Below are 59540 nucleotides of genomic sequence, written 5' to 3' on the forward strand. Positions count from 1 at the left end.
GAGGGAGGGAGGGAGGGAGAGAGAGAGAGAGAGAGAGAGAGAGAGAGAGAGAGAGAGAATCTCAAGCAGGCTCCATGCTCAGGGCAGAGCCAAATGTGGGGCACGATCCCACGACTCTGAGCTCATGACCTGGGCTGAAATCAACAGTCAGATGCCTAAGTGACTGGGTCACCCAGGTGCCCCGAAATTTACTGTTTACAGAGAATGTTAGGACACTCCTGAAAAGATTCTTAAACCTGTCTGTAATGACAACTAATGATATTTTACATCAAATAAAAAGCTTACTCAAATTTATTGCCTTTTATCTCCATTCACACAGCCTGATTAACTCTCACTTTTTACCACTGCATTTAACATGGTATTTTCTCCTCCTGAGTTTATCCCAATCACTTTCCATTTAACATTTGTAAAGCCCAGCTCTGAGGCTATCACTCCTGTCTCAGGAAATGCCAATAGCTGCCATGCCCACAGACTAAAATCCAGTTTTACTCTCAATTGAAGACTTCTACAACGTGGCCCAAAGTACCTTTGCAATCCTAGCTCCTGTGATTCATCTCGTATACTCAGGGGCAACTCAAATCCTAAATGGTACATGTACTCTGTCAACAGTTTGCTTTGTTTACTTTTTGTAAATTTGTTTACTTTTTCATAAATTATGAAAATAAAAATTGTTTCCTTTAGACAGTCTGGTAAATTCAAATAAACACTTTCTTCACTTCTTAGCATACATGTCCTGTGTTTGATGAGATTATGTTCTAGGTTTAATCATGTATCTTCCTACTTAGAAGTTATCATTCCTATATAACTTGTTTCCTAATCTTAAGAAAAAATGCCTTCACAATGAAGATCCAAAAAATAACTGTCCTATATGTGTTATTATTGTTTTTGTATCAAGAGATTATAGGTGTCCAAAACTTCTCTCTTTGAATATATATTTGTGTTTTCTTGTATATGCATAATATATATATGGAAGAATAAACAACTATTAATATCATCTATAGGGAAAATTTCACTGTATACCCTTTTACACGTTTTTTTTAAAAAACGTGAATGTTGGGGCGCCTAGGTGGCTCAGTTGGTTGAGCATCCGACTTCGGCTCAGGTCATGATCTCGCGGTCCGTGAGTTCGAGCCCCACGTCAGGCTCTGTGCTGACCGCTCAGAGCCTGGAGCCTGTTTCAGATTCTGTGTCTCCCTCTCTCTCTGACCCTCCCCCATTCATGCTCTGTCTCTCTCTGTCTCAAAAGTAAATAAACGTTTAAAAAAAATAAATAAATAAATAAATAAAAATAAAAAACGTGAATGTTATCATCTGCATAAAAAATTTAAAAATTATGAATAGTGTGAATTTAAAGGAAAACAACCTTTATACCAGACAGTTAGGGAGGATCCTGTGATTTAAGGGGTTCTCAAAAAGCCATCTTCCTCAAAAACGTTTTTCCCACTATCCACCATGACTTAAATCGTCTAGTTAAAACTTTAGCAAACAAATATTCTGAAGTATATTATGCCATTATCCATTATCAAATTATTGAGGATTACTTTATCACATTAGCATAATAAAGGAAAGTCACAAAGAGGCTGTGTATAGTCTCCCTAATTCCTGTTTCTTTTCCTTTTTCCCCTCAAGTAACTAAATTAAGTTTGTTTTACTCAAAGAACTTTTGTATTTGTACAAGAACTCATTTAGGAATTCTAAAAGTCCTACCCAAGCCAACTGGCACCATGGATTGCTGTGTGAATATTTTACTGTCTCTATAAACATCTGCCTTCCCATCCAGTCTTCTCTATCAATCCAATCTACTCAGCCTGAGAGGGCAGGGACAGGGAGATTCTTGTTCATCTGTGAATCCTCCCCAACGCTAAAAACATGGCCCTGCATTTCCAGAAAGCAATTTCCCAAGCTCTTAATGAGCTTACTGCAAGGTTCTGACCCTTCTCCAGGATGCTGGGGTTATAATTTTAAACCTAAATATGTGAGTAGGGGCACCTGGGTGGCTCAGTCCATTAAGCATCCGACTTCGGTTCAGGTCATGATCTCACAGTTTGTGAGTTTGAGCCTGGCCTCGGGCTCTGTGTTGACAGCTCAGAGCCTGGAACCTTTAGATTCTGTGTCTTCCTCGCTCTCTCTCTGCCCCTCTCCCCTCGTGCTTTTGTCTCTCTCTCTCTCTCTCTCTCAAAAATAACATGTAAAAAAATATTTTTAAGAAAAAAATTTAAAAAACAGTCAGTAGAATACTTAAATTTGCTATCGTCTCAAACAATAATCCATTTACACAGGCAAAACTGATCTATTGAGAGCCTACCACGTGCCTGGCACAGGCACTGAGCAGCTAGGCAAAAAGTGATCTAACAAGATCATAATAGCGGCTATTTAACAGGTACTCAGTAAATGCTTGTTAGATTTGATAAACCACTTGAACTTTTCTATCTGCCTGAACTTTGAAGTCTTTTATTAATGTTTTCTTCATATAGTAGTGGACTTTGGTTTCCCACATGCTATTAAGCATTTCACTTTTGTGGATATTCTCGTGTCGGCCTTCTGACCATCGTTAATTGCTTAGTTTTGAATTTATGGAACACAAATCAAGAAACATCCAACAAGTTACAGTGCAAAAGAGAAAATCCATACTATATGTGAATAATTGATGGGTAGAGAAGCTATTCTCTTATCTACCTATTGTCAAAACGTAAGAAATAATTTTCCTTTTTTCCATTATATGAAGATGCGCTTTGTATTGCTGGTCCAGTAATGAAACTAAGTTTTCTAAACTACTAACTGGCTTCTGCCATATTTCTCTTTCCGTTGCCTTGGTTAGATGAGGTGCTAAGGTCAAGTTAACTGTGACCAGTGAATTGGAGGCTCTTGGTCCAGGTAAGTTAACCGGGCTGGCACAAGACCAAACACAACCTTGGGCCGGGAACACCACGCTATGACAGCCTGCTCAACAAAGGTGGGCTAACAACTGTTAGTTACCCCCGGGCAGGCCAACCCCACAGCACCACAGCTCCAGTGTGCTTGCTGGCCTGCCACAAAGTCCACGTTTCTCTAAGTGGGGCCCAGAGAGCAACTGTCAAGACCTTCCTGACCTTACAGAAAAGCTTCCTCAGGACCTGAATACACCACTGGATATTATTTCTACCTGAGTTGAAAATTATTGTTACTACTTTAATCGGCAGTAATTCCCACCCAAATGAAACAAAAATTCTTGCACATAGCAGATGCCCAACAACTACTACTACTGGATTAACTGGAGGGGGAAAAGCATGAAGTAGTGAGAACAGACAATCTTATCATCATCTGCAAACACTCCCTGAGCCCCTGCTAGATACAGGTATAGCAAAAGGTGTCAATCAGGGGTCCTAATCACATGGAGTTTACAGCCAATAACTACACTGTGAGACACACAGAAGCATTTTAGACACTCCCTGACGCAAAAACCACTTTTCGCTTTCAGTGTGGCTTTTTTAGCTGCCTACTTTTAACGATGTATGCATTTTTTTTCCCTCTATAGGAGACCAAAAAGAAAATGAAGAAGAGGGAAGGAAGGACGGACAGCTAGAAGGACAGCATTTTAGAAGACTCTAAAATGTGTGAGAACAAATGACGATTCCTTCCTTCATGCTGAATCAAAATTTCTGTAGTAATGTACTCACTGTATCTTACAGAGGCACCATTTGGTTTACTACTCAACAGCCTCCCCCTCCACATATGTTAGATGACCTGTGTGGTCCAGCTGCTACCCCCACAGAACTGACAGATATTTTACACTACACCACGTGCTTATGCTTCCATTCATAAAGAACAGAGCATTAAAAAAAACAAAATAAAACTAAACACAAATTAGAAATACAGCACAACTAAAGGCTTGAGTAAATAGCACCAGTACTGTTAAAAAAATATAAAATTTTATGTGAAAAATCTGCATTTCAATTACAATACAGACTTGGAAAGTAAAGTTTCTAATGTACTTACTTTCTCGTTAAAGACTATTATAAGGATCCAAGTTCAAAAAAAATGACCAATGATCTACTTTCCATAAATTACATTTCACTTCTTCTAGTACCTGAAATCTTCAGGATTACATATGCTGCTTCATGTCCTGTCACCTTTAAAGTACTATTTTCTCTGGGCGCCTGGGTGGTTCAGTTAAGCGTCCAACTTCGGCTCAGGTCATGATCTCGAGGTTCACAAGTTCAAGCCTTGCGTTGAACTCTGTGCTGACAGCTCAGAGCCTGGAGCCTGCTTCAGAGTCTCCTCCTCGCTCCCCACCTGCACTCTACCTCTCTCAAAAATAAACATTAAAAAAATAACAAAATACTATTTTCTCTAATTCCTCTACTAAACCATCTTTCTGGATGCTAATCCAAGTTTTATCTACCCAGAAGTATAAGTGAGTGGGGAGGTTTGAGGAAATGTATTTTCCAGGAAATAGGATGGTAACTAACCCACAACATGCAGCTTCTAGGCCTTCAGAGGACTAGAATACTACAGGATTTTGACCCTGACCTCACCATCTAAACTTCCTGCTCCCACTTACTAGGCACTCTTAATCACTTAACTCTTATTTTTTGTTTCAAAAGCATTTATCACTAACAAAAAATATCTCCTTTGTTGTCTGATCTCCCATAAGGCTATAATCTCCAGAGAGTAGGGCTTTTGTGTGTCTCACTGATTCAACCCCAGCTTGCAGAATAATACTTGGCTCATATAAAACACTCAGTAGGGGAGCCTGGGTGGCTGGGTTGGTTGAGCTTCCAACTTCCGCTCAGGTCAGGACCTCAGGATCTGTGAGCTGGAGCCGGGCGTTGGGCTCACTGCTGTCTGCATACAGCCCGCTTCAAATCCTCTGTCCCCTTCTCTCTCTCTGCCCCTCCCATGCTCATGCTCTCTCAACCATAAATACAACATCAAAAAAAACCAAACTCGATAAACACATATGGAGTAAATTATTTCTTACAATACTCAAAAGAAATGGAACATCATTTACAAATCAATAAGCCAACTAGTAAAATCTTTGGATCCTTATTTTTGTCATTGTAGAAAAAAATCATGAGAAAAAACACACCTGCTTACCAACTCTTGCTAAATTAGATATGAAAAAAATGGATAGTTAAATGAAGGTTTTTAAAGGAAATAAACACTACTAATTTTTTTAGAATACCAGGGAAACAGAAGTTCCTATACCTTAATATACTGAATTCCTGATGGATTTACAGAGAGTGAGGATGCCTGACTTCCTTCCCTACAACCCTCCAGCCATTATCTCAGGGCTGCATTTCGAACCGACAGACTCAGGACAGGGTAATTTTGGCGAAGAGTGTGATGATTTTTACAAGAGTAAGTGGATCATATCATAAGCAAATACAAAACCCAGAGGATAATGATCCCTCTAACAAATATCCTTATGAACCACTGCCATTTCCCTTACCGGAATGTGCTTAGGCAACTTCAATTTCATGACAGTATCATTCAGTCCAGCAGCTAGTGCCACATTATGTTGTGTATTGATCTGTTGTGATTTCAAATCCATATTGTTTTGAATTGAGGTTGTTTTGATCTAGTTTGAGAAACCATGTCAAGATGATATCTGCAGAACTGTTGTGCTGAGTGCTTCTCCATATGAATATATGGATGAATAAGTATGATGTAATGGGCTTTAAATACCAGCAGTTTGTGTGGTCCTACCCAGAGTGTTCAGGCGGGGCAAGGCTACTCTTTGCCGATCTAAACAGCTCTCTGTAGATCTTAAGACACTTGCTCCTGTTGTGGTCAGGCAACTCCCGGTCAGCAGGGGTGTTAAACCATACAGCAGTCTTGAGAAGGGAAGGGACATCTGTTCCTGCCTTGGTGAGGGTATTTCTCACAGGCAGTGGTACAGGCTGTGTAACTGTCCCCAAAGTACTAACCTGCAGGGCAGCCAGCCCTGCCTACCAACACCAATGCCACTGTCACTAGCTACATGTCCCAGCAGCTAATACCCAACTTTTGGTTGAAAGGACTTACTCTACCAAGAACCAACTCCTAGAGAGGCACACCTCAAATAAATCTGGACTTTATTTCTCCACTGCCTGGAACAACAGTATAATTCACCTATCATGGGTCTGTGGGGTTTGTATTTCCTTACCGGATTATTGAGAGACACTACCCTGTAACTTAGGGCTTATGAAATAGAACTCATAATTATATTTCCGCAGAAGTTATAATTCCCATAGTAAACCCGTGTTAAATACATTATTAGCAGAAACAAATCTCAGGCTCGGCATAATGTGCCCCGAACAAAACAAGCTACAACAGAATCAAGTTTCATTATTTGATTTAAAGGGTTACGTATGAGAGAAAGCTGGGAGGCTGAGCAAGTAGCGGTCTGGCACTAAGGAAGAGAAGAGCTCATTTGAAACACTCTCATTTCCTAGATTTTCTAACCACCGCCCTGCTGTCCCACCCCTCCCTGGGATACCTTTGCTTTTGTTGCAGACTGAAGTGCTATCTGACATCCCCTTTCAAAATCACAGAAACTAGCTGGGGCTGCGTTCTCAACATGGTGGAAGACAGGATGCCGCGGTAAGAAGTGTCCACAGCCTCGGGTGAGAGGTCCCGGCAGGGCGAGCTAAGCCAGACGAGCCTGTCTGAGCAAGTTTCCGCACCGGTGAAAGGTCAGAAAGTTACCTCTCCCAGAAAACGGTTAGAAGCAGCAAACACCATGATCCGCACAGGGCGCAGCGCGTGCGTACAGGGGGGACTCCCCTCGCCAACTGCAGAGCGACATTCAAGATTTGGATTATTCAGCTAGCAAGGTTGTGCCTGAGGATGGTTGTGGAGCAACTACACTGCCTAACAACGTGCATCTCGGCGAGCATCCCGCAAGCTCGGAGGAGCCCGGAGCCCGCCCCCTCTCCCCCCACCCCCCACCGGCGCGGGCCGAGGGAACGCTCGCAGCTACCCGCCGGGCCGACCAACCCCAGCCGGGTCTCTCTCCGGGAGGCCAGGCAAGAGGGGACCGGCCACGCCGCCGCCACCCGGGGCTCCGAGAGCGGGCGGCGGGCACCGGAAGCGGGGAGGGCCCGGCCGAGGCCCCGAGCACGCGAGGCAGCGGGGAGACCAGTACTTACCCCCGGCCCGCGGCGGGCGGCCGCGGCCAGCCGTCTCCAGGTGGCGACGAAGTCGGGCGGCGGGGCTCGCCGGCTCCGGCAGACGAGGGAGAACAGGGTTCCCAAGAGGAAGGCGGCCGCGGCGCAGCCCAGGTACAGGCTGAGCCGGAGCAGGACGGTGCACGGCCCCGCGCCTCCGGCCGCCTGCCAGCAACCGGGCCCCAGGCAGGAGAGGCACACGGCGGCGAGTGCGGCCACCGCCACGGACACTCGCCAGCTCCAGCCGCCAGGGCTCCCCGGCGCCGCCGCGTCTTCCCGGGCGTCCGGCCGCCGCTCGCCCGGGGCGCCCGGGGCTGGGCGGCCAACGGTGGCCGCTGCCGGCACGAGGCTGAGGCCGGCGCCGCTGCTGTCGGTGGCATCGGGGTGCATGCTGCTTCCTGTACCGCTAAGGACAGGCACATCTCCTGCCCTGCTGTCCCCCGGCGCTGCCCCGGACGGTGGCCTCTGCGCGGCGCCCCCTCCCCTCGCCGCTCCCGCCGCCGCCGCCGCCGCCGCCGCCGCTCCGGAGGCACAGGCAGTCCGCGCTCATGCCCTCGCCGGCGGCCCACCGAGGGAACGGCTCCAACAGACGCCGCCGAGCTCCTCTCAGCGACCCCTCAGCGCCGCCACCCGGCTCCGGCCCCGCAGCCCGTCCGGCCGGGCGCGCCCAGGTAGCCGGACCGCGTTGTGACTTAAGCTGGCGAAGCCAGAGGCGGAGCGGGGGCGGGAGCGGCCCGGAGGTGCTCGTCAGGCGGGGGGCGGAGAGCGACCGCGGCCCGCTGAGTGACAGGTGGGAGGTGCCCGGCCTCGCCCGGCCCCCGCCGCCCACCCGCGGCGCGGGGGCGGGGTCCGAGCGCCACCGCCCCTCAGGGGAGGGGGCACGGCCAATCGCTGGGAAAACTGCTAGGTCCCCGCCCTCCTCCTCCCCTCCCCCCAGGGTACCGTCAGAGGATGGAAAATTTTGCCGCAGGTGTCAGAAGCGCTTGTAATTAATTCTCCGGCTCAGGTGATCCCTTAATCCTCGCTCTGGGCTCTTCACTGACAAGTAACCTCTTCGCCTGCTTAGGGCTCCCCAAATGTCTGCCTTATTTTCACCTGCTGTTTAGATTCGGGGGGCAAGCCATTTCTAAGCCTCACTTTTGACACAGGTTCCCTCAACGACCTTCCTTTCCCCACCCAGCCGCCTCAGGGAAGGGATCGACGAATGTGGAAGCGGAATGAAGCCTGCAGCTGCTAGTTATGGAAAGGCCCAGAGAAGTGGGCCTAGTGCCAGGGAGTGTACACAGCTGCCATAATCACTTTGGCTCCAAGTCCCTATATTTTTGTTACCAGAGATTCAGTACAAATGTTATTACCCACGCAAGTGAAAGCGGTCCAAATCGTTTTTAGAGAACGTATTTTCCTATTCTCCTATCATGGTCCCGTCGTTAATATACAGATAATGTTTACTGAAAAAAATGTTGGTAATGCTAGATAAATGCTAGTAAATTACTACTAGGACCAAGAAAGCAGCAGCTGTATCTTTAATAGTTAAAAAGAATTGGAAAGGAAACGAAGGAATTCTAAAGAGATTAATGATTTAAAAGGATGGGTGATAGGGCAAATCCGGAATAGAAGAAAGGGAAGGAGAGGTAAACAGACTGAGAGAGGCAGTGAGAAAGGACACGGGCAACAAAAGCAAAGTCTCAAAACTCTCTTCAAGTAGGAGTCCCGAAGAATGTCAACAGTTTAACAGCACTATTGTTTTCCAATAAAATGATTTATATCCTGCTTCCCAGGGAGCAAAGTTAAGAAAAATAAGCATAGTTAAGAAAAATAAGAAAAATAAGCATAGTTAAGAAAAATAAGCACCCAATGCCACTGGGTGGCTCAGTCGGTTAGGCATCCGACTTTGGCTCAGGTCATGATCTCACAGTTCATGAGATCGAGCCCCGCATCTGGCTCTGGGCTGACAGCTTAGAGCCTGGAGCTTGCTTCAAATTCTACGTCTCCCTCTCTCTCTGCTCCTCCCCAGCTCATGCTCTGTCTCTCTCCTTCAATAATAAATAGAAACATGAAAAAAAAATTCATAAAGAAAAATAAGCATTAAAATAATATTTTCAAATTCCTCTGACTATACTGTTTTTCAATAAGGAATCATCTGTCATTATTTCAACAAAGAAAAAAACATTCATATGAAGTAAGATATTTGGTGGATATTCTTTGTGTTTTTACTATTTTTTAATTTTCTTTTCTTGTAAGTATTGTTTTATGAAGAATAATTTACATACAATGAGCTGTGCAATTGATTTTTATATCTACCAATTTATTTGTTGTTTCAAGTTTTTATTTAAATTCCAGTTAGTTGTTTATTCTTTTAAAACAAAGTATTCCAAAGGTTATTATCAAGAAGACATACTGGAAATATGGTGTGTCGATCATCTATTGTCACATAACGAACTACCACCAAATAACCACTTTATTTGCTTATGATTTTGTGGGTCAGCAATTTGGGCTGGGGTCATTAGGCAATTCTGCTCTTGCCTCGGGTAACTAATGAAACTATGGTCTCCTGGTGCACAGGCTGGGCTATTTGGTCTATGGAGTCTGTTGAGATGGCTCGTCTCTGCTTCCTGTGTACTTATCCTCCAAAGGTCAGCTTGCCCTTCTTCACATGACAGTTTCAGGGATGCCCTGTGCAAATTCTTTTTAAGCTTTTGCTCGCATTACATTTGCTAATGTCCCATTGGCCAAAGCAAACATATGGCCCAACCAGTAATTAAACAGGGAGTGGTCTACACATGGACTTAAATATAGAGAGCTATAATTCGTTGGTTGTATTACTTTAACAACCTACCTCAGTTTGCTCGGCAGAATACACTAATCAGTTTCTCATGGATAATCTGGCTGCTCACCCAAATCAGTGGTATCCAATGACTTATCACTGCAAATATGTTAAAGTTCACATTTCTTTTCCCTGGAATTAATAGTTCTTCATAATCTAATTCCATTTATCTATAAGATAAAGAAAAGGACCTAAGTAAGGATAGGGACAAGGGAGACAGTATTTAATTATGTTTGCCAGTAAAGAGTTTGGCAATAGAGCTTTATCATTTACCTTTATTTTATTCTAATATTTTCAAGTTATGAAACATAAAGCAAAAAAAAAAAAAACAAAAAACTGCACTCGCTTAGTTTTTTTTTTTTTTAACGTTTATTTATTTTTCAGAGAGAAAGAGACAGAGTGCAACCAGGGGAGGGGCAGAGAGAGAGGGAGATGCAGAATCTGAAACAGGCTCCAGGTTCCGAGCTGTCAGCACAGAGGCCAACGCAGGGCTCCAACCTACGAACCGTGAGATCATGACCTGAGCCGAAGCTGGACACTTAACCAACTGAGCCACCCAGGTGCCCCGCACTCACTTAGATTTTAATAGCCAGTATTATTGGGCAGCACATTATAAAGAAAGAATGTAAATTGTGTTGACTTATTATCTAATTTCTCCAAAATGCATGTGGGCCAAAAATGCTTTTCGAACTCATCTATATGCTGTTTCATGAAGTATGAGCAGAGTAAAATATAAAATAGGCAGGGCACGATATTGATTAAATGTACTTGCATAAATTAGGAAAGAATTTTGAATATTTTCAGATTAACATTATGTATTTAATATTTAAAAAAAAATTGTTTACATTTATTTATTTTTGAGAGACAGAGAGAGACAGAGCACAAGCAGGGGAGGGGCAGAGAGAGAGGGAGACACAGAATCCAAAGCAGGATCCAGGCTCTGAGCTGTCAGCACAGAGCCCAACCCGGGGCTCAAGCCCACAAACTGTGAGATCACAACCTGAGCCGAAGTCGGATGCTTAGCTGACTGAGCCACCCAGGCGCCCCTATGTATTTAATATTTTATAAAGTTTGTATACCAAAAAGAAGCCAGTGTCTCTCATTTGTCATTTATTTGCTCTAAGAAAGAGAACATAATTATGGAAAATAAAAATTAGTATTAGAGGTTTTTTTAAGTGTTTATTTATTTTGAGAGAGAGAGAATGGGGGAGAGGCAGACAGAGGGGGAAAGAGAGAGAGAATCTGCACCGTCAGCACTGAGTCTGACATGGGGCTCAATCTCACCACCATGAGATTATGACCTGAGCTGAAATCAAGAGCCAGATGTTCAACCCACTGAGCCACTCAGGTGTCCCCAAAATTAGTATTAGAGTTTTAATGAGTCCTGAACAGGGGTTGCACATAGCAGGCCCCTAATAAATACTTTTGAATGAATAAATCTGATATTCTTCCATGATAATATATCTAGGATAATTGAGTAGACCAAAAAAAGTAATAAAATAATCTCATATTTTAATGGAAGCTTCAACTTTTGGAAATCCTTTTGAAACATATGTCCCCCACTATAACTCTGTAAAGGAGATATGGTAAGCATGATCCCATTTTCCAGAGGAAGAAACTGAGGCTCAGAGAAGTTAAATGAGCTGCTCAAAATCACAGCTAGTAGGTGGTGGACCTAAATTATAGGATTCTGCCCCATTATGCTATCTTTCAAATACAGTAGTTAAAAGTAATGTCAAAGGACAAAATTGCTTCTAAAGTATACAAATAATGTCCTTACCAAACCCATGCAATAAGAATACAAATAATGTCCTTACCAAACCAATGCAATAAGAATAGCACTCATCTGGCTTTTAAATAGACTGTAAATTTCTGTGAGGTAGTATGTGACTTCTATTCATTCTTTCATTCAGTCTAAAAATATTAGGAAGGTGCTTTGTTTAAAAACAGTATAGGGGCACCTGGGCAGCTCAGTTGGTTAGTCTGACCCTGGATTTTGGCTAAGGTCATGATCTCATGGTTCGTGGGTTCCAGCTCCACATTGGGCTCCGTGCCAACAACACCAAGCCTACTTGGGATTCTCTCTCCCTCTCTCTGCCCCTTCCCAGCTTAAGCTCATGCTCTCTCTCAAAATAAATAAATAAACTTAAAAAAATAAAAATAAATTTAAAAATATAAAATACAGTCTTTGTCCTTGAAGAGCTCACATTCTGATTGGTGTAGGGGGGAGGAAGCATTAAGCAATGTAACGTATATTACTAAGGTATTACAAAGTTCTATGATGGCAAGAAGAGAGCTACTAATCCTGCTTTGTGGGAGTTCAGGAAATTCATATGTGAACCTAAGTCATTTTGCTTCCTCAATTTCCTCTATTCCAGCATTTAAATGTGTTGAACTACCCCCTTTTAGATACTTAAAAAATATGAAACCTAACTACATTTAATTTCAATTTGGTTTATAAACTTCAACCCAGTAAAGATTTCATCCTTCAAAACTTAATTCATAAATTAAAAGTTTTCCATATGCTTATAAGTTTAGCATAGATGAAAAAACCACCAGCTATTATCCCAAGATCTTTTTTTTTTTTAACGTTTATTTATTTTTGAGACAGAGACAGAGCATGAACGGGGGAGGGTCAGAGAGAGAGGGAGACACAGAATCGGAAGCAGGCTCCAGGCTCTGAGCCATCAGCCCAGAGCCCGACTCGGGGCTCGAACTCACGGACCGTGAGATCGTGACCTGAGCCGAAGTCGGACGCTCAACCGACTGAGCCACCCAGGCGCCCCCCAAGATCTTTTAATAGCTCTCTACAGAAATAGTCAAGCCCATATTCTGCTTCAAGAGGTATACAATAAGTGAAAAAAAAGTTTTTTAAGGGGCCAAGGGATATTATTTACATATTTTCTGATGAAAGAGTTCAGATTCAATGAATTTGGGGAAGAGCTTTTTTACACCTCTGAGTTGATGACCCTCTGTGACCAGAAGTATGAAGAGGCACAGAGCAAAATCTCTGGCCTGAAGAAGTTTGTTTACAATCGACTTCATGCATTCGTTGATTCATTCATTCAGTACAGACTACTGAGGATGGGCTCTTTCCAGGAAAAGAAAACCAGGGAAAAGGCAAAAGTTTACAAATAGCCCAGAAAAAGAGCCGAAATTAAAGTTTAAGATATAAGATTTTTTTATTTTTCATAAGACATACACAAAATTTAATATTTTGACCATTTTTAAGTGTACAACTCAGTGGCATTAGGTACATTCACATTGTTGTACAACCATCACCGGCATCCATCCCCAGCCCCTGGTAATCTCTCTTCCTTTTTCTTTTTTTGAAGATTTTATTTTTAAGCAATCTCCACACCCATCACGGAACTCAAACCCACAACTTTGAGATCAAGTGTTGCACATGCCACTGACTGAGTCAGCCAGGTGCCCCAATTCTATTCTAATCTGTTACTGTGACTTGCCTATTTTAGGTACCTCATTCGTGTGAGTGGATTCATATATTTGTCCTTTTGTGTCTGGCTTATTTCACTTAACATAAATGTTTTCAAGATTCACCCATCATTATAGCACATATCATAACTTCATTCTTTTTTGTGGCTGAATAATATTCTTGTATGGATTTACAGCATTTAAAACAATTTTTTTAATGTTTGTTTTTGAGAGAGAGAGGGAGAGAGAGAGAGAGAGAGAGAGAGAGAGAGACAGAGCCTGAGCGGGGAGAGGGGCAGAGAGAGAGGGAGACACAGAATGCGAAGCGGGCTCCAGGCTCTGAGCTGTCAGCACAGAGCCCGAAGCGAGGTTTGAACTCACGACCTATGAGATCATGACCTGAGCCGAAGTCAGAGCCTTAATGGACTGAGCCACCTGAGGTTTGTTTATCTATCTTTGGTGGACATTTGGGTTGTTTGTCTTTTGGCTTTGGTGAATTATGCTGCTATGAACATGGGTATACAAACATCCATTTGAGACTCTGCTTTCAATTCTTTAGGGTACATTCCCAGAAGTGAAACTGCTGGCTCACATAGTACCTGTGTTCAGTTTACTGAGGAACTGCCATAGTTTTCCATAGCAGTTGTACCATTTCATATTCCCAGGAGCCAAACACAAGGGTTCTAATCTCTCCACACCTTTGCCCATCCTTGTTATTTCCTGTCTTACTTTTATAACAGCAATCCTAATATGTGTGAAGTGATATCTCATGATTTATTTGCATTTCCCTAATGATTAGTGATGTTGAGCATCTTTTCCTGTGCCCATTGGCCATTTGTATATATTCTTGGAAGAAATGTCTATTCAAACCCTTTGGATAGCAAACTTTGACCACAGAGTTAGACAGACAATCATCCCTGGCAAATGGTGCCAGCATAGTTTTACCAAGCAGAATTAAGTGAAATCCTGGCGGTTAGTCTACAAAAAAGAACAAAATGATTCTGTGTATTTGTTGGTAGTTACAACCGAAAAGTACAAAATGCATTGTGAAGAACAAAAACAGAGCCAATTCCTTAGTGATGCTCCCTAGGCTATGCATAACCCTTAGTTCCCAGCTTTCTTTGCACTTCCTTGTAAAAAAAAAAATACACCTCTCTCTGACCCTCCCCTGTTCACGCTCTGTCTCTCTCTGTCTCAAAAATAAAGTGTTAAAAAAATAAAAAAATAAAAAAAAATACATTATTAAATACCCATTGAATTAGGTTTTTAAGTGCTGCTATAATAAATTACTACACCCAGTGCTTTAAAACAACACAAATGTATTCTTTTTCTGTTCTGGAGGTCAGAAGTCTAAAATCAAGGTATTAACAGGGCTGCATTCCTTCTGGAGGCTTCAGGGGAGAATACCTTTTCTTCCCTTTATCAGCTTCCAGAGGTGCCTGCTTTCCTTGGCTCAAGGCCGCTTACATCACTCTGATCTCCTGCTGCTTTCTTTAATTAAAAACATTTTTTAAGTGATAGTTTAAAAAAATGTTTTTAATGTTTATTTTTTGAGAGAGAGAGAGAGAGAGAGATAGCGTGTGGGAGTGGGGGAGGGGCAGAAAGAGAGGGAGGCACATAATCTGAAGCAGGATCCAGGCTCTGGGCCATCAGCCCAGAGCCTGACACGGAGCTTGAACCCAAGAACCGTAAGATCATGACCTGAGCTGAAGTCGGATGCTTAACTAACTGAGCCACCCAGGATCCCCTAAATTGACAGTTTTACTGAGATAAAACTGACATATAACAGCATGTAAATTTAGGGTGACAACATGATATATATGTTATGAAATGAATACCATGGTAAGTCCAGTTAACAACAATCACTTCACAGTTTTTTTCTCTTGTGATAAGTTTTAAGATCTGCTGTCTTAACTTTCAAATATACAACACAGTATTGTTAACTATAGTCACAGTACTATACATTACAATCTTGCTTCTATGGCCACCCCTCCTATTAATGACTTGGAAACTTCTTGACTCTCATTTTTAAGAATCCATGATTACACTTGGAGCGCCTGGGTGGCTCAGTCGGTTAAGGGACCTACTCCAGCTCAGGTCATGATCTCACGGTCTGTGGGTTCGAGCCCCGCATCGGGCTCTGTGCTGACATCTCAGAACCTGGAGCCTGTTTCTGATTCTGTGTCTTCCTCTCTCTCTGCCCCTCCCCTGCTCAGGCTCTGTCTCTCTCTGTCTCTCAAAAATAATTAAGTGTAAAAAAAAAAAAACCCAAAAACAAAAAACATCTGATTACACTGAACCCTCCTAGATAATCGAAGTTAATTTTCCCATCTCAAGATCCTTAGTCACATAGCCCAAGTCCCTTTTCCCACCTTAAACAGCATATTCACAGGTTCTGGGGATTAGGAGGTGGACATATTTGGAGCACCATTATTCTACCACACCTAATACACAACTGTGAGTTCAAAATCGAAAAATTATGGCATTCAACATATTCCACATTTTTCTCTTAATTTAACTACCCACCTCATTTACCAATAGTCAGAAGACTTTATAATGTGTCACCAGCTCTTGAATCACACAACTAGTTCTTTGATCTGAACTTTACTGATCTAAATAATCGTAAAGCCACAGCCGCCCTCATTTTCACTACTGTTGTTTTGGGGAGGAGGTACAAGATCATTAAAGCCACTTTCCCAATTAAATTGGCCACCCTAACAACTAGGTCCACCCGCATTCCTGTTAACAGCGGGGTCAACAGCAGTTAGCACCTTGCCCGGTGCACCGGGCAACTAAGGGCCTAAAAGGTAAGCTTCTTCCCGTGTCCCTTCCCACCCGAGAGTCGCGGGCCCTGCCTCCCAGTCCCGGCCACCCACCGCACGGCGCGTCGAGCCTCTCTAGGCCGCCGGCGAACCCCCCCGCGCTCTATGACGCCCGCCGCGAGGAGCGGAGAGGAACCACCAGGAGCCGCGCCGCTCGCCGGGCCCCCGCCCAGTTCCCGCGTGGCTCGCAGCGCTCCCTCGGCGCCCTCCTTTCCCTTTCCGCTGTCTCCGCCTCCGGAAGCTCGAGCCTGGCTGCTGGGAGCCGCGAGCGGAGATTGCGTGCGCGCGCTAGCGTGTGCGCGCGAGCCTGCAACGCCTCGGGCGGCGCGCCAGGCGGCCGCAGCGGCCCCGACACCCAGGTAAGCGGCGCGCGAGCAACCCCTCCTGCCCCGCCGCCCCGCCGCCCCGCCCGCGACGCGCCCGCCACCCTTCCCCTCCGGGATCCGTTTCCCCTCTACCGAGCCCAGGCTGCGGCGAGCACTCAGAGTCGGTATGAGGAAGCCAGCGTGGGAAGTTAGGAAGGCCGGCCGGCCGGGACCCCCCCACCAGCCCTTGGCTCCGCCAGCCCTACGGCCCGGCCGGCCTCTCGGGTGGCGGGTGTAACCACAACAAAGACGTCCGAGCCTGCGGTCGGCGTGTCCGTGGGGCCGCTCGCAGCCCCAGCCGGCCCCTGGGAGCCGCCGGGCCTGCCCTCGGGACGCTTTCGCGGATGGAGTGGGGACCGGGGTCGGCCGGAGTTTAGAAGTGGTTGTAACCAGGAGCTGGGTTCAGGCCACCGCCGCCCACCTCCGCGGCCTTGACTCTGAACCCTGGCGCCTGAGGGGCTGTCAGTTTTCTGCTGCTGCCTGGGGCCGTGGGGGTGGGGGAAGGGGGTGGTCCGGAGGAGGTGGTAAACTGACCCTCTCGAGTTCTTGGAAAAGGGATGTTTATTTCGGGCCGAGATTTTCGTGTACCCCACGGGTTACCTTCTTTGGACCGTATTATATACATAATTATAGAAACAGTGTAATGTCACAGTAACAAAATGACAGTTTAAAAAATGCCAGATTATTTGTGTGTTTTTCTTTTTTTATTTTTATTTTTATTTTTATTTTTATTTTTATTTTTATTTTTATTTTTGAGACAGAGAGAGACAGAGCATGAACGGGGGAGGGGCAGAGAGAGAGGGAGACACAGAATCGGAAACAGGCTCCAGGCTCCGAGCCATCAGCCCAGAGCCTGACGCGGGGCTCGAACTCACGGACCGCGAGATCGTGACCTGGCTGAAGTCGGACGCTTAACCGACTGCGCCACCCAGGCGCCCCTTTGTGTGTTTTTCTGATGTATCTTGAGCGTTAGTATTTCTGGTTCTGTAAGAGCTAGACAAATGGTGAGTGTCCAAGGGACGCCCAGTCAGCTTTGACACATGCCGGTTTTCGTTGAGCCCCAGAAGAGTTATTAAGTGATCTGTCATTTAATTTTTACCCTTTCCCAGTATGTGGTGAAGAGAATCTTTACAGTGTCATTAAATGCATATTTTTATGTAAATGGAATCTCATTAACTTGGAAATAAATGTTATCAGAAGGATTACTTGGTGGATGGGATCACTGTATAGTTTTTCTCTAAATTACGTTTAAACCCCTGGAGTGTTTAAATCCTAACGATAACCTTGTCTGTTGGATGTTATGCCTGAAAAGTCTCCCAGGGTTTATGCGCCACCTCCCACGAACTGTGACCACTTAGGAAGTTGGGTCCTTACAACTGTTGAGGACGACATGAACCATGTAAATACAAATAAGGGGATAGTTAATTCTGGTGTGGGGGGTGCGGTGGGGATTGGTGGGGGACGATTGGGGGAAACTATCAAGGAAACTAGCTCAGGGAGAAGCATTGATTTTTCTGCTTACATAGCTAGCAAAGAGACTAGGGTTGGGTCTTCAGGCTCCTGACTCCAGACTCCCTCATCGGGTAAACATTCTTTGAATGTCTAATATTTGTCAGATCCCACTTTAGGCACTGGGGATATAAAGATGAGCAAGATGCCAGGAATTCCCAGTTTGGTAAGGAGATAAGGCGGGAAACTTAGCTATGAAAAATAGGGATTTCAAAGAAGTTCCTAATCATTTGGCTTACAGATTGATGTTGGGATTTAGACCTAGTTCATAAAATGTTAAAGTTGGGAAAATCCTATCTAATGCATGAATTCCTTTTGTAGCAGCCCAGCAAGTGGACATGTAGTTTTTACTCCAACATTGTCTAGTGACTTCTGGCTCATAATCTTAGAAAGTAGCCCATTCCATTTGAGCAGTTCTTATGTTAATTTCAGAACAGCTTCCTTATACATTATACATCTGTTGATGCAAGTTCTACCTCTGGAACTACCAATAACAGTTGTAAAATCTTTTTTCATATCACAGTTTTTTGAGTATCTGAATACCTGCTTTCTCTTAGCCATTTCTTTTACTAGCCTATGAATGCCTTGTTCTGTAAACCACTGATCATGACTTAAATTCTAGACTCTTCCCCGTAGCACCCAGAACTAAATGCTTCATTCAAGAAGTACTTTGACAAGCAGAATATAATTCAAGTTGTCTTAGACTGTATATGACTATCCCGATATGATTTAAGAGTATTTTGGTCTTTTGGTTCCTAAGTCATGCTTTTGCCGCTTGGTAACCTCCGCGTCTTTTTTCAAAGAACCTTCTTTTAAGCTGGGGTCCTCCGTGCACCTTCCCTCCTTACCTTCCCTCATTCTGTGCCTGTGCTATTAATTGTGTTATTATTTGGCTGTTTCAGAGTATTCCTCCCCATTGGGGTTTTTAGCTTATTAATATTCCTCTGCTTATTTGAGTATAGCATAATCAGTAAGACGGCTGACTGTCTGGCCAGGCTGCCTGGATCCAAATCCTGACTCTACTGCTTTCTGGCCACGTGGTCTTGAATATGTCAGTTAACCTGTCTGAGCTGCAGTTTCTTCATCTCGAACCTCAAAGTTGTTACCAGTATTAAATGGTTGATCAGTGAAAAAGTGCTTAGAAAGTGCTTAGTATATAACCTATATGAATGTTAGCTTCTTTTCCATTTATCCAGAACCTTCTGAATCTTTATTTTCAACCGTCCATCTCAGTTTTTTTTTTTAATTCACAAATTTGATAAAGCTTGACATCACAAGAAGCATACAGAAACAAACTAATAACTTGAAATTGGTCAGGCCGTTTAAATTTGCTAGGCCTTAGTTCTAGTGTAAGGGGGTACAGTCTTTTCCTTTCAGGACTGTTGGGGATCTCTGAGGATACAGGAAGGGTATTAGTTCTAACTTGCATTATTTTGCCATGTACCATCTTGAGGAACTTCACGTAGGTCTCACTCAAGGTTATCAGGAATCACAAGATTTAACTTGAAATGCCAAATACACAAAGAGGAGGCTTGCTGGAAACATTTCAAGTTTAGTGTCTTCCAGAATTGTCACTCTCCTTGCCAGAAATAACTTTGGAATTCACTACTGTATTTGGAAAGGGGGTTTGGTCACAAGCTCATGTTGGATTCTAAGGAGTCACAAGTTAATTCAAAGTTCTGAATTCTTGTTACCTAGGTTAACACTTTTAATTTACCTAAGGCTACTAGTTTATTTCATTTGTGGTGCCAGTGAGATTTGTTCCAATTTACTTTGTTAGAGGAAAACTGCTACATGGCAGATCAGCAAAATGCATGGCAGTCACTGGCATGTGTATCTTTTTTTTTTTTTTTTAATGTTTATTTATTTTTGAGACAGAGAGAGACAGAGTGCAAGTGGGTGAGGGGCAGAGAGAGAGGGAGACACAGAATCTGAAACAGGCTCCAGGCTCTGAGCGGTCAGCACAGAGCCCGACACGGGGCTCGAACCCACAGACTGTGAGATCATGACCTGAGCCGAAGTCGGACGCTCAACCGACTGAGCCACCCAGGCGCCCCTGTGTATCTTATTTTAACTGTACAGACCATCCTCTCCTACAGAGAGCTCCTAAACCATTGCTAAACAGGTTCCATTTTCCTTTCAAAATCCCAATGATGAGAAGAAAATCTTGTTACCTTACCCAGTTTACCATCATGTAAATCATAGATATCACAGCCATGTATCTTAAAGGTTAAAAAACAAAAACAGATCTTAGTTCCTTTGGAAGGACCATACTTGGAAGCAGAATAGAACAGTGGTTAATAACAGGATCCTTAAACTATGCCTGCTTTGGAATCCTGGCTGTGCCGCTCACTAGTTGTGTGACTCCGGGCAAGTTCTTGCTCTGCTTCATTTTTCTCATCGGTAAATAGGAGTAATAAAACTTCTTAAGCTTAGATACATTTTAGCTGTTAGTTGTACTAGAATAATAGCACTAATACAAATGGGACTTAGTTATGTTAATTTTGTGTGTTTCCTGAAAAATGTAAACAAATTTTTCTGAGGATGGAAGGTGAAACGATTTGGATGATTTGTTTTTGAAAGATTTTTTTTTTAATTTTTTTTTTTAACGTTTATTTATTTTTGAGACAGAGAGAGACAGAGCATGAACAGGGGAGGTGCAGAGAGAGAGGGAGACACAGAATCGGAAGCAGGCTCCAGGCTCTGAGCCATCAGCACAGAGCCCGACGCGGGGCCCGAACTCACGGACCGCGAGATGATGACCCGAGCCGAAGTCGGACGCTCAACCGACCGAGCCACCCAGGCGCATCTGAAAGATTTTTTTTTAATGTTTATTTATTTTGAAAGAGAGAGAGAGAGAGAGAGGAAGGGAGGGCAGGGGGATGGGAGGAGAGGGAGCGAGAGAGAGAATCCCAAGCAGGCTCTGCACTGTCAGCGTGGAGCCCCATGCCTGGCTCATACCCGAGAACTGGGAAATGATGACCTGAGCCGAAATCAAGAGTCGGATGCCCCTGAAAGATTTGTTTTTTAAACTGACTAGGAAAATTTATGCTCTGGGCTATTCCATGAAACCATTTGTTTTGAAAATTTGAAGAAACCTACAAAATCTTTTTGTTGTTGTTTTAATCACAAAGGTATTTGTACCCATGTGACAAAGTACGAAAGAAAAAAAAAAACAACCCCTTTTTATTCCATCCCTTGACATTTTGGATGAAAGAGTTGATTACCTTACAAAAGAGGGTAATGTTTTTTGGAAATTTAGTGACAATGTTTATAAGAGCTACTTACTCACCATTCAGTGACTATTTTAATTGGTCGTTTTTCTTTCTGAACTCAGGTGGGCAGAATTGGATTGACAATGATCAATCATACTATTTTTTCCTTTAAGTTTTTCTTAGTTAAGTAGGCTCTGGGGTGCCTGGGTGGCTCCTTTAAGTGTCTGACTCTTGATTTCTGCTCAGGTCATGATCTCATGGTTCTTGAGTTTGAGGCCCGCGTCAGGTTCTGTGTTGACAGTGCAGAGCCTGCTTCAGATTCTGTCTCCCTCTTCCTCTGCCCCTTCCTTGCTTGCACTCTCTCTCAAATATAAATAAATAAACATAAAAAAAAAAAGTAGGCCCTAGGCCCAATTGAGGGGCTCAGACTCACAACCCTGAAATCGAGAGTCACATGTTCTGCCAACTGAGCCAAGCCAGGTGCCCCCAGTCATACTCCTTAGGTATGTGATGACCCACGATCACCAGCCTCTGCCAGGTTCTTTATCCTCACCCCACCCCCCAACCGTCTGCGTCCCTTCACAGCTTACAGTTGTTTAACGTATGTCCTTCCAGTCCGTGCTATGTAACTTTGTGCCTGTGAGGAATTTAGTTTTAAGTTTTACATAATTGTATTGTTGTTCATTTAATTTTGCTCTTTTAGTAAACTTTATTTTTATAGATCTCAGCTCACCCTTTTTGACTGACATATAGTATATCACATACAACATTTCGTTTATCCATTTTCCTCTTATTAGACATTGAGTTTTTCCCTAACTCATTTCTATTACAAGCAGTAGGGCTATGATGAACATCCTTGTTTGTACATGGACCCAGAAACACAATTGGAAAGTGGTAGAACCAAGTTTGAGCCTGAGTGTGTCTGACTCAGTTCCTTCTTTTTCGTTGTGCAGACTCACAGTCATCACTTATTTGCTTAATTTATTGCAAGGACACTATTATAATAACAGTAATGGAAATATAAAAAATGCAGTGGGATTGTTGGTTTTTCTTCTAACAGGTCGACTTAATTTTGCCCTTTTTCCCCCTGGTTTTTATTTAAGTGTGTAAATTGTATTATTAACCAAGTATGGGTAACAGTTTTGTAGTGTTCATTTTTCATGCTGATATAATAATATCATATATCTCTGATATAATATAAGCAGAGATCCACAACCTCCATAATCCACAGTCATTTGGTAAATATGCCTAAAGGCTTTGTGGACTATATGGTCGCTGTCACAGCTACTCAGCTCTGCAGCTGTAGTGTGTAAAACTTTATTTACAAAAACAAATGGCAGGCCAGATTTGGCTCATGCACAGTAGCTGGCTGACTCCTGATATAATAATAATTTTGATGGAATCATAATATTCCTCTATTCAAGTTTTTTCGGTATTACTGAAATAATATGAGAATTCCATTCCTTCTTTTTAGTATTATATTCTTAGGATAAATTTCTGAAATGCAAGTACTGATTCAGAAGGCTTATGGCTTTCTTACAGCTCTGAAAATTAATTGCCAAAATCCTTTAAAAGAGATGTTTCGATTTTTATAAATTAAGAGAGTAAAAAAAGAGTAGACTTTAATTCCATAATGGATAAATATGACATCTAAAACCTTATTAAATATCTTTTGAGGACTTGTGGAGGAGGCTTCCTTCTGCTGATTTGAGTTTTAAAACTTAAGAGGGCATTGATCTGTGCTATGAGAAATAATATTTTTTCTTTTTTTAGTAAATATTTCTTACATTTAATATTTAGGTATAAGTTACCTAATTTTTCCTAAATTTTTAAGATCTACTTACACATCTCAATTTAAATCAATTCTAATAATATGTTAGAATTTTAAAACTTATTTGTACTTTGATTAATCTGACTTAGCTTAAATTTCCCTGAACATTGTATGCCATTTGCAAGCTTGCAGCACAATTCAATTTTAGTATATTTAATTTTCTTCTGTACCTTGAACACCTGACCAGGGATACTGACATATCTAATAGAGGAAGTCCTAGTAAGCACTTAGACTTTTTTTTTTTTTTTTAATGTTTTTATTTTATTTTGAGAGCGAGAGAGACAGACAGTGTGTGGGTGGGGGAGAGGGAGACACAGAATACAAAGCAGGCTCCAGGCTCCCAGCCATTAGCACAGAGCCCAGTGGGGGGCTCAAACCCACGAACCATGAGATCATGACCTGAGCTGCAGTTGGACGCTTAACCAACTGAGCCACTCAGGCACCCCAGCACTTAGACATTTTTAATAAACCTAATTATAAGTCTAACCTTACTAATTTAATCAGATTCCCTAAGTGTTTAAAAGTTGTGAATAGTTAAATTTTTTAATATGCCTTATATTCTTCAAAACCTTAAAGGCAAAAAAATTTACCCAATGATAAAATGTACTACCATATATACCTCTAATCTATCATATTAACCTATTGCATTAGTATGAATAATGTAAGTTTGGTTGATTTTTAAATCATATTTGTACTTGATTTTATAGGTTGCAGTATCACTTCAACAATTAAAGGCTCCAGAGAATCATGATTGCTTTAGAATATAGATTATATAATCTTTTATTGTTTGATTTTACATAATAGAATTAATCATAATTTGAATATACTGAGCACAAAATTGGATTGTTGGCTATATGTTATTAGTTTATATATGCCTTTCCTTTAATGCAGCTCATATTATTTGCTCTTTTGAATGTCATTATGGACTAATAGTTATCACAGAAGGACTTTTTCATTTTTATGTGTATTTTGGGGGGCACCTGGGTGGCTCAGTCAATTAAGCGTCTGACTTCAGCTCAGGACATGATCTCAGAGTTTGTGGGTTTGAACCCCACGTCGGGCTCTGTGCTGACAGCTCAGAGCCTGGAGCCTGCTTCAAGTTCTGTGTCTCCCTCTCTCTGCCGCTCCCCTGCTCATGCTCTGTCCCTCTCTCAAAAATAAATAAACATTAAAAAAAAATTTTAAGTGTATTTTGTGTGTTTTGTTTTTCAGTGTTAAATTGTCCAGCCTGAACAGAGGAGGCCCCTTTAAACTGGAGCCTTTCTTGTATTACCATTATATCAGGCATATTTGAATATTGTGCCTTCTGGTAACAGTAAGATACTCTAGGCCCTTGTTTTTCTTTACCTCCAGAAATAGAATCAGCTACCTTCCAAGTCATTATGATTTTTTGATTGTTGTTTTGTTTTTGTTTTTGTTTTTGTTTTTAGTGTAGAATGGTGTTAGAGGTCAAATTCTGAATTCAAGCTGGCTTAGCTAAATTAGGAAGTTTTAATATCATCCTTTCTTAGTCTAAATTAATTGTACTTATAGAAGGCAGATTTTCCTTAGGGTTCACCTAGGTATATGTCTGTGATATGCTTGCCTTGATGACTCGTGAACTGAATTATTAGACTTACTTATTTTTCAAATCATTGGTACAATGTGTTATTACTCCTCTAGCCCCATTATCATTTCACTGAGTTAATATTTTTGGGTGTTTTTGTCATGTTTCTTTATAATCAAACTTCTCAGTTTGAGATATACAAATACTGTAAAAAAAAATGAAAAGTATTAAGAAATTATTCTTTAGTCTGATGGTAACACTGGCATCTTTTTTTCAGATATATTTTTGCCATCATGGATCGGTTTGGAGATGTATCAGAAGGTGAAGTGGACCATTCTTTCTTTGACAGTGACTTTGAAGAAGAAAAGAAATGTGAAAGTAACTCAGTTTTTGACAAGCAAAATGATGACCCTAAAAAGAGAATAGACGAAGATACAGAAAATGTAAACTTGAAATTTGGAATACAAAGAAAGGAAAATGAAATAAAAAAGAAAATTCTTCCAGAAGAACACCCCGTAGAAAATGATAATATGCGAACCAGAAATTCTTTATCATTGTCCACTTCAAGATCAAAAAAATTGTGGGATGCTACAACAGGGCATAAAATACACTTACCCACTCCAAGTAGAATTCCCAAAATTGTGAAAAAAGGTGACGATGATTATTATACAGATGGAGAGGAGAGCAGTGATGATGGGAAAATGCAGCATGTCAGGTCCAAGTCAGCTAAACCACCTAATAACCTTAAAAAAAACATAAGTAAAAAGTATTCCAAAAGTAATTCTTCTTCCTCCTCTTCCTCTTTGTCTTCCTCATCTTCAAGTTCAGGTACAGATTGTTCAGATGCAGGGTCTGATAACTGTATTTCTGATTCATCTCCATCATTAAAGAAACGTCTGTCTGGTGTAACCCACTTGTCACCAAAACAGAAATATAAATCAGGAGTAAAATCAACAGGAACACGGCCTTCAAGTACTAAACCAAAAGTCAATGACTACACTGAGGAATCTGAAGATACTGTGACAGATGTCACTCCTCTCTCAACTCCAGACATCAGCCCTATTCAGTCTTTTGAACTGGGAGCATCAAATGATCAAAAAGTAAAAGTTAAAAGGCAAGAAAACGTGAGTCAAGAAGTATATGGAAATGTTGAGGATTTAAAAAATAATTCAAAATGTTTGAAATCAACCAAAAAGGGGAAAGAAAAAACTGGGCCTGATCTCACTCCAGAATCTTCAGTGTTAGATTCCAACGTAGACCACAGATATAAACAAAAAGTCTTACATGACACAATGGACCTCAATCATCTTTTGAAAGGTAAGTTTCTTTTCTTTTTAAAAGCTGTATATATTGAACTTACATATTAAACTTCATGGTATATTGAGCTTAAATATCAATTGCTATGAATTTGCATTGATTTTTCTAAATATATTTTATTATTGGATAATTGATATTATAATAACTTTTCCAATTACTCTATTTTACCGTAAAAATATCTGGAATATCATTTATACTATTGAAAAGCTAATTAACTAAGAGTAGAAACTACTTCACCCTAAATTTTGTTTTAGTGTCTTACAAAATCATAAAACCTAGAGGGAACAGCTAGATAAGATAAGTGGGGGAGGCGGAGCCAGATGTTTTTCACATTTGAGAGGGATGTGGGCATAAGATACATTTCGCTTTCTTCTTTAAGAAAGACAACAGCGCTGAAGTTAAAATATCCTAACCTGTTGTCTTCATGTCAGAGAAAGTGGTGAGAATGCTGGCAAATGAAAGAACTCAGAATAAACTGTAGGGAACTATTCAGATTTTAAGTTAAATATTAAAGAGCATTATTTGAAGATAGTTACCAAGTTGATGAAACAACATAATTCAAGTTTCAGTTCCTTTAAGATTGAAATTTTTTTTGAAGTATAATTGACATAGAGTATTCTATTAGTTTCAGGTGTATATCATAATGATTCGATACTTTTATACATTATGAAATGATCCCCATGATAAGTCTAGTTACAATCTGTTACCATACAAAGTTATAACTTTTTTTTTTTTTTAATTTTTTTAGCGTTTATTTATTTTTGAGACAGAGAGAGACAACGCATGAACGGGGGAGGGTCAGAGAGAGGGAGACACAGAATCTGAAACAGGCTCCAGGCTCTGAGCCGTCAGCACAGAGCCCGACGCGGGGCTCGAACTCATGGACCGCGAGATCATGACCTGGGCCGAAGTCGGCCGCTTAACCGACTGAGCCACCCAGGCGCCCCGAAAGTTATTATAACTTTATTGGCTGTATTCCTTATACTGTTCATTACATTCTCATGACTTAATTTATTTTTATAACTGGAAGTTTGTACCTCTTAATCCCCTTAGCTTATTTCATCCTTCCCTCCCCCCAAGCCTCCTTCCCCTCTGGTAAGCAACAGTTTGTTTTCCTGTATCTAAGAGTTTTGTTTGGTTTGTTCATTTGTTTTGTTTTTTTTAGATTCCACATACAAGTGAAAGACAAATATGGTATTTGTCTGACTTATTTCACTCAGCATCATACCCTCTAGGTCCATGTTGCCACAAATGGCAAGATCTCTTTCTTTTCTATGGCTGAGTAATATTCCATTGTATGTATATACCACATCTTCTTGATCCATCCATCTGTCAGTGGACACTTAAATTGCTTCCATATCTTGGCTGTGGTGAGCAATGCTGCAGTGAGCATAGGGGTGCATATTATCTCTTTAAATTGTTTTCATTTTCTTTGGATAAATACCCAAAAGTGGATTGCTGGATCATGTGGCATTTCTGGTTTCTTTTATTAAAAAAAAAAATTTTTTTTAAGGTTTACTCATTTTTGAGAGACAGAGCGTGAGTGGGGGAGGGGCAGAGAGAGAGGGAGACACAGAATCCAAAGCAGGCTCCAGGCCTGGAGCTGTCAGCACAGAGCCCGATGCGGGGCTCAAACTCACGAACTGTGAGATCATGACCTGAGCTGAAGTCAGACGCTCAACCGACTGAGCCACCCAGGCGCCCCTGGCATTTCCGTTTTTAATCTTTTGAGAAACTTCTGTCCTGTTTTCTGTAGTGGCTGCACCAGTTTACATTCCCAACAGTGTAAGAGGGTTCCCTTTTCTCTACATCCTCACCAGCACTTGTTGTTTCTCGTGTTGTTGATTTTAGCCATTGTGACAGGTGATATCTCATTGTGGTTTTGATTTGCATTTCCCTAATGATTAGTTATGTTGAGCATCTTTTTATGTACCTATTGACCATCTATGTCATCTTTGGAAAAATATATATTCAGGTCTTGTGCCCTTTTTTGTTAATTTTTTAATTAAAGTATAATTAATATACAGTGTTATTAGTTTCAGGTGTACAGTGTAATGATTCAACAAGTCTATACACTACTCAGTGCTCATCATAAGTGTGCTCATAATCCCCTTTATCTTTTTCACCCAGCCCCCCCACCTCCCCTCTGGCACCTACCGTTCTCTGTATTTAAGAGTCTATTTGGGGCGCCTGGGTGGCGCAGTGGGTTGGGCATCCGACTTCAGCCAGGTCACGATCTCGCGGTCCGTGAGTTCGAGCCCCGCGTCAGGCTCTGGGCTGATGGCTCAGAGCCTGGAGCCTGTTTCCGATTCTGTGTCTCCCTCTCTCTCTGTCCCTCCCCCGTTCATGCTCTGTCTCTCTCTGTCCCAAAAATAAACGTTGAAAAAAAAAAATTATAAAAAAAAAAAAAAAAGAGTCTATTTGTCTCTTTTTTTCTTTGTTTCTAAAATTGCATATATGAGTGAAATCATAGTATTTGTTTTTCTCTGACTTATTTCATTTAGTATTATCATCTCTAGGTCTCCATGTTGTTGTAAATGGCAAGATTCCATTCTTTTTGATGACTGAATAATATCCCACTGTGTGTGTATTTATATGTATACATATATACACACATATACACCACATCTTTACCCATCTATGGATGGACTCTTGGGTTGCTTCCATATCTTGGCTACTGTAAGTAATATTTCAGTAAACATAAGGGTGCATATGTTTCCAAATTAACGGTGTGTTTTCTTTGGATAAATATCTAGTAGTGGAATTACTGGATCATATGATATTTCTATTTTTAATTTTTTGAGGAACCTCTCATATTGTTTTCCACAGTGGCTGCACCAGTTTGCATCCCCACCAACAGTGCTTGTCTTGTTTATTTTACCCACTCTGACAAATAGGAAGTAGTATTTCATTGTGGCCTATTCAGGTCCTCTACCCATTTTTTAATCAAGGCTTTTTTTTTTTTTTTTTTTTTTGATAGTTTTTGAGAGTGTAAATTCTTCATGTATTTTGGATATTAACTCCTTATCAGATGTATGATTCGAATATCTTCTCCCATTCAGTAGGTTGCCTTTTCATTTTGTTGATGGTTTTCTTCACTGCGCAAAAGCTTCTTAGTTTGATGTAATCCTACTTTAGCTTTTATTACCCTTGCCTGAGGAGACTGAGCCAAAAAAATATTGCAGACTGATGTCACAGAGCTTACTTCCTATGTTTTCTTCTAGGAGTTACATTCTACAGGTCTTACATTCAAATCTTTAATCCATTTTGAGTTTATTTTTGTATATGGTAGAAGATAGTCTAATTTCTTTATTTTACATATAGCTGTCCAGTTTTTCTAACACCATTTATTGAAGAGACTGTCTTTTCCCCATTGTATGATCTCACCATCTTTGTCATAGATTGACTATGTGTGTGTGTTCTTATTTCTGGGCTCTCTGTTCTATTCCCTTCATCTACGTGTCTGTTTCTGTGCCAGTCCATACTCTTTTGAATACTGTAGCTTTGTAGTAGAGTTTGAAATCAGGAAGTGTAATACCTCCAGCTTTTTTATTCTTTTTCAATATTGGCGTGGCTATATGGGGTCTTTTGTTTTTCCATACAAATTTTAGGATGCTTTGTTCTAGCTCTGTGAAAAATGCCATTGGCATTTTGATGGGGATTGTACTGAATCTATAAATTGTTTTGGGTAGTATGGACATTTTAAGAATATTAATCTTCTAAGCCATGAGCATGATATATTCTTTCATAAGCTGTAAATACTTTTTAATTAGTAAAAATCTTGAGTGCTGTATTTCCACATCAATTTATTATTACTTTTTGGATATGTCAATTTGTTGTTATTATTTGGTGTGAAAGAAACTATATTTTAGGTAAAGTAAAAGCAAGTTGAAACGTTATCTTTACACTAATTAACATAACTGTGAAATAGTAGGTTTCCAGGTTAGATTTTAGGTCAGTTGAAGACAACATTTTTATTTATTTATTTTTTAATTTAAAAAAAAATGTTCATTTATTTTTGAGAGAGAGAGTACATGCAGGGGAGGGGCAGAGATGAAAGGGAGACACAGAATCCAAAGCAGGCTCTAGGCTCTGAGCTGTCATTATAGAGCCCGACGCAGGGCTCGAACTCACGAGCTGTGAGATCATAACCAGAGCCAAAGTTGGACGCTGAACTGACTGAACCACCCAGGCTCCCCAAAGACAACATTTTTAAGTTGTAAGTAGTATTTTCCATCTTTGTTTGAAATGTCAGTTGAAAGAATAAATCTTTAGCTACATAATTCACATGGGATGGTAATGTAAGAGCATAAACAAATCCCTTATGTAGTCAAATTATTCTCACAGTCAGATGGATAAAGTATTTTGGACATTTGAACGTCTCCTTTTTTGTAGGTTTTCTTTTTTCTTTGCTCTAATTGTACCTATTGATTGTTTAGTATGTCTGAAAAATCAGACTCTTGGCTTTGCCCATCACCATCTATGTTTTAGGCCTCCACTCACTGTTCTGATAAATGCTCCTTCAGTCTCTTAAAACTTTCAGGATTGAGGAGGTTTTTTTTATTCTTGCCCCTTTTGTCTTCCCCTAACAGCGAGAGTGATCTTTTAAAAATAAAATCAGTCTTACCAGTTTCCTTCTTAATTCTTCAGTGGGCTTACTCTTACATTAAAAGTAAAATCCAGGGCACCTGGGTGACTTAGGTGAACATCTGACTTGATTTCGGTTCAGATAAGATCCCAGTGTCCTGGGATGGAGCCCCGTGTCCAGCTCTGCACAGAGTCTGGAGTCCGCTTAAGATTATTTCTGTCCCTCTGCCCCTCTCTCCTCACTCTCACGCGTGCTCTCTCTCTCTCTCTCTCTTTCTCTCTCTCTCTCTTTCTCTCTCTCTCTCTCTAAAATAAGTAAAAGTAAAATCCAAATTCCTTACAGTAGCCTAACAGACTCACTATTAGTGATTCTTACCCTACATGGTATATTAGTGTCATACTGATGCCTAGGCTCTGCTACAGGAATTCTGACGCAGTTAGTCTCGTATCCTTTAAAGTTGATGAAAACCATGAGTCTACGTCAAATGGATATCCTGCAACTCTTTTTTTTTAAAAATTTTTTTAAATATGTATTTATTTTTGAGAGAGAGAGAGGGAGAGAGAGACAGAGCGTGAGCAGGGGCGGGGCAGAGAGAGAGGGAGACAGAATCTGAAGCAGGCTCCAGGCTCTGAGCTGTCACCACAGAGCCTGACGCGGGGGTCGAACTCACAAACCGTGAGATCATGACCTGAGCTGAAGTCGGAGGCTTAACCTACTGAGCCACCCAGGCACCCCCCCTTCTTTTTTTTTTAAACCTCTTACGTTGCTCCAGTCACAATGCTTCCTTACCATTCTCAGGATACTTTGTATTTATGGGGCATTTCCACTTGCTGTTGCCTTTTTTCTTTGCATAGGGTGCTTCTGTCTGTTGCTCAAGTCTTAGTTTATATATCACCCACTCAGAGATACTTTTTCTGAATGTTCTGTCTTGAGTAGCTTCACATCTCTATTTCACATCTCTGGCTCTCTGTCACAAAGTCTGTTTCCTTCCATCAGAATACTTACCAGACCCTGGAATTAGTGTAGTTTGCTTACTTATTTCTGCCACTAGAATATAAGCAACATGAGGGCAGGATCTTGCTCATTGCTAGAATCTCCAAATTCAGCAGGTATTGGCACAAAAGAGACACTATTTGTCAGTGAAGGAACTGAGGAACCCAGCTACAGTGTTTGGAACTGTACTTCATATGTTTCACTGAAATTTAATTTTTTTTAACAATTACCTATTCTTAGATTTGCCATCTGAAATACACAGAATACATGTGTGCTTCCTTCAAAGTTATAATTGTTAATATATCTGATTACTTTTCTTTTTTAGGGAAAATCTCTATTTCTTTATCAAGCATCCACTGTAACAATTAAAAAAAAATTTTTTTTAACGTTTTTATTTTTGAGACAGAGAGAGACAGAGGATGAACGGGGGAGGGGCAGAGAGAGAGGGAGACACAGAATCGGAAGCAGGCACCAGGCTGTGAGCCATCAGCCCAGAGCCCGATGTGGGGCTCAAACTCACGGACAGCGAGATCGTGACCTGAGCTGAAGTCGGACGCTCAACCGACAGAGCCACCCAGGCGGCCCACACTGTAACAATTTTTAATTAAAAAAAATTTTTTATGGCCACTTTCCAGTCTATAAGATCACTTGTATGATTCAAGTCGAGGACTGTACCTACAACTCTTCCAGATTTCCAGCACCAACCCCGGTGCTCTAGCACAACAGTTGACAAACTTCTGGGCCTTAAGACCAAAAGCATTTACACTCTTTTCTTTTGTTTTTAAAAAAGCATCTACACTCTTATTAAAAATTATTGAGGACCCCAAAGAACCTTTTGTTTACGTGGATTATATCTATAAATGTTTACCATATTAGAAGTTATATGAGGAATTTAAACAATATTTATTAATTCATCTAAGAATAATGGTAATAAACCAATAATGGTAATAAACCAATAATGGTAATAAGTAACATACTTCATGAAACATATTTCCAAAAAAAAAAAAAAAGAGTAATTTTTGCTAATCTCTAATGCCTGGCAATAGAAGATACCTGGATTCTCATATTGACTTCTGCATACAACTGTTGTGATACGTTATTTTGGCGGAAGTATGTGAAGAAAATCTGGTCTCACACAGATATGTTTGGAAAACGGAGGAGTATTTTAATAGCCTGTTCAATTAATTTTAGATATTCTTTGACACCATACCAAGATTCCACATTAGTTGCATTGTGAAATTTGAAACTAATTAATTCATAGTCTTTACATTATAATTTACTTGCCAATCGTACATCTTGAATGTGTCTTTCTTTAATTTTTTTTTTTAACATTTATTTATTTTTGAGAAACAGAGTGAGACAAAGCATGAGCGGGGGAGGGGCAGAGAGAGAAGAAGACACAGAATCCGAAGCAGTCTCCAGGCTCTGAGCAAGTGGTCAGCACAGAGCCTGATGCGGGGCTCGAACCCACGAACTGTGAGATCATGACCTGAGCTGAAGTCGGACGCTCAACTGACTGAGCCACCCAGGAGTCCCTTGAATGTGTCTTTTAACCTTGCATGGTTTTGTAATAGGATGTATAGGTTGTTGAGAAAATATTCACTGAGCTTACAAATGACATATTTCAGAATACATTATATAAAATTATAGTTGTTAATATTCCCACCAATCTCATCAGAAGGTTTTTGAGACGCTTTCAAACTTGTTTACCAAAATTCTAACTTTTACTAAAACACTCATTTTATTATCACCAAAAAATAGTCTCAATTGTTTTCCTTGAAGTTGACACCATTGTTTTTATTTACTTGTTTGTTTTTAAGATTTTATTTTTTAAGTAATCTCTACAGTAATCCCCAACATGGGGCTCAAACAGCTCTGAGGTCGAGTTACCACTCTACTGACTACTCAGCCAGCCAAGCACTCCAACAGAATTGTTTATAACAATTTGTAATTTATAACAATTGTTTATAACAATTTGTAATGCAGGGGCACCTGGGTGGCTCAGTCAGTTAAGCTTAAGCGTGACTTCCTGTGACTTTGGCTCAGGTCATGAACTCGCGCTGACTGCTCAGAGCCTGGAGCCTGCTTTGGATTCTGTGTGTCCCTCTCTCTCTCTCTCTGCCCCTCCCCTGCTCGTTCTCTCTCTCTCTCTGTCTCTCTCAAAAATAAAGATTAAAAAAAAATTTAAATAATATTTGTAACACAAAAATTGGAAAGTGGTTGAAATTAAATTATAAAAATTTATGGGGCGCCTGGGTGGCTCAGTCGGTTAAGCGTCCCGACTTCAGCTCAGGTCACGATCTCACGGTCCGTGAGTTCGAGCCCCGCGTCGGGCTCTGGGCTGATGGCTCGGAGCCTGGAGCCTGCTTCCGATTCTGTGTCTCCCTCTCTCTGCCCCTCCCCCGTTCATGCTCTGTCTCTCTCTGTCTCAAAAATAAATAAAACGCTAAAGAAATAATTTAAAAAAAAATAAATTATAAAAATTTATGTGATGAGATAATACAGACTGCTCACTAATGCTTTGTATTAATAACATGCATCTTAATATGTTTGCTTTTTTTTTTCCTGTGTCTAATTTCTAATGCTGCACTGTTCTTAATTTCTAATGTGATTTATGTGTTTTAAAGTAGCAGACCAGGGGCGCCTGGGTGGCTCAGTCGATTAAGCATCCAACTTTGGCTCAGGTCATGATCTGTGGTCTGAGAGTTCGAGCTCTGCATCAGGCTATGTGCTGACAGCTCAGAGCCTGGACCCTGCTTCAGATTCTGTGTCTCCCTCTCTCTCTGCCCCTCCCCCACTCGTTCTCTCTCTCCCTCTCCCTCTCTTTCAAAACTAAACATTAACAAATTTTTTTTTTTTAACGTTTATTTATTTTTAAGACAGAGACAGAGCTTGAACAGGGGAGGGTCGGAGTGAGGGAGACACAGAATCTGAAACAGGCTCCAGGCTCTGAGATGTCAGCACAGAGCCCGACGCGGGGCTCGAACTCACGGACCGTGAGATCATGACCTGAGCGGAAGTCAGCCGCTTAACCGACTGAGCCACCCAGGCGCCCCAGCAAATTTTTTAATAAAATTTTTTAAATGTAGCATACTAACATTTGGCATATAAAGTATCTCATAAAATTTTCTTAAAATTAGGTTTGAAAAAAGTGACATATTGAAAAGAAATAATGTTACAGAAAATTAATGAAAATGTATAATATGACTTGCAGGTTTTATCGTGTGTGTGTTTTTTTTAATACTGTTTGATTAAGTTATAATTTGCATTTTAAGGGCCCACTGTTGCATTTTTTTTTTTTTTTTTTACATTTATTTATTTTTGAGAGACAGAGAGAGACAGAGCTTGAGCAGGGGAGGGGCAGAGAGCAAGGGAGACACAGAATCTGAATCAGGCTCCAGGCTCCGAGCTGTCAGCGCAGAGCCGATGTGGGGCTCGAACCCACGAACCATGAGATCAAGACCTGAGCTGAAGTCGGACGTTTAACCGACTGAGCCACCCAGGCGCCCCTGCATTTTTTATTTTTATGAGTACTTTTTGATTCCACAAATTACAAGCACCACTCTATCCTAGGAATTGGCGGGGTGGGGGACACATCCAATAAAAAGCTTCTTTTAGGAAGAAAGCCCATGACTCTTTTAGAATTGTCAGATTTTGAAAAAGCCATCTAAAAAAGCCATCGTCTCAGTGAATCACTGAGCTTTTTTTTCAGGACTGTTGATGATTAACTGTTTGTATTAGGATGATTTTAGAAACGGTATTTCTCACCTAACAAGAATTCCAGAAATAGATCATGCTTGAGGGTTGACCAGTACAGTGGCTCAAAAATGTCCTCAGGGACCCAGGTTCTACCACTGTGTTCGTCCAGCTGTGTGGTGTTGGTTTCATTCTAAGGCTAGTAGGAAATGTCTGCAGAATTTTTAGTATTCATATCCAGACATGATGATGTCCAGGCAAAGGGAAACTGTTTCTTCCTCTGGCTTTCTCAGAATGGAGGAAACTTTAAAGAAGCACTCTCAACTGACTCATGTCTCACTGCCCAGAATTGGGTAACACTCCTATTCCTAAAACATTCATTGGCAAGAGGAAGGGGATTATTGTGGGCTGGTCACTCACCCTAGAGTTAGGGGTGGGAGTCAGGAGAACAGAAGGAATCTTCCCCTTAAGGACAGGGCTTCATGGGAAAGGGATAGGTAGGTGTCTTTAAAAGGGAAGTGGGGTGGGAAGACTTGTTAAGAAGAAATGAAGAGGAGGGGCATCTGGGTGGTTAAGTGTCCAACTGACTCTTGATTTCCGCTCAGGTCAGGATCTCACAGTTGGGTTCCTAAGATCTAGGCCTGTGTGCACTGACAGCACAGAGCTGGCTTGGGATTCTCTCTGCCCCTCTCCCCCACTCAGTCACGTGTGCATGCTCGCTCACGCATGCACAGGCTCTCTTTCTCTCTCTCTCTCTCTCTCTCTCTCTCTCAAAATAAATAAATACGTTTTTTTAAAAAAAAGGAGGAGGAAAGTAGAAATGTATGCTAATTGGGCATCCACAAGGCCAAGGTTTCTTAAGCTTTAATATGCATACAAGTCCTTGGAGAGCCTCTTAAAATGCAGATTCTGGTTCATTAAATCTAGAGTAAAACCCAAGGAACTACAGTTCTAGTCAGCTTGGTGGTGATACTTTGGCTGATGGAGATACTGGTCTCCAAGGACCCTAGTGTTGAGATTCAAGACACAAAAAACTATTTGGTTTCGCTGAAGAAACATACAGGTATCTCTCACTATTCCTGTCTAATTCTTTTTGGAAACTTAATTGGATATAGAAAGCCTAAACATTTTTCCCTCCCCAAATCCCTAAAAAGTTTCTCCTCCAAATATAATTGAAGCACTGAAGTACTGTTTAAACACAGAAACTGAGCTAAATGTAGGAGGAAAATTTATTCATACTGCTGCACAGTAGGGAACCCTGATCTGAGTGACCTGGTTATAAGTAGTGCTCAGAGCTTTTAAAGGTACAGGAACAAAGGTGGCATTTTGCCACTTGGTACATCTGTTACTGGAGCCCTTAATCCACAAGGGTTCCTTTATTAGCAGTAAAATACTTTACTTATTTCTTTTTAATTTTTTTTTAAGTTTATTTATTTTGAGAGAGAGAGAGCGTGTGAGCAGGGGAGGGGCAGAGAAAGAGGGAGACAGAGAATCCCAAGCAGGCTCCACACTGTCAGCACAGAGCCTGATGCCAGGCTTGAACTCATGAATTGTGAGATCATGACCTGAGCCAAAATCAAGAGTCGGACACTTAACCGACTGAGCCACCCAGGCACTCCTTTAACAGTAAAAGATTTGAAACACTAATCATGGCCAACAGTCTATTGCAAAAAGTATTTCTGTCTTTCAAAATTATTATTCGTGCTCGATTGACCCACTGTTTTTTTTCAGATCCAAGAATATTTTTGTAAGGATTCTTGGTTTTTCCCCGTAAAACTAAAACATTGGACCTGGTAAGATAGAGATGTGTGCATGGCTAGCCTATCTATGCCTTTTCTGCACGCGTTTCTCAATATACTTTATCACTTTCAACTTACACTCTTTGGGCTCTTCTAGGCCTCTTAGGCTCAACTAATTTCTTCATAACCTTTTCCACTTCAAATGAAGAAGACAACAGTGGCAATGCATACCACAGCTCAGAAATTGTAAGCAGGAGAGGTGCCTGGGTGGCTCAGTCGGTTAAGCATCCGACTTTGGCTCAGGTCCTGATCTCACGGCTTGTGAGTTCCCAGGCCCGCGTTGGGCTCTGTGCTGACAGCTCAGCCTGGAGCCTCTTCAGATTCTGTGTCTTTCTCTCTCTCTCTCTCTCTCTCTCTCTCTCTCTCTCTCTCCCTCTCCCCCCTTCTCCCCGCCCCTCCCTCGCTCATACTCTGTCTCTCTCTGTCTGTTAAATAATTAAAAAAAATTAAAAAAAGAAATTGTGAGCAGGAGATGTGACGCCATCAGAGAACAGCTGAGGTGGGAGCACAGCATACTCTGCACCCTCTCAATTTAAACATCATGTTAAAATGGTTTATTGTTTTTTTTTTTTTAATTTTTTTTTTTTCAACGTTTTTTATTTATTTTTGGGACAGAGAGAGACAGAGCATGAATGGGGGAGGGGCAGAGAGAGAGGGAGACACAGAATCGGAAACAGGCTCCAGGCTCCGAGCCATCAGCCCAGAGCCTGACGCGGGGCTCGAACTCACGGACCGCGAGATCGTGACCTGGCTGAAGTCGGACGCTTAACTGACTGCGCCATCCAGGCGCCCCAAAATGGTTTATTGTTTTGATTAAAAATTTAGTGAGCTATTAGAGGAACTACTGGGCCAGAGTTCAGATAGTGAGGGATGCCTGCACAGCTAACAGTGTTAATGTTATTTACTGGTTTCAAATAAACTTGTTAACAAGTTTGTAAATTTGAACTATAAAATATTAAGCCTGGGAAACAAAGGTTAATCAAAGAATGTAAAATCAAGTCTCCCAGTTATAGGCCAGAGAACAGTGATACAATATTAAACTTGGTTACTTACAAAATGTGGTGAAGAACATTCTACAAGTGGAATCAGAAGATTTTTGGCTTCTGGGTCTCATCCATGTGACCATAGACAAGCAGTTAACTGTGCCCTAGTTTCTTCATTTGTAGGATTAGGTAGTTGATGTAGGTTGCTAAGGTATATTCTAAGTTCAGAGTTCTGGGGTTCTATGAGAACTGTTAGAAGGGAAGATTAGTGTGGACTAGCATTATTAAGTGTCTGGCTTTATTTACTTAGTTACCTATTTATTTTCTAATTTGTTTATTTTAGATATCTTACTTTAAAGTAGACCTTGAAAGTTTAGTAGGATTTCTAAATATTTCAGCGTCTTTTAGCTCAATTAGGTGGCTGCTTTGGGGAGACTTCCCACCCCACCCCAAGCCTGCCTTGACTATTTAAATGTTCATAAGGAGTGTTTGGAATTAAGTTCTTCGGCCTTGGTCTGTAAAGCACTGAATAGGCAGGCAGAGAGGACATTTTGAAAGTGGAGTGAACAAAAGTTTATGCGTTGGGTTTTGGCATGAATCTCATGTTTGGAGAACAGTGAATAAACGGACATGACCACATTTGAAGGTATGTTGCGTACTTTGTGCAGGTGAAATTAGGTCAGGTTAGGAAGAATCTGCAGGGCAAAATTGACACATTTTGGAAACGTACCACCTAGATTCTATGTGAAATAATTAGATACATCATTAGAGGATGTATCCTGAGAAGAACAACTAATGTAAGAGAAAGCTAGGATTAAGGCAGCATTGATGAGTGAAGAAAGTGGTTGCACTTACTGTTCAGCTGATAGCACCACCCGGGAATGAAGCAAGCGCCTTACTGCAGGGGAGGGCGTGGGCCTGTTACACTCCTGGGGAAGAGGCTGCCTGTCCTGAGAGTGGCTCCTGCCCCGTCCCCCCGGGCAGCACCTCATCCCTTTACTGGCAGGCTTCAGCGAACGAGGTTCAGATAGGTGAGTAGGAAATCTCAGACATTGTCAGCTCCCTACCAAGTATTAGTACCTTTGGAGAAAAGCTAAAATCAGCCAGAGGCACCAGACTCGTAGATGAAGGACATAATACTTGAAATAGAGCTCAGTGATTTTTTTGGAGAGTAGCGCTGCAGGACCCCACTATTTCCGCTAATAAAACAAATTTGCCTTTTACCTCACTCTCCTGTCTCGTGTGCACAGTGGCTTTTCTAGGGGCTGTACTACAGTGACAGACAGCACACTACCCTGAATGCAGAAGCAGACGTGGATCCAGCTGTCTTCTATTAAGGCAGGCGTTAAAATATTTGCAAGAATTAAATCTGCCATTCTCCTCGCAATTTTTTTTTTTTTGTAAAAGAACTATTAACCTATGACTGGTTTATTATTTCCAGATAAATGAAGATCTTTAAATGTTTTTACTTTTAACTTTGAAGTTTATTTTGAGAGAGAGAATCTCAAGTAGGTTCAACACTCAGCACAGAGCCCCATGCAGGGTTCTATCTCATGCCTGTTATATCACGACCTGAGCCAAAGTCAAGAGTCGGGGCCCTCAACCGACTGAGCCACCCACACACCCTACTTTAAAATTTCTTTTAATGTTTATTTTATTTGATTGATTGAGAGAGAGCAATCGTGAGCCACAGAGGGGCAGAGAGAGAGGGAACAAATCCCAAACAGGCTCTGCATTATCAGTGCCAAGCCCGACATGGGGCTTGATCCATGACCCTGGGATCATGACCTCAGCTGAAAACAAGAGTCAGACGCTTAACCGACTGAGCCACTTAGGTGCCCCCTACTTGTAATTTCTAACATAGTAAATATTGATAGATGTAGCTCGTATAAACATTCTTTGGGGTCCTCAATAATCTTTAGGTGTGCAAAAGGTCCTGAGACCAAAAAACATAACTTCTAGAAGGATGTAATTAGAATATTTGATTTGCAGTGTATTAGAGGGAAAAAAAATTAACAATCTTTCTAAAGGGGAAACAATGGGAAAAAATAACAAAAAAAGTATTTAAAAAAAAGATGGGGCACCTATGTGGCTCAGTCAGTTAAGCGTTAGACTCTTGATTTTGGCTCAAGTCATGATCTTACGGTTTGTGACGTCAGGCCCCATGTTGAGCTCTGTACTGACAGCACGGAGCCTGCTTCAGATTGTCTCCCTCTCAGTGCCCTTCCCCTGCTCACTTGCTCACTTTCTCAAAATAAATAAACTTTAAAAAAATGAAAAAGATTGTAGGAAGAGATCAAACAGTATAAGTAGGTGGTTTCAACTTACCAGAAGGTGCTATCAGAATATCTTTAAGAATTTAAATCGAATCCAACCTAAAAAGACATTTTAAGTTGTAGGAAGAATGGAAAAATAAAGGCTTGAAAAAGATATGCTTAGGCAGGTATTAACAAGGAGAAAATAGAAGTGTCAATCCTAACAGTATGCAAAATAGAATTCAAGAAGTGAATTTGTCCCACTAAAGGGACAAAGAAGTATTTTACATTAATAAACTGACCACAAATCTACCAAAGAGATTGATAAAAAGCAAAACAGAACTAGATCATGAAATGGACGGAGCTGTAATCGCTGGGGAAGACTGATTGATTGATTACATCATACACAGAGAAAACTTAACTGCTTGCTTATGGGATAAATGTCGCCCACATGTGTTTTGTCTGTTACACAATATTTAAAGTGATGAAATGCCAGTTACTGTTGCTACATAACCAATTAGCCCAGCACTGGGGTGTGGAGAGACTCCAGGGTAGGGTGACTTGATGGCTGGGGACTGGAATCAGCTGGGTGCTGATTTATTGATTTGTCAGGTGTCTGGGCTTGCGATGACTTAAAGACCAGACTTTGCATGGGTCCCGACTTCTTCACATATGGTGGCCTCGGTGTAGCTGGATTTCTTATTCTTAACACGGTGGCTCAGGGCTCCACGTACAATGTTGAAGGAAACAAGTAACTTCATCCCCTTTTATGACCTAGCCTCAGAATGTGATCATGCTAGTCCTATAGCATCATTTCTTCCACATTCCTTTAGTTTAAATGGTTATAAGCCTTCCCAGATTTAAGAGGGAGGGACATATACTCTCCATCCTAAGTGGGGGACTGTCAGGTAGCTTATGGACGTGTTTCAAAACCTCTTTAGTCCAACATACTGCTTTACATTCCTTCAAACGCAAAAAATACATTCTCCTTTTCAAAGATCCCCCACCCCCAGCCTTGACATCAAGGGTCTAAATCAGGTCTAAGTGCAGCTGAACCTCACTCGTGGGTCCTCGGTCATATCTCTTTGAGTCCTGGGACAGGCTTCTGCCAGGAGAGATTAGGAAGGCGTAGTAGTTATATTTTTGAACCCCATAAGTCCTAGTTCTTCTGTATTCTGTGTTTTAACTGAAAACTGATCGGTTCTTGTTTTTAGCTCCTCTGTCTCCTTTTTCATTATGGATACAATCAACCTTTAATAACTCTCAGCATCCTGCACGGGGATCTACTTAGCAAAATCCACCAGTGGCGGGTATTTTTTCCATTTTCCTAGTCACCACTGGCAACAGTTTTGCTAAAATTCTGTCACTTCATCCTCTACATCAGCAGTCTCCTCCAGACCCTTCCAGCTCTGGTCTCAAAGCTAGTATTTTAGGTTTTTATTGCAGTAGTACTCCAATTACTGGTACCCAGTTTTGTGTTAGTTATTGTTGCTTTGCTAACAAAACACAAAACTTAGATGTGTAAAAGCAGCAACCTAGGATGACTCGAAAGACTAGGATCGTAATGCCTGCACGTGGCCCCTTTATGTGGTTCAATTTCCTCACAACATGGCAGCTTCAGGCTAGTCAGACACACTAGCCTTCATGGCAGGCTAGTGGCTCAGGGGCCCAAGTACAAGTATTCCAGCAAACAAGGTTGGGGGGCTACAGGGGGTGCATCTCCTCCTTTGCCTAGCCTTGAAAGTCACACTTTTGGCTATATTGTTTTGGTCCACACAGTTTCAAGCCTGCCCAGATTCAAAGGAAGGGGGTGGGAAGAATGTCACAGAATTTCTCATCTGACAAGTTCATGAAGAAGACAAATTTAATAAATTCAGTTGTTATTGCTTGCATTGAGACCTCTCAGCTACAGGTGTTGATTTTTTTCTTTAAACCTTTAAAAATAACTTTATGTTTTTAGGTTTATTTATTTTGAGAGATTGCTCACATGCAGGGAAGGGTGGAGAGAGAGGGAGAGAGAGAATATAAAGCAGGCTCCACAACATGAGTGTGGAGCCCGATGTGGTACTCAAACTTGCGAACTGTTGAGATCATGACATGAGCCAAAGTCAGATGCTTAACCGACTGAGCCACCCAGGCATCCCTAAAGAATAACTTTAAAAAGAAAATACCATTGGTTTTTTTAATAGGGATCATGAATATCCCTACAGGATGTTTTTGTTTTTGTTTACATTTATTTATTTTTCAGAGAGAGAGAGAGCGCGCGCGTGCACCCACAAGTGGGGGAGGGGCAGAGAGAGATCTGAAACAGGTTCCACGCTGTCAGCAGAGCCCAATGTGGGGCTGGAACCCATGAACCATGAGATCATGACCTGAGCTGAAGTCGGTTGCTTAACTGACTGAGCCACCCAGGTGCCCCCTAAAAACTTTTTTTTTTAAATGCCATTCAGAAAATAGCTTTTAATTCCCTTTAAGATTTAATTTTAAAAGCTTTCATATGTGGGAGAATTAATCTAGAAACCTTATTAAATTCTATAAAATGTGCATTTCTTGGAAGGAAGATAATTATGAACAGCACACCTATATCTTTCTAAATGTGTTCTTCGGGTTTACCATTAACTTGGTATGATTTTCAGCAAATTACCAACCTTTAATTCCCTCATTTATTTTGTATCAGAAAGCCACTGTTAATCTTTTTTTTTTTTTTTTTTTTTTTAATTTCTGTAATCTTTGATAGTCTTTGGTTTAAACATAGGGGGGTAGACTTCTGGTTCTTTTGACCATGTTCAAATGATTTGACTTTTCTGCACCAGTCACATTTTAAAATGGGGATTAAAAAATGTCTCTGTGGATTTAACAGTGTATTTAACAGTGCTGAGGAAGTTAAAGACTTAAAGGTACTCAAGTAAAAACAAATAACAGCTACTTTAAAAAAATAGTGTAAAAAACAAATCACATGTTCCGGTCAGTTAATCTGATACAGTGTACTCATTGGTAGTGCAGAGTTAAGTTGAAACATTTAGCAAGCTTAGTATTTTTAGAAACTTTTAACAAGTGTTTTGTAATAATTGTCACTTACTGAAAATTGGTGAAATTTAAGAATTAAGCATGTTGGTAAAATTTCATTCGATAACAATAGTATGCAAAATATTTTTATTGGTTAAAAACTCCTTTTATATAATGTATTCATTTTGACTTATGTTAAATTAGGAATAAAATGTTTGATTTTTACTGTAGAAGTATTTGTTTAAATGTCAATATTAAGACCATAAAGTATTTTCAGATTAAGTTGAAAGTTTCAGAATATTCTGGGTTTGTTTTTTGCCAGTTGTTAGCCATTGTTTCCATCAGTCATTGCTGAGGACTTTATTTATTTATTTATTTATTTATTTATTTATTTTTAAGATTATTTGCTTATTTGGATAATCTCTGCACCCAATGTGGTGCTTCATCTCATGACCCCAAGATCAAGAGTCACATCCTCTCTACATGTTAAGCCAGCCAGGCACCCCGAGAACATTTTATTTTCTAAGTATGCCCTCCAACTCACAAACTGTCTCAATTGAAGTATTGTATTACATTTGTGTATTTGGTGCACTCAACCAGAGGTTTCTAACCTCCCCCAGCTACTAGGCTGCCTTAGGGAGACGTCTACATTTCTTATTAAAATATTTTTACGGTTGAATGTATAGTTTTTACTCCCAAAGAACCCAACCAAATGTGAAACTCTAGGCTGCCTCTGATTTTTTTCCTACATAGTTGTAGTATGGATGTCATTATTTCATACATGCCTTTTCATGACTTAACATAGTCTCCGTTTCTAAGAGCTGAAGCGTCAGTTTGTGCCGTCACGTTGCCATGTGCCTTGTTCAGTTATCTTTCCTTGTCTTGTTCGCTTCTCTAGCTTTTCTGCAATTAGATAAAAAAGGACCGCAAAGACACCACTTTGATCAGCCTTCAGTAGCACCAAGGAAAAACTACTCTTTCACAAGAGAGGAGGTGAGACAGATTGATAGGGAAAATCAGAGGCTTTTGAAAGAACTCTCAAGACAGGCTGAAAAATCAGGAAGCAGAAGTACGATTCCTAGAAGATCCGTTGTTCATCCCCCTAAGTTATATCACAGTGCCCTCAACAGGCAGAGGGAACAACAAAGGATTGAAAGAGAAAATTTGGTAAGTAACTAAAATTTTTTAGTCATCAAAGAAAATAAATGGTAATGATTTATAAGGCCAACTGACAGGAAATCAGATACACCCACATTTTCATAATTATATAAAAGTAAGTATGGATGTGTATGGTGTGAAATACATGATGAGCCACGAGCTGGAAGGTACAGTAGGTGTTTTTTGTTGGTTTTTTTTGGTCATCAAGCTAGATTTTGAGGGAACGTTAGATGAAATTACTGAAAGCTGTATTATTTGGCCAGGTGTGTTAAATCTCTGCAGTAGTGTAGGAAGTGGCATTCCAGGGGTCAGATACACGTATCTTTTGTGAAGTATTCAGTCACTAGCCAAATCTGTTTTACTTTATTGTATCCTTGAAGGCCGAAACAATTTACATATTATTTATTTTAAAGGATAAATACATCTCAAAGAGGTCAAATTTTGGTGATCTGCTCCTTGAATTAAGAATCAGATATTAAGAATCAGATAACTAAACTGTGATGTTCCAAGGAATATAGGGACTGTTGAAAATCTTCACATTAAAAACTATTACTCATATCATTTTCTTCATAAAACTCCATTCATAACAATTGTTGGTGTTTACTGGGCTCTTACCTAAATGCGGGCATTGCTCTAAGTGTCTCCAAATATAAGCTTATTGAATCCTAACAGTAATCTTTCAGGTAGGTACTGTTTTTATTCACATTTTACTGATGACATGACAGAGATCTAAAGGGATTAAATAATTAGCCCAGGGACACAGAGCTGGTGAGTAAATGGCTGAGCCAAGATTTTAAACACAGGTAGTGTCTTAAACCAAAATTAGACCCTAATGGGCACATAAATTCAGAGCTAAGATAATTGATAAAGCTATTATTAAAATTATTAAAACGGTTTCCAGAATTCATCCTCATTGTATTTCGTCACCCATACGGTTCTGTTTGACCATGTGCTTACCTGAACTTGTACTAACACTTGTAGAAATTTTTACTGTTGTCACTAATCTCAAGAGCCGGGGAGCTGGGATGGTGTATTTACAAAAACCAGTAAAGTCTTAAACCCTTACGGGCATGTGGCAACAGGTAGGTGGCAACAGAGCAAGCTGAAATGAGGCTGTGGGCAGTGAGCTACATGCCAACTCTGTGCACGTGACCGTGGCAATTGTTTAAGATTCATCCATGACTTAGGAAGATTTGAAATTATGTCCTGAACATTTGGGTTTGCCTTTTTTGTTTATTTTGACTCTCCTGCATGACTCTGGAGCCTCTTTCACAAGTAGTTCATAGTGTATCCTGTTTTACAAAGTTTAGGTCATTTCATCCTCACAGCACCCTAATGACATAGTTACTGTTGTTGTGGAGGAGCAAATGAGACTCTGATTGGGACGTTGGGATTGTTCAAGGTCAGGCAGGTAGCAGAATCATATGCGAGTTACCTAGCTTTGGGGTTACTTTTTTTTTTTTTTTTAACAGCTTTTTGAGATACAGTGCGTATACCATAATCATTTAGGGTACAATTCAATGGGTTCTGGTGTCTTACTAATTTTTTTAAGTTGTAGTAAAACAGATATAAAATGTGCCATTTTACCTCTTTTTTGTGGTCAGTTCAGTGGAACTATCACTGTTGCCAAAACCTTTATTGTCGTCCGTATAGAAACCCTGTACCTATTAATAACCCTCTTTTCCCCCTTCCCCTCAAGTAACCTCTAATCTACTTTCTGTCTCTCTGTATTTGCCTAATCTGCGTTTCATGTAAATGGAATAAGACAATATTCATGGTTTTGTGTCTGGCTTATTTCACTCAGAATGTTTTTAAGGTCCATCCATGGTGTAGCACGTGCCAGAGCTTCATTCCTTTTTCTGGCTGAATAATATTCCATTATATGTGTGCACCGCAGTTTGAATATCCGTTCACATGTTGATGGACACTTGGGTTATTTCCTCCTTTTGGCTGTTTGTGAGTAATTTTGTAGCGAATACTGATATATAAATGTCTGTTCAAGTCTCTGCTTTCAGTTCCTTTGAGCGTATACCCAAGAGTGGAATTGCTGGATCATATGGCAGTTCTGTGTTTTATCTTTTTGCAGAAGCCGGGTTTACTTTTGAACAGTTGAAACCATTCGTGTAGAGTGACAATTCCATGTATGACTAGGATGAAAACTATCAGCAGCCTCTTTTTACAGCTTCGGTCATCCCTGAAATCAGTTGTACATTACAGCTATTTTAATAAACAGTGGAAAATTACCAGTTTTACTCTTTTTACATACACTTAGTAGTTTGTATATGTGAGCAATATTTTTGTCCCATTTGATAGTAAGATCTTACTAGTATACTTGAGAACAGTAGAAATAAAATGTGGGCCACATGAATCGTTCACAATTTTCTAGTAGTCATATTAAGAAGGTCAAAAGAAACAGATGAGATTCTGATAAACTATTTTATTTACTGAGTAAATTCAAAATACTACATTTTAAAGTATGTAACCCATGTAAAAAAATTAATGATGAGATATTTTTTTTCTTTTTTGTGTACCAAGTCTTTGAAATCTGTTATACATTTTCCATTGAGTGCTCATCTCAGTCTGGCCATATTTCAAATGCTGTGTAGCCTCACAGTGGTTAGTGGCCTTGGACATTTAGCTCTAAATCAAGTACTAATTCATGCAGAAGTGAAAAAAGTAACTTCAAGCTGAATAGGAAAATAAACAATTCATTATAAAATATCATTTATTATGTTATTGTTTGGAGAGTTTATCATCTACATTTATGTTTAACACTTCATTCTCTAAACCAAAACAAAACTTTTCTTGACTGTTTCTACAGTTATTCCTCATAATGACTGTTTATTTTTTCTTTTTTTAAAAAAATTCTAGGGGTACCTGAATGGCTCCGTCGGTTAAGCATCCGACTCTTGGTTTCAGCTCAGGTCATGATCTTGTGATTTCATGAGTTCAAGCCCCATATAAGTCTCTGTGCTGGCAGCATGGAGCCTGCTTGGGATTCTCTCTCCCCCTCTCTGCTCCTCCCTCACTCATGCTGTCTCTGTCTCTCTAAATAAAAAAAATAAACTTAAAATTTTTTTTTAATTCTATTGTAAATTTCCATTAGAAGTATGTCAAATTTATGTTTTAGTTGGAGAGTGTTTGGCGGTCTTAAAATATTATCTTCTTATGGTATGTCTTTCCATTTATTCAAGCTTTCTTATATTCTACCTTAGTAAATTAAAAAAAAAAAAATGTATGTTTATTTTTGAGAGAGAGTGTGAGCAGGGGAGGGGCAGAGAGAGAGAGGGAGACACAGAATCTGAAGCAGGCTCCAGGCTCCGAGCTGTCAGCACTGAGCCTGATGCGGGGCTTGAATTCATAGACCATGAGATCATGACTTGAGCTGAAGTCGGATGCTTAAACGACTGAGCTACTCAGGTGCCCCTTCCTTAGTAAAGTTTTGTGGTTTTCTTCAAAACTATGTATTTCTGTGCTTTTGTACATGAAATTTTAATTTTTTTTTTTTTTAGGTTATTTATTTTTTGAGAAAGCGAGGGAGCAGGGGAGGGGCAGAGAGAGAGAATCCCAAGCAGGCTCCACACTGTCAATGCAGAGCCCGATGTGGCGTGTCAAACTCAGGAACCGTGAGATCATGACCTGAGCCAAAATCAAGAGTCTTAACCGACTGAGCCACCCAGGAGACCCTGTGCATGAATTTTTTTATTACATTTTCTGTTTGCTCTTGTAAACTGTTAATTTTTGCATATGTCTTTTATAATCTGCCACCTTCCAAATGCTTCTTTAGATCTGCATTAGCTCTAATAGTTCCTCTGTGTGAGCTGGTATATTTTTTAATCTGTTCGCTAGCCTCTTCATAATCAAAATACATGCATGCATACACACGTGTACACACCCACGCACGCTCGTAGTTATTTCTGTGTCAGATGTAGTGCACAGGCAGGGTCCATTACCTCTAAATGTTTATGATTTGTATTTCCTTCATTCCTGTATCTCCAGTGACAGAGACCAATCAGACGGCCAACAGGCACGATGACTGAAGAGTTCTGTTCCAGTACTTTAGCTTGCTGGTAGTCCAGAGGCTGTTTAGAGTGACATAATCCAAAACAAAGAAATAGTGCTGTGCTGAGTGGGTAGAACAGGAAGGCAGAGATCCTGTATAAAATCGAGTCCTGTGCTTCAGAGTTAAAAGCATACTGTTAATCCTTCTGGTGAAGTTCACAATTTTCATTATGTTTCAGGAGGCAAATATTACCTTTCCTTCTCATTCAAAAAAGAAACAAATAAAAGGAATAATAAAGAAAAAGTAATTTTATCTAGTAGAGGGCATGCTTGCTACCCTACATAGACTCGATTAAAATTTGTGAATTTCCAAAAATGGGTCTCATTTTTAAATTCGTGGATTTTGAAATACTCTCATTAAGCCATATTTCCTTAATTCATTTGAGTATAATATGAATCCTATTTTTATGAAAGAGTACCACAATAATCTTAGCAGAAGGAGAGGGTGATCAGGTGAGTAAGGGTATTTATATTTCGCTTTGCTGTCTAAAAGAAATGAGATTATTTCATTTTTTTTCTTAACACTTATTAATTATTAAGAGACAGAGAGAGACAGACCGTGAGCAGGGGAGGGGCAGAGAGAGAGAGAGAGAGAGAGAGAGAGAGAGAGACACAGAATCTGAAGCAGACTCCAGGCTCTGAGATGTTAGCACAGAGCCCCATGTGGGGCTCAAACTCGTGAACCGTGAGATCACGACCCTAGCCCAAGTCAGGACTGAGCCACCCAGGCACCTGGAGATTATTTCATTATTTAAATGTATGTCAGTTGCCTTCTTTGTATGTGAAAGAAGAGGATGAGGGGAGGTGAGTATTCGAAGCAAGATTAGGGAAGAAGTAAGATTCCGTAAGGAATAGATAAGGATTAGAGCCTAGAGTTCAAATGGAATTAACTTGTTTTTCTTTTTTTTAACTTTCTGAGAATACACACACACATACATATGTATGTAATTAGTTTTAAATCCAGAGAAAGTAGGCAGTAAAGTAGAACATAATCTTCCATTCAGGAATTCTTCTGTTAAAATATTTTTTTTTTGTTAAAATATTTTTAAAATAAAAGTAATGCATATACAAATTCAGAAAATGCAGGTCATTCTTAAAAACATTAAATGAAAGGTAGAATCCTCCTTCCATCTTCTGTTCTTTGCTAGTCCAGAGGAGGAATTTTATTTTATTTTATTTTATTTTATTTTATTTTATTTTATGTTTTTTAAAATTTTTTTTCTTTTTTTTTTAACATTTATTTTTGAGACAGAGACAGAACATGAACGGGGGAGGGTCAGAGAGGGAGGGAGACACAGAATCGGAAACAGGCTCCAGGCTCTGAGATGTCAGCACAGAGCCCGACGCGGGGCTCGAACTCACGGGCCGCGAGATCATGACCTGAGCCGAAGTTGGCCACTCAACCGACTGAGCCACCCAGGCGCCCCAGAGGAGGAATTTTAGACCTCTTAGATAGAATGTGAAAACTATCAAGGGGAGAGTGATACGTTGTCACAAAGATGAAGATTTATGGTAAAGCTCATATAGGGGCGCCTGCGTGACTCAGTTGGTTGAGTGTCCGACTTCGGCTCATGGTTGTGATCTCATGGTCTGTGAGTTCAAGCCCTGCGTCGGGCTCTGTGCGGACAGCTCGGAGCCCGGAGCCTGTTTCAGATTCTGTGCCTCCCTCTCTCTCTGCCCCTCCCCCACTCATGCTCTGTCTCTCTCTCCATCAAAAATTAACATTAAAAAAATTTTTTATGGTAAAGCTCATACCTAGTATAAGAATTCAAGTGTGATTCGTAAGATCTTGAAATAATTTATAGTTCACTCTGTCTGATTTTCTTCCTTCTCTGGTTATTGTCTGTGTCTCCTTTCATACAAGAAAGAAAGCTAATGATAACTAAGGGTGGCTTCAGTTATAGAAAAATAGAAAGAACAATCCTGGTTTTCCCTGACTGTAGGATGCTTGTTACTCTTTAATGTCCTTCGGGGTCTTTGCTTTATCACTTTAGAAACAATGAAGCACCTCCCCTCTGCTGACAACTGCAGAAATCATTAACACATTAGTCATTCATTTGTTTTAACTTTTCTGTTTCCAGAGATGGACAGGATTCAGGTTGGGTTAGTTTTCCTTCCAAAAAGAATACTTCCTAAATAGAAAAACAAATATTTGGACAAACTATTTGGGATTCATTATTAGAATTTGATTTGAGTAGCAGATTCTAAGATTGAAAATACTAGGATTTTGTAAACCACAAATTGAAATATAAGTATCCATTCTTATCATTTCTCAATTCATGAAACATATTTATTTAGTGTCTGCTGTGATCTGTGTAAGACACTGAAGGAATATAAAAATGTCTGTAAAATACTGTCCTGTCATATAATATATAACATAGCTAGGAAGGTAATACTAGTTAGTGCATGTCAAAAAACTAGAAAATAATACAAAGCAATATGAATGGTAGCATTAATGTTTGATAACTCTGTACCAAATGCCAGGGACTGCTGTGAGCATTCTATATGCATTATCTCAATTAACTGCTTAAAACTGACTCTTGGAGATTATTTCATTAATACCCACATCAAGTCATACGGTCATATAATCATTGGAAGAGCCAGGATTTAAATGCACGTCTTTCTGACTAGATAGCTTACATTTTTGTTCACTCTGATGCAAATGTTAAAATATTTTGAACTGTCATTTTTTAAGTTTTACCCAGAAGTACTAAATTATTCACTAGATTAAAATGTATCTACTTTTGATTTTACACTTTATACAGTAATCACTACTTCATATTTTGATAGTTTCTATAAGCAAGAGCTGTTTCTAGTAGACATCATCCCTTTAACTTCTGCTTAACTTATTCATGACATACAAATGATATAGTTCCATGTAATTTAGATAGCTGATCTCTCTCTCGTTTTCCAAAGTTTCTGCCTGTAAACTTGATAAGTGACCTATCAGGACAACAAAATGAGTTTATTCTTTGCCTTATTGTCAAATTATTTCAGAATTGATTTTGATTATATTGCTTTATATGTTTTATATCTGATGAATAAGCGTCACAGTTTTCTTAAAATTTAAAAAAGAAAAACCTAGCTAGCCAAATAAACAAATTTAGGAAATTAGTTTATCCAAAAAATAGTGAGGCTTCTACTAGCAAAAAACCAAAATTAGTAGTTAACTGAAAATAAATTTTCTGTCCTGTCCCCCCCACAGCCCAGAGGGTAGTTAATAGGATAATCAGATGACATGGCAAATGATGCCCTGCCTCGCAGAGTACATGGTGTGATACGTAGGAAGTTTCTTACTCACTTATAAATGTCTCACTCGGGCATGCAAGAGTATTCTCTTCTTATGCAAACTATAAATGACGGGCAATATTTTATATTTTTTCTTCTGTTCCTTCCAGTGTCTTACACAACTCAGAGCAGTTACAAACTATAGGTAGAAAAGGTATAATCCTAGGAGGTTTTGCCCTTAAAATATACAGCCTCACTATGTACGGTGAGAAGAAGACCACATATGGTCTTGTGATGGCAAGACCATAGTCTTTACAGACGGAACCATGTTTAAATTGTAAGTCTGGGCTCAGCAGAGAAAACCGTTAGCTCTAGTTGAGTCTGGCCTCCCGAGGGAGTTAGGTGTGCTCTAGCCTTAGAAGGTAAAAACTGAGAAAGGCCACTTCATGCCACAAAGAGCTGGCAGGCCGAGATCTCTCATTTGGTCGGTGTCCTGCTTCATGTGCTCTAGATCGCTGCCGTTTGTCTCCAGGTTCCATTTATTTCTGTAACACCTTCCTTCTCCCTTTTCTAAACAGCTCTCTGGAGTATTTTGACTTGTTCTACTACCATCTATCACTTCTCTGGAGTTACTCAGAACACCAGTCAGAATAGAAGGGTGAGGGTGAAGCTGATGAGAGCAAACACAAAGTTGAGAAAAAGTTCTGGATATGGTTGGTGGTCATGGTTCACGGTGATGTGAATATACTAAATGCCACTGAACTGTAAGCTTAAAATGGTAAATTGATAAAATGGTAAAAATGGTAAATTTTATGTATTCTTTGCCATAATAAAAAGAAAACAGTGTTGAGGCAGAAGGAAAAACAAGGCGTGCAGAAAAAAATTTGTCCTGTGACTGAATTCAAGAGGCTGGTTTTTTAATGGGAATCTGAGGGCTGAACAAGCATTCTCTTTTCAAATAAAGATCAACTTGCTACAGAGATAGTTTAACTCGATAAAGAGATAATAAAACAATCATAGATCAATTCCTTGATCCATTTGGTCTGCTCAGATATTCCCTTCTCTACGATACCTTTGAAAATGAAACAAACTTTCTACCTTTTAAAATATGAGGAAAGAAAATAAAATTAGGAATGTTTACACATTAGATTCTGTTACGGAATCATATTAAAATACAATGTTACTGGATATTATGTTGCCTTGGCTAGTTGGTTTATATATCTATTTAAAAGTTATAGTAGATGATTTTCAAACTTAAGAGTAAAAACTTTTTTCTTCCAAACTAGATTTTATGCAGAATATTTAGTATATGAAACAGGCAACATGGAGAGCACAGATGGACCAGTAGAAACTGGGAGCGGGAGACCTGAGAGGCCACCCCCTTGGCCTCTCCTCAGTGTCCAGTTGGGGCACAACTGGAAAGTAAACAGCTAGAAAGCCAGTGCTCTAAAGTCATATATAGAATTGATAGTAGCTTAGATAGGTTTGTGGTGATGTCTAGGTTGAACGAACACACTGGGCTTTTAGCATTTTGTCCATTCTCTGAGAAAATCACATTTCATGCATTTCCATTTATAGCACCTTTCCAAACATTGTAACCTGACATAAAAGAGAGATGTGCCTGTGATCAGTTGTTAAAACCATACTGGTTTTATAGGATAGGTGAAACCCTTGGATTTTCCTAAAAAAATTTTTTTAATGTTTATTTATTTTGGAGAGAGAGAGAGAGAGCAGAACATGAGCAGGGGAGGGGTTAGAGAGAGAGGGAGACACGGAATCCAAAGCAGGCTCCAGGCTCTGAGCTGTCAGCACAGAGCCTGATGCGGGGCTCCAACTCATGAACTGTGAGATCATGACCTGAGCTGATGTCAGAGGCTTAACCAACTGAGCCACCCAGGTGCCCCAAACCCTTAGATTTTCCTGAAAGTATATTATTTGAAATATTTTTTCATATAGCATCTCAAAAGTGATTTTAAAATCTTTATTTCATAAATTTCTATTAAGTATTTACTGATTTAACACTAATTTGAAGAGATATCTGTACCCCTATATTTATTGCAGCATTATTTACAATAGCCAAACTATGGAAGCAGCTTAAGGGTCCATCAATAGATGAATGGATAAGAAAGGCGTGGTATATATACAATGGAATATTACTTAACCATTAAAAATAATGAAATCTTACCATTTGTAACGTGGATAGAGCTAGGGAGTATTATGCTGAGTGTGTCAGATAAAGACAAATACCATATGATTTCACTTCCATGTGGGATTTAAGAAACCAAACAAAGGGGGGAAAAAAGAGACAAACAAAAAAGCAGACTCTTAACTATAGAGAACAAACTGATGGTTGCCAGAGGGGAGGTGGGGGGACAGGTGAAATAGGTGAAGGGGATTAACAGTACGCTTATCATAATGAGCACCAAATAACAGAATTGGTGAATCACTATATTCTACACCTGAAACTAATACAACACTTTATGTTAACCGTGCTGGAATTAAATATTTTAAAGTGCCTTTTTAAAAACTTACTGCTGTTGTTTTCCTGAGTTATTGCTATCACTTACTTCTATCTAACATTGACTTTTGAATTGTCTTTAAATGAAGGCTTTATTGAAAAGACTTGAATCTGTGAAACCAACAGTTGGTATGAGACGCTCTGAACAACTGATGGACTATCATCGCAATATGGGTTATCTCAGCTCATCACCATCCACCAGACGAGTGAGATCAACTCTTGGCCAGTATAGCCCGTTAAGTAAGCATGCTCAGAGTTATTTTGTTCTTGTGTGTATATTTTATCCTTTTTAAAAAATGTAACTTATGTTCTTGGATGGAGTTTGAAAATGGCTGACTTCTGGAAGACATTGTATTATTTTTCACTAGTATGCTCTTCTCTTGTGTCAGGTCACTCAACTTCAGGTTTCACTCACAGCATGTAATGGTAGCACAGGAAAGAAACAAGAAAAACGGTTGAAAATATCAATACTGTCTTCAGTAGTAGACATTTTATTACATTTGTTAGAGGAAGAAATGAATAGATAACGCTGTTTAAAAGTGGCTGAGACGTTCCCCCTAACGAGCTAAGGATGATTGGTAATATCCTCCAGCCCCTATATGTGCTTTGTCTTCCTCACTGATTGACTAAAACAGGAATCAGCAGTCTGTAGAGTCATCACATATAATCCGTCCTAATGCTTGACCTGTGATCAACACACACCCAGCTAGTGGTGCGTCCCACAGAATGTCGCATGGAGTGGCCACCTCGTGCTAGGGTGTGTGACACAGGAAGTTTATGCTGTCGCTCCATGTGTGCATTCTAAACCATAAAAAAAGAAGCCGAGGCACCTGGGGGACTCATTGGGTTAAGCACCCGGCTTCAGCTCAGGTCATGATCTCACTGCTCGTGAATTCCAGCCCCAGGTCAGGCTCTGTGCTGACAGCTCAGAGCCCGGAGCCTGCTTCAGATTCTGTGTCTCCTTCCCTCTCTGCCCCTGCCCTGCTCACACTCTGTGTCCTTCAAAAATAAATGTTAAAAAAAAAATTAAAAAAAAAAAAAAAAAAAAAAGAGTGAGAGAAGCCAATGTTAGAAGAGAGCTGTAACCACCTATGACATCCCAACTTCCCAGTGCTCTTGTGAGTCTTAAACACTCAAATGACTGGTGAGTCCATTCATTCATCTCATTCTTCGAGCATCACTTCCTTGCTATAGTCATTGACTGACATAGGGTCTTAATCCAGTAATTCATACTCGGCATTATGCCTTGAACATGGTTAATTATTTCTTGAACACATTTGTAAATAGTTACATAAAGTGGCTTCTTTTATCGCTTGAATCATTTGAGCAGCTTTTTAAAACATGTATTCCCATCCCAAATCTGTTGAATCCGAACCCCGCCAATGTAGAGTCCGGGCATGTTTCTTATTATTTTTAATTTCCACAGGGAGTTCTGAAGTGCATTCCTGTTTGAGAATCATACTAAACTACTAAAAATTCATGTAAGACAGGGAAGAAAAATTTATTCTGAACTTTGAATTAGGAGAGGAAGTTTGTCAAGGGTTAATGGATGTATTTAGTTTAAATAAAATTATTTCTTGTTCTTCATATATTTTCAGGAGGAGCTTCTAGAACATCCAGTGCTACCAGTGGTCTCAGTTGTAAGAGTGAGCGACCAGTTTTTGACACATCCAGTGGCCTGTTGCTAAGACCTAAGCCCCCTAATGTTCGTACAGCTTGGTTATAAAAACTCTTTTTACTTTAAACGTTGTTCATCCGGTTCTTATTGAAGTGCTCTTGTATATTAGTATAATTCTCTGTGTAAACGTCTGTAATTTAAAATTTACAACAATGAGTTGTAATTTTATTGTAATTCAATGCAAAATTGTTTAAAAAAAACCAGTTTAATGTAAAATCAGTGTTTCCTGTGAGGATGTATTTCTATGAGAGGTATATGTCTTTGATAGAAAAATGGTAGTATGTATGTATATTTTCTCAACATAGAAAATGATTCAGCTCTTACACTGACAGAACAGTTGTGATAATATCACACTGTACGTCGGACCCAAGATGTTAACTACATTGTTCTTGTTTTTTTTATTTTTTTTTATTTTTTTATAAGTTTTAAACCATGATCGTAGCTCCTAAATATAACTTTGTTTTCTCTTTGCTCCAGAATTCAGGTGGTATAACTCTTAATTTGATTGTAAGACTTGATTGTATACTTACTGTGAACCGAAACTTGAAATTTGTTTCCATTGGTGGAGCTGATTTAGATTTGGTGAGCACACTGAGAGAAGCGTGTACTAGGGCAGCCCTTGTGATTCACCAAAGGCATCTACTACCTCCATATGAGTGAGTGTGCGGAGTTAGATCTTAAAAATGTGATCAACCATTCCAAACCGTTTCAAACTGTGAGTATTAGAAAGTTCATCTTGGAAGCAAGCTCCTTCTCTTCCACGTTCTTACACATTCAGGTAAAGTACCACTGACGATTCTGAGAAATGAGGTAGACTTTAGAGTCACAGTCCGCTACGTTGTGAATAGGCTGTCCAAGGACCAGATCGCCACAAGCAAAAGCAACTATTTGTCGAGCACAATAGCACCACCAGTTTGAAAAGGCAAGAAGCAGATCCTGAGTTGTGTCAGAACGGTGTTTTGAGTGATACTGTTAACAAGTTGTGTTACGTTTCAGTGCTTACTGTATTCAGAGAGGAGATAAATAAGAAATGTGTGGTCTTAAAGCTTTGGAAATTCCAGCTACTATTTTTAAGGACTGAGAAAGAACATTAAAATATGAATGGTAGAGGAGAAATCGCACACATTTTGCTGAGGCTACCTTAAATGTCAGCTAATTTTCTTGTTTGGTTGGGGCTTTTGAGTTGAATTCTGGCAGAACCATTTTTGCCAGTCCCACTTTGCAAATCCTGGTAATCTTAATGGAATTAGTAAGGGCAAATAGGGTGTCATATAGTTGACAAATCAGAATATTTCTCTGTCGATCTGTGGGCTCTCATTTCATATAGCCGAGTACATCTCGGTCATGGCCGCTTCTTCTGCCTCGGTCATCGCTGATGCATCATCACTTTTTCTTTACTGGCCTGTTCAGTATGCCTTTAGGATGTACTGGGAAGTTTCCATAATAAATGCCAAATCTTTCTTTTTTTAATGTGAATTCTTGCTCTGTAGCCACGATAATATTTGTTGTTTGTTTTTCCAAGTTAACTCAAGCTTTTGTAGCATGTGGACTGAACTTACTTTTCTAACCACCTTGGGCAGTAAGCCAAACGTCATGTTGCTAAATATCTATTCAGAATGTCTTGGTCTTAAGTTGGCATTGATAGATTTTGTCAGAAGATAGGGCCTGTGAAGTGTGGCAACAGTGGTGTTGAAAAAAAATCACGTGAACACAACCTGACAGATTTTTCTGCTTCTTTCTTTGGGCTATAATGTTCATTCATTGTTATTTGAAGCTGTCTTCTGGTGCCCACGTTTTTACATCATTTAGCACTCTATTTATTAACTTTAGCTCTGCTAAACCAGGGGTGTTTTGCTTTCTTTTGTGTTTAGCTTACTGCACTTTTAATGTTTGTATAACAACTTATCTTTAAGAAGAGATAAGGTAATGCTGAATTTGGACACCCGCCTGATATGGTAAGCCAGTTTTTAGAAATTGATTTTTAAGTTGTTAGGGAAAATCTATCTATATATATCTATATCTAGATATCTAGATATCTAGATATAGATATCTATAGAAGATAGATATAGATATCTATATATAGATATATAAAAATATAAACCTTTTATGTTCATGACATTAGTCTCTGAATATATTTTATATGGCCTTTGCTGTCATAGGTCAGGATTACAACACATAATTTTTATAGATCAAGCTATACTTGGATTTTACATACTAATTTCATGCCTTCAGTTTTTACTGCTTTGACGGCGGGTTCATCAAAGTATTGCTGATAGCTGGGATCCAACTTGGAGTAAAAGTTGGGAATTCCGAGCAGCAATGTTCGTCCTTTCAAAGCAGAATTCACAGGTCTGTCGTCATGAGTACTTATATACGATAAGTAAAAAATAGAAGGATAGAAGTGGAAGAATATACTATCTTCTGGTATAAGCCAAGCTACTTTGAAGGTTTAAGGGACACTTTTATGAAGGAATCGTAAGTATACTATTTTTATTTTCAAAACTTCTAAAAGGTGAAGGATCACCTAGCACCACTACATATTAGGTTCACCTGGACCTAATATATATACTTTGGAAATTTACGTCTGCAACTGGAAGTTATAATCCAGAATCTAAAATTATCAGGCAAGATTCTTATTGAGAGTTATTTTCATATCTGTCAAATGTTCAACTAATGTTGCCTCCATTTTAACAAGATTTTATGAGAGATTTTGAACTATTGAGATTATTTCCTAAGGGATACCTATTTTATCTCACACTTTCCCTACTTTGTTCAGTCTCCGTTAAAAAGCTGCTTTCTTAGCTACTACTCCGGATAAAAGTTTTCTGGTTTGCTTATAAATGTAGTGTAATGCAGTTCTCAAACCATTAACCCAGTGTCCAAAAATGGTACGGGAGCAACTTTAGAAAGAGGTCATTGTGATACTTGTGCGCTTCTCCTGTTCAGATTCAGGCACTGCACACTATGCAGAGTGTTATGGCCAGTATAAGTCGGAGACACAGTTGAATTTATTATATTTTAATAATTAAATTTATAAGATGTTTAATATCTTAAACGCCAAAATCTTAACCTGTAAATGATTGTATACCATCCTAGGAAATGTGCTTAATGCTAATGGCTACTTTATTTCCATGAATAAAGATTAGTAATAAACTTAAAAATCAACATCTTTTTTTAATTTCCCAATCTGTTACGTGTTTTAAGCCTGAAGAATTAGCTTGACATAGTGAAGAAAGAAAGAACAAAAGATAACTGAGTGTTGATCCTGTGCCCATCTCTCAAATATATTTTCTTTTTTCCCCCATAAATTCATATGTGGCAAATGTATTTTCTTGTTCCCATTTTAAAAATGAGAATAATAACTTTTTTAAAAAAAATTTTAATGTTTATCTATTTTGGGGGAGAGAGAGACAGAGTGCAAGCAGGGGAGGAGTAGAGAGAGAGACACACGCAGAATCTGAATCAGGCCCAGGCTCTGAGCTGTCAGCCCAGAACCCGATGCAGGGCTCGAACTCATAAACTGTGAGATCATGACCTGAGTGGAAGTCGGACGCCCAAACGCCCAACCGACTGAGCCACCCA

General features: G+C 40.1%; 2 protein-coding genes across 12 annotated transcripts in view; one reads left to right on the plus strand and one right to left on the minus strand.

Annotated features, from left to right (window-relative positions):
• SNX25 (sorting nexin 25) overlaps positions 1 to 7598 on the minus strand; it is a 135281-nt gene extending 127683 nt beyond the window's left edge. For 3 of the 9 annotated variants that reach the window (XR_007458188.1, XR_007458187.1, XM_049632530.1), the window contains exon 1: positions 7113 to 7597. Coding sequence is in view for 5 of the 9 variants with exons in the window: in XM_049632530.1 (XP_049488487.1) it covers positions 7113 to 7520 (408 nt within the window). In the remaining 4 variants the exon portion in view is untranslated. Of the gene's footprint in view, positions 1 to 6460; positions 6838 to 7112 lie in introns of those variants that run through there. The other 6 variants (XR_007458189.1, XM_049632537.1, XM_049632536.1 and 3 more) reach the window with 6 other exon arrangements.
• Positions 7599 to 16390: 8792 nt separating this feature from the next.
• Positions 16391 to 59144, plus strand: CFAP97 (cilia and flagella associated protein 97). Of its 3 annotated transcripts, none has more exons than XM_049632562.1 (5): positions 16391 to 16570; positions 24955 to 25994; positions 44213 to 44481; positions 54370 to 54520; positions 55879 to 59144. In XM_049632562.1, exons 2-5 carry the CDS (start codon positions 24971 to 24973, stop codon positions 56004 to 56006), a joined length of 1572 nt encoding a protein of 523 aa, XP_049488519.1. In that variant the 5' UTR covers positions 16391 to 16570; positions 24955 to 24970; the 3' UTR covers positions 56007 to 59144. The 3 variants fall into 3 exon arrangements, with proteins under 3 accessions (XP_049488519.1, XP_049488520.1, XP_049488521.1); XM_049632563.1 differs by lacking the exon at positions 16391 to 16570 and adding an exon at positions 16600 to 16701; XM_049632564.1 differs by lacking the exon at positions 16391 to 16570 and adding an exon at positions 16674 to 16697.
• The last annotated feature ends 396 nt before the right edge of the window (positions 59145 to 59540 follow it).

This window comes from Panthera uncia, chromosome B1 (assembly GCF_023721935.1).
Source record: "Panthera uncia isolate 11264 chromosome B1, Puncia_PCG_1.0, whole genome shotgun sequence".
Taxonomy (NCBI): domain Eukaryota; kingdom Metazoa; phylum Chordata; class Mammalia; order Carnivora; family Felidae; genus Panthera; species Panthera uncia.

What these genes read in the sequence shown, in the direction of transcription:
- CFAP97 (XM_049632562.1), top strand. Translation starts at nt 24,971, where the DNA reads ATGGATCGGTTTGGAGATGTATCAGAAGGTGAAGTGGACCATTCTTTC. An exon ending in CCTCAATCATCTTTTGAAAG is followed by an intron (nt 25,995 to 44,212) that starts GTAAGTTTCTTT and finishes TCGCTTCTCTAG; the next exon opens with CTTTTCTGCAATTAGATAAA. An exon ending in TGGCCAGTATAGCCCGTTAA is followed by an intron (nt 54,521 to 55,878) that starts GTAAGCATGCTC and finishes ATATATTTTCAG; the next exon opens with GAGGAGCTTCTAGAACATCC.